The sequence below is a fragment of the Callithrix jacchus genome, chromosome 22 (genome assembly GCF_049354715.1).
Source record: "Callithrix jacchus isolate 240 chromosome 22, calJac240_pri, whole genome shotgun sequence".
Lineage (NCBI taxonomy): Eukaryota > Metazoa > Chordata > Mammalia > Primates > Cebidae > Callithrix > Callithrix jacchus.
Window position 1 is genome coordinate 22,500,305 of NC_133523.1, and position 71,695 is coordinate 22,571,999.

Here is a 71,695-nt window from a genome sequence, read left to right on the forward strand (position 1 = left end):
GCTCACTGCCTCCCAGGTTCAAGTGATTCTCCTGCCTCAACCTCCCAAGTAGCTGGGACTACAGGTGTGTGACACCACACCTGGCTAATTTTTTTTGAGACAGAGTTTCACTCTTGTTACTCAGGCTGGAGTGCAATGTCATGATCTCGGCTCACTGCAACCTCCGCCTTCTGGGTTCAAGCAATTCTCCTGCCTCAGCCTCCTGAGTAGCTGGGACTACAGGCGTGCACCACCATGCCCAGCTAATTTTTGTATTTTTAGTAGAGATGGGGTTTCACCTTGTTGACCAGGATGGTCTCGATCTCTTGACCTCGTGATCCACCCGCCTCGGCCTCCCAAAGTGCTAGTATTCCAGGCGTGAGCCACCACGCCTAGCAGATAATTTTTTGCATTTTCAGTAGAGACAGGTTTTCACCGTGTTAACCAGGATGGCCTGTGTATAATTCTTTTATGCCTTTGCATTCTCATAGCTTAGCTCCCAGTTTTGAGTGAGAATATACAGTATTTCGTTTTTTATTTCTGAGTTACTGAACTTAGAATAATTGTCTCCAACTTCATCCACGTTGCCTTGAATGCCAATATTTTGCTCCTTTTTATGACTGAATAGTATTCCATTGTGTGTGTGTGTGTGTGTGTGTGTGTGCATCATGTTTTCTTCTTAGAGATGAAGACTCACTCTGTCACCCAGACTGGCATGATCTCGGCTTACTGCAACCTCCACCTCCCAGGTTCAAGAGATTCTCCTGCCTTAGCCTTCTAAGTAGCTGGGGTTACAGGCACTTGCCACGGCACCCAGCTAATTTTTGTATTTTTAGTAGATACTGGGTTTCACCATGTTGGTCAGTCTGATCGCAAACACTTGACCTTGTGATCTGCCAGCCTTGGCCTCCCAAAGTGCTGGTGTTGTAACCGAGGCAGCGCAAAATCACCATTGAGACAAAACCTAGGCCAAATTACAGGGTCTTTATTGCTGGCAGCCACGGAGCCCTCTCTAACCTGTGGCCCCAAAAGGAGGGTGTCAAGACCTTTTATGTCCAGAAACCACCTCCTGGGTGGGGGTGAGGGAAAGAGGCTTTCGACATTCCGAGGGCCAGGGGACTTTGGACATTCCAACTGCTACTTAAGTGGTTCCCAGAAGTCAAGATAAGCGTTTGGTTATATATCGAGTAGGGTGGAAATTACAGACCTTAGTTACTTATTACCAGTCTTAGTTTTTCTTAAAATGGCTCAAGGGCCAAAATGGCATTGGTTTGGACTGCTTGCCTGTCCCATTAGGGACGCAGAGAGCAGTTCAATGGAAAGCTGAGGTAGGTCCGGGTATGCAGTTTATGGGGCAATTACCATGTCACACTGAGATGACAGACATGAGTCACTGTGCCTGGCCTCACATTTTCTTTATCCACTCATTAGTTGATGGACATTTAGGCTGGTTCCGTAGTTTTGCAATTGCAAATTGTGCTGCTATAAACATGTATGTGTGTGTGTCTTTTTTATATAATGATTTCTTTTTCTGTGTATAGATACCCAGGAGCAGGATTGCTGGATTAAACGATAGTTCTACTTCTAGTTCTTTCTTTCTTTCTTTCTTTTTCTTTTTGGTAGCCTTCTCTGAACTATACTTCTAGCTCTTTAAAAAAATCTTCATACTGGGCAGGGCGTGGTGGCTCAAGCCTGTAATCCCAGCACTTTGGGAGGTCGAGGCGGGTGGATCACGAGGTCAAGAGATCGAGACCATTCTGGTCAACATGGTGAAACCCCGTCTCCACTAAAAATACAAAAAATTAGCTGGGCATGGTGGCCCGTGCCTGTAGTCCCAGCTACTCAGGAGGCTGAGGCAGAAGAATTGCCTGAACCCAGGAGGCGGAGGTTGCGGTGAGCCGAGATCGCGCCATTGCACTCCAGCTTGTGTAACAAGAGCAAAACTCCATCTAAAAAAAAAAAAAAAATATCATACTGTTCAATTTTATTTTTATTTTCTTCAGACAGAGTCTCACTCTGTCGCCAGGCACCAGGCTGGAGTGCAGTGGCACAATCTCGACTAACTATAACCTCTGCCTCCCATGTTCAAGCAATTCTCCTGCCTCAGCCTCCCGAGTAGCTGGGATTACAGGCATGGGCCACCATGCCCAGTTAAGTTTTTGTATTTTTAGTAGAGACGGGGTTTCATCATGTTGACCAGGATGGTCTCGATCTCTTGACCTCGTGATCCACCCGCCTCGGCCTCCCAAAGTGCTAGAATTACAGGCATGAGCCCGGTCGACTTCCTCTTTATGGATTTGGATGCCATTTATTTTTTATTTTACTTTTTTATTTCTGGTCTAATTGATCTGGCTAGGACTTCCAGCACTATGTTGAATATAAGTGGTGTAAGTGAGCATTCTCGTTTTGTTCCAGTTGTCAGGAAGAAAGTTTTAATTTTTCCTCATTTAGTATAGTGTTGGCTGTGGGTATGTCATAAATGGCTTTTATTACCTTAAGGTATGTACCCCCTATGCAGATTTTGCTAAGGGTTTCAATCATAAAAAGATGCTGGATTTTTTCAAATGTTTTTCTGGGCTGGATGTGGTGGCTCATGCCTGTAATTCTAGCAGTTTGAGAGGCCAACGCTGGTGGGTTGCCTGAGTTCAGGAGTTCAATATCCGCATGGGCAACACGGTGAAACTCCTTCTTTACAAAAGTACAAACAATTAGCTGGCGTAGTGGTGCACACCTGTAATTTTAGCTACTTGGGAGGCCGAGGCATGAGGACTGCTTGAACCTGGGAGGCAGAAGTTTCAGTGAGCCAAGATCATGCCACTGCATTGTAGCCCAGGTGACAAAGATTTCATCTGAAGAAAAAAACTAATGTTATTCTGCAACTATTGATATGATCATGTGGCTTTTTAAAAAAATTCTGCTTATGTGCTGTATCACATTTATTGACTTACATATTATGTTAAACCATCCATCCATCCCTGGTATAAAATGTACTTGATCATGGTGTATTATTATTTGATATGCTGTTGTATTTGGTAAGCTAGTATTTTGTTAAGAACTTGGCCAGGCGCGGTGGCTCATGCCTGTAATCCCAGCACTTTGGGAGGCTGAGGCAGGTGGATCACGAGGTCAAGAGATCGAGACCATCCTGGTCAACATGGTGAAACCCCGTCTCTACTAAAAATACAAAAAAAATTAGCTGGGCATGGTGGCGCGTGCCTGTGATCCCAGCTACTCAGGAGGCTGAGGCAGGAGAATTTCCTGAACCCAGGAGGCGGAGGTTGCGGTGAGCCAAGATTGCGCCATTGCACTCAGGGCAACAAGAGCGAAACTCCATCTCAAGAAAAAAAAAAAAAAGAATTTGGTTGGGCACAGTGGCTCATGCCTGTAATCCCAGCACATTGGGAGGCCAACGCTGGCAGATCACCTGAGGTCGGGAGTTTGAGACCAGCCTGACCAACATGGAGAAACCCTATCTCTACTAAAAGCACAAAAATAAATCAATAAATTAGCTCGGCATTGTGGTGCAGACCTGTAATCCCAGATACTAGGGAGGCTGAGGCAGGAGAATTGCTTGAACCTAAGAAGCAGAGGCTGTGGTGAGCTGAGATTGTCCTAGTGCACTAGGCAATAAGAGTGAAACTCTGTCTCAAAAAAAAAAAAAAAAAAAAGAGGCCAGGTACAGTGGCTCATGCCTATAATCCCAGCACTTTGGGAGGCCAAGGCGGGTGGATCATGAGGTCAAGAGATCGAGACCATCCTCGTCAACAAGGTGAAACCCCATCTCTACTAAAAAATACAAAAATTAGCTGGGCATGGTGGCGCGTGCCTGTAATCCCAGCTACTCAGGAGGCTGAGGCAGGAGAATTGCTTGAACCCAGGAGGCAGAGGTTGAGGTGAGCCAAGATCACACCATTGCACTCCAGCCTGGGTGACAAGAGCGAAACTCCGTCACCCCCCAAAAAAAGAAAGAAAAAGATTTTTGGCGGGACTTTGTCGCCCATACCTGTAATTCCAGCACTTTGGGAGGCCGAGGGGGGCAGATCACCTGAGGTTGAGTTTGAGACCAGGCTGACCAACAGGGAGAAACTCCGCCTCTACTAAAAATACAAAAAAAACTGGCCGGGTGCAATGGCTCATGCCTGTAATCCCAGCACTTTGGAGGCCGAAGTGGGCGGATTGCCTGAGCTCAGGAGTTCGAGACCAGCCTGGGCAATACGGTGAAACCCGGTCTCTATTAAAATACAAAAAATTAGCCGGGTGTGGCGGCGCCCGCCTGTAGTCCCAGCTACTCCGGAGCTTGAGGCAGGAGAATTGCAAGAACCCAGGAGGTGGAGGTTACAGTGAGCCGAGATCGCATCACTGCACTCCAGCCTGGAGACACAGCAAGACTCGGTCTCAAAAACAAACAAACAAAAAAACCAAACTGGGTGTGGTGGCTCATGCCTGTAATCCCAGCTACCCTAGAAGCTAAGGCAGGAGAATCGCTTGAACCCGGAAGGCGGAGGTTGAGAGGAAACGAGATCAGGCCATTGCACTTCAGCCTGGGCAACAAGAGAGAATCTCCGTTTGAAGAAAAGAAAAGAATTTTTGCCCTATGTTCCTCAGAAATATTAGTGTGTCGTTTTGTTTTGTGCTATGTTCTTTCCTGGTTTTGGTATTAGGGTGATAATTGACTTCATAGAATGATTTAGGAAAGAGTCCCTATTTTTCTATTTTTGAAATAGTTTCACTTGGGTTGGTACTAATTTTTCCTTGAATGCCTCATAGAATTGAGCTGTGAATCCATCTGGTCCTGGACTTTTTTTTTTTTTGCAATGTTTATATTACTTTCAATCTCACTACTTTTTATTGGTCTATGCAGAATTTCTATTTCTTTCTGGTTTAACCAAAAAGGGTTGTACATTTCCAAGAATTTATCCATCTCCTCTAGGTTTTCTGGTTTGTGCATGTAAAAGTATTCATAGTAGCAGTGAATGATCTTTTGTAGTCCTGTTTTGTTTCTAATCGAGCTTATTTAGGTCTTCTCTCTTCTTGGTTAATCTAACTAATGGTCTATCAATTTTGGTTATCTTTTTTAAAAAACACCTTTTTGTTTCATTTGTCTTTTGTGTTATTTAAAATTTCAATAATATTACTTATTCTCTGATTATTGTCTTTTTTTCTTCCTATTGCTTTGAGCAAAATAATTATTGTCATATTTGTTTCCTTTTGTTGGGTTGGGGTTTAGTTTGTTCTCGTTTTTCTAGTTCTCTGAAGCGAGAGGTTAAATTTGAATTTTTTTTTTTTTTTTTTGAGATGAAGTTTCGCTCTTGTTACCCAGGCTGGAGTTCGATGGCGTGATATCGGCTCACCGCAACCTCCGACTCCTGGGTTCAGGCAATTCTCCTGCCTCAGTCTCCTGAGTAGCTGGGATTACAGGCACACGCCATCATGCTCAGCTAATTTTTTGTATTTTTAGTAGAGACGGGGTTTCATCATGTTGACCAGGATGGTCTCGATCTCTTGACCTCGTGATCCACCCACTTTGGCCTCCCAAAGTGCTTGGATAACAGGCATGAGCTTCCGTGCCCGGCCCTGATTTTTTTTTGAGATGGTGTCTCGCACTGTTGTCCAGGCTAGAGGGAGTAACCTGGCTCACTGTAAACTCCACCTCCCAGTTTCAAGCAATTCTCTGCCTCAGCCTCCCGAGTAGCTGGGATTACAGGTGCTCGCCACCACGCCCAGCTAATTTTTGTATTTTCAGTAGAGACAGGGTTTCACCATCTTGGCCAGGCTGGTATTGAACTCCTGACCTTGTGATTCACCCGCCTTGGCTTCCCAAAGTGCTGGAATGACAGGCATGAGACACTGCACCTGGCCTAGATTTTCTATTTGTGCCTTTTCAGACTTTTTGCTGTAGGTATTTAATGCTGTATTCCAGAGGTTTTGATAGGTTGTGTCACTACTGTTAGGGACGAGCTGTGCTGCCTCAGAAAACCCCCTCCTTGCGGGCTGACCCCTTCCCCCTTCTAATTGCTCCGCAGCTGCATTCCTGAACCCCTATCTAGGCACCACACCAAGGCTGCCAGATATGTGGCAATTAAGCAAAGCCTGATTATAGCCATCCAGGCAGCTCGAGGGAGGACAGGGAAAGCATATGTTGGTTATCCATACTTGTAAATTCCCGTTTGACACATATCTGTAAACAATCCTGGTTTCCGTCTTTTTTTAAAGACTGCTGCCGCAAAAGTCACAGGATGATGTATTGTAGGTCTGTTACAAGTTAACAAACTCTGTGCCTGTGAATAGATTACGCTGCTCTCACCCTATATAAACCCTGGTTTTGTAAGCTCAGGGCTGCCTCCTCTGACTGTTGGGGAGCAGCCCGGCAGGTTAATAAAACTTTCTTGCCTGACTTTAGGTCTATTCTACTTTCTCTTGTCGACCCTTTAAACTACTATTGTTTAGGTTTTTTTTTTTTATTCATAATCTCCAGAAACAGACATTATTAAAATCTCACAAATCATATTTCCAAAAAGGTTTTATAGTTTTTTTTTTTTTTTTGGAGACGGAGTCTCACTCTGTCACCCAGGCTGGAGTGCAGTGGGGTGATCTCAGCTCACTGCAACCTCTGCCTCCTGGGTTCAAGCAATTCTCCTGCCTCAAACCTCCTGAGTAGCTGGGATTACAGGCGTGTGCCACGACACCTGGCTAATTTTTATCTTTTTTTTTTAGTAGAGACAGGGTTTCGCCAAATTGGCCAGGCTTATCTCCAACCCCTGACCTTGTGATCTGCCTGCCTCTGCCTCCCAAAGAGCTGGGATCACAGGCATGAGCCACTGTGCCTGGCTATTTTAAAAGGAGTCTCTCATCTTATGTGGTGCAGCCTGGCTTGTCCTTTGGCCTAGCTACATCATGGCAGGGATCTCTGAAGACACTGTGTCCAGGGGCTGCCAATTCATCAGAGCGTCATACAGCTCCTCACTCTGTTCCATGAACTCCTTGTTGGCCTCAGTCACATCCAGCTGTGGCATGGGGTCTTCCAATGCATTGTCTCCAACTTCTTCATATGTCTGCATGGTGCTCTGAGTATAGCCATACTGGGGGTAACTGTAGCTGTAGCTGCCTGTGTTTTGGTCATAGCCCCACTGAGCATAGTAGTTCTGGTACTGCTGGTAATACTGATTTTAGCTGTAACTGTACATCTGACTATATTCCACTGGCTTTACACAGCTCGCTTTAGGGATTGCTGCGCCCAGCTGCACAGGTTTAGACCCCAGTCCCACTGCTCCCTGGCACTCCATCAGGGCTCGTGTCTGTTCCAGTTCAACTGTGAATTTCACAAAACCATAACCCTTAGACACACCTGTCTGGTCCAAAACCAGCTTGCCTCCCCGACAGGAGGGATAGACTTTGATGAAGAATTCATACAGCATGCCATCTTCCACATCTGGGGTTAGGTCCCCCACAAAGCGGAATTTTGTTTGTTATCTGGTTGTTTCCCATAAGTGGCATAGTTCAGTTTAAAACGTTTCACAGGTGTGGCTCCTGGAAGGGGTTTCCCATTAATTTTATGCAAACACTTCTCAGCTGTGACCAAATCTGCTCATTCTACAAAGCAGTAGCCAGCTGGGATCCCGGTGAGGCGGTTTCAGATAAATTTGATGCTCATTACAGTCTCCCCCATGTAGGAAGTTCTCATCCATGTAGGGTTCCAGGTCACCCATCCACAGGCTGGCCACCATGCCCACGCATCTGTTTAGTTTTAGAAACATTTAGATTTTTATCTTAATTTCATTGTTGATGCAACAATCATTCAAGACCAGGTTATTTAATTTCCAAACATTTGCAAGGTTTTGAGGATTCATTTTGGAATTGATTTCCAATATTATTCCAATGTGGTCAGAAAGAGTATTTGATATAATTTTGATTTTCTTAAATTTGGTGAGACTTGTTTTATGGCCTATATATGGTCTAATTTGGAAAATATTTTATGAACTGATAAATAGAATGTATATTCTTCAGTCGTTGGGTAAAATGTTCTGTAAATATCTGTTAAGTTCATTTGTTCTAGGCTATAATTTAAGTTCCTTGTATCTTTGTTGACTTTTTTTTTTTGAGACGGAGTTTCACTGTTGTTACCCAGACTGGAGTGCAATGGCATGATCTCAGCTCACCGCAACCTCCGCCTTCTGGGTTCAGGCAATTCTCCTGCCTCAGCCTCCCGAGTAGCTGGGATTACAGGCATGCACCACCATGCCCAGCTAATTTTTTTTGTATTTTTAGTAGAGACGGGCTTTCACCTCATTGACCAGGATGGTCTCTTCTGCTGGGAACTCTTGACCAGCAAGAGGGTTCCAACCTGAATGGGGAGCGTGCAGGAAATAATAAAGGAGACAGAAGCAGGGTCAGGAGGGATGAAGAGACATTGCTCTGTCATTCAGTTTATTATCTGAGGGCTAAGAATATATAGTTTTCAGGGTCTGATTGATGTCATGGTAAGGAGAAAAATAAGTAGCTAAATCATCAATTCTATATAATAAATTGACAGCTAAGTGAAAGGTGGCTATGGAAGAAAATAATATCTTTGGTGCTCATAAGCAAGTTTCTTGTAGCAAAAAAGTTTGTTCCTCATGAATGCGGGGGGCCATCTGGTTTCGCCCATCTGGTTATCTTTTAGCTAGATTCTCCTTTTTTCCTGTCCTCAACTTCCCTATCTCTACTTCCCTCTGTCTAGGGGCTCTGCTTCTGGGGTCAACCTCCCATATAGTGAACACCTGCTCTGCAGTCGCACACGGGAGGGTCCCCAACATTCTCAATCTCTTGACCTCGTGATCCACCCACCTTGGCCTCCCAAAGTGCTGGGATTATAGGCGTGAGCTGTGGGGGTTCGGCATGTCTACTGGGGGGCTTCCGACCAGTGGAGAGCCTCAGCTCCACTCAAATGTTCTCAACCTGGAAGAGGGAGTGCACGGAAGAAAATATAGATAGACAGTGGGGTCTGGAGGACTGCCAGGCAATGCCAGAACAGCAAGTTTATTTGTGCACACCACAGGTTATATACCTTTCAGTACTTGAGGAGTGACATACATTCCATTGTATCTTGAAATAAAATCAAGAACAAAAATCACAAAAAAGGGGTACAGAAAGTATGACTCATAGTCAGAGGGTGTACAGCAAAGAAACAATAAAGTTTGCAAAAGGGGGTCATAAATCTAAACATGTGTTTATCTAAATTCAGTCAAGCAAGCAGGTAAGATCGTTAACAAGGTACAGCTGGAAATTTCCAAATGTCATTCTAAATAGAGATAATCTTTATCTATTCTTTTAGGATTACATGCAGACAATATGAGTGAGTTAGCTGAAATAAACAGAGTTATAAAGTTATTGTGCAGAGAAGGAACTATGAGGCACACAACGTCTATTAAACCACACAATGTCTTGTTAGACCACAAGGCCTGAGCTCAGCCATTGTGTTGCAAATGTCAGAGGCAAAAATAAATGATTAAATAATCAATACAATTAGACTTCCTCTTTTCCCTTAGCTCAACAGCCTCCAGGAGAGGAGAAATGTGTATGGGCTCAAGCTCAAGTTGGAGAGGGTCCTGTCAAGGACCCTTCACAGGAGCCATCCCCACAGTGAGCCATTGCGCTCAGCCCTTTGTTGACTTTCTATCTAGATGACCTTCCTAGTGTTGTCAGTGGGGTATTCTAGTACCCCACAATTATTGTTCCTTCCTTCCTTCCTTCCTTCCTTCCTTCCTTCCTTCCTTCCTTCCTTCCTTCCTTCCTTCCTTTTCTCCCTCCCTCTGTTATCCAGGCTGGAGTGCAGTGGTGCAATCTCAGTTTACTGCAACCTTCAAACAATTATTCTGCCTCAGCCTCCTAAGTAGTTGGGACTACAGGCAGGTGCCACCATGCCAGGCTAATTTTTTGTACTTTTAGTAAAGATGGGGTTTCACCGTCTTAGCCAGGATGGTCTCAACCTCCTGACCTTGTGATCCACCCACCTCGGCCTTCCAAAGTGCTGGGATTACAGGTGTGAACCACCATGCCCAGCTCTTTATTGCCTTGCTTTCTATCTCATTTCTTACGTCTAGAATAAATTATTTTATAAATTTGGGAGCTCCCATGTTAGGTGCATGTGTATGTAGAATTGTGATGCTTTCTTGTTGGACTAGTTCTTTTATTATTATATAATGTTATTCCTTGTTTTTTTGCCATTGTTAATTTTTTTTATTAATTTTTTTTAAAGACGGAGTTTCACCATATTTGTCAGGCTGGTCTTGAACTTCCAACCTCAGGTGATCCGCCCGCCTTGGCCTCCAAAGTGCTTGGATTACAGGCATGAGCCACTGCGCCCGGCTGCCATTGTTAATTTAAAGTCTGTTTTGTGGCTGGGTGTGGTGGCTCAAGCCTGTAATCTCAGCACTTTGGGAGGCCAAGGCAGGTGGATCACCAGGTCAAGAGATCGAGACCATCCTGGCCAACATGGTGAAACCCTGTCTCTACTAAAAACACAAAAATTAGCTGGGTGTGGTAGCATGCACCTGTAGTCCTGGCTACTTGGGAGGCTGAGGCAGGAGAATTTCTTAAACCCGGGAGGTGGAGGTTGCAGTGAGCCGAGATTGTGCCACTGCACTCCAGCCTGGTGACTGGAGACAGAGCTAGATTCTGTCTCAAAAAAAAAAAAGTCTGTTTTGTCTGCTATCAGAACAGCTACTCCTTTTTCATTTTGGTTTGCATGTGCATAGATTATCTGTTTCCACTTCTTTACCTTAAGTTTATTTGAGTTTTCATTTGTTAGGTGTCAGCCTCCATGTGCCAGCCTGGACCCAGACAGTCTTAAACCAGGCATGGTTGCTCCCGCCTGTAATCCCAGCACTTTTGGAGGCTGAGGCGGGTGGATCACCTAAAGTCAGAAGTTGAAGACCAGCCTGACCAATATGGTGAAACCCCATCTTTAAAACAACAACAACAACGACAACAACAACAACAAGAAAGTCTTAAGTCCTGCCTGCCTCAGCTAATCACCCCTCACACTGTGTGATTTTGCCATTATCCCTTATCGCCCAGCTGAGCTTCCCCCTCTCTCAGACATTGAGCTTCTCTCCCCACCCTGCCATCTTAACTGTTTTTATAATAATGTATTCCAGAAGCATGGAACAAAAAGGAAAAAAAAAAGATAATGTGAATACTCCTCACTCCACCCTGCCATTTTTAATTGTTCTTTGCTCTGTGAATATCTCTCCACCCCAACCTACCATTTTTTCTATTCTTTATTTTTATTTTTTAGAGACGGGGTTTCACCATGTTGGCCAAGGTGGTCTCGATCTCTTGACCTCATGATCCACCTGCCTTGGCCTCCCAAAGTGCTGGGATTATAGGTGTGAGCCACCGCGCCCCGCCACATCCTTTCCATTCTTAAACCCCACCCGCCATTGCAACTATACTTATGGTAATGTATACTCCTGGCCCCTCCCCCACCACTGTAACTGATCTTACTCTGTAACATGCCTGCCCCTCCCCAAATTGCCCCAACCTATAAAACCAATTCCCACCCCTACTCCCTTTGCCTATCCTTTCTTGGATTCAGCCCACTTGCACCAAAACATGAAACAAAACAGCCTTGTCGCCCACACAAAGCCTGTTTGGAGGATCTCTTTATTAAAGGCATTTAATATTTGGTACTATTGGATGCGAATAACATTAGGCAGATAATAATGCCATAGGTGCACCAGGCACACAGCAAGTGAACAGAAAATTTGTTAATTTTTGTTAATTCTGTTACATCATAATAATAAGTGTTAAGTCTGAAAAAAAAAAGTGACCACATCAGTGATTTGTAACCCATGTTTATCTTTTTTTTTTTTTATTATTTGAGAAGGATTCTCTCTGTCACCCAGCCTGGAGTGCAGTGTTGTGATCTGGGCTCACTGCAACCTCTGCTTCCCAGGTTCAAGTGATTCTCCTGCTTCAGCCTCCCGAGTAATTGGGATTACAAGTGCCTGCCACTGTACCTGGCTAATTTTTGTAGTTTTAGTAGAAAAGGGGTTTCACCATTTTGGCCAGGCTGGTCTTGAACTCCTGATCTCATGATCAACCCTCCTCTGCCTCCCAAAATGTTTGGGAATACAGGTTTGAGCCACTGTGTCCAGCCACCCATGTTTATTCTCATCAGCCAGGCATGAGCTATAATGGTAGTTAGATTCATTTTATTTTATTTCTTTATTTTTGATACAAAGTTTCATTCTTGTTGCCTAGGCTGGAGTGCTATGGCACTCTCAGCTCACTGCAACCTCCACCTCCTGTGTTCAAGTGATTCTTCTGCCTCAGGCTCCCAAGCAGCTGGAATTTCAGGCCTGCACCACCACACCCAGCTAAGGTTGTATTTTTAGTAGAGAAGGGGTTTCTCCCTGTTAGTCAGACTGGTCTTGAACTCCCAACCACAGGTGATCTGCCTGCCTCAGCCTCCCAAACTGCTGGAATTACAGGCATGAGCCACGAAGCCTATCAAGAGTCTTGGTAATTAAATATAATTTAAAGTATTATTGTTTGGAAAACTCTGCCCCTACCGTGAAAGCTCTCTTTCCCTCCCCCACGAAGAGGCTCCCTTATCTCTCACTCTACATACCGCTCTAGCCTTCCCTCCCGGAGGCAGCCACCTCCCGCCCGGCAACCGGTTGACCAATCACCGCCCGCCTCATTAGCTCTTCCCAGTTTCCCGCCGCCCGGCTTCCCCGCCCAGCGGTTTAAACTGACCAACCGTTGCCCGCCACCTCAGCTCCCTCAGCTTCCCACTCCCTCAGGCCTTCAGCCCCCTATAAAAAAGCTCTGCTCCTCTGAGCGGAGAGACCATTTTCCTCTTCCTCCCGGCTAGTCTGTCCGGAGGCTCTTTCCTCTCAATAAAGCCTGAACTTAAGGAATTTCCTCTAACCTGCTGTCCGGTTTTTTCCGAACGAGCTCAGTCCTCCCGCAGAGGGTAGGTCGGACAATTATATTATTTTGAACATTAAAAAAATAATTTATTCCTGAGTTCTGGGTTCATACTATTAATAATATTAAAAGTTTTCTTATCTACATTACTCAGTCAGCAAGCCATTTAAAATTAAAAAAAAAAAATACAGCCGTGTGCGGTGGCTCACACCTATAATCCCTGCACTTTGGGAGACCGAGGCGGGGGGGGGGGGGGGATCATGAGGTCAAAACATTGAGACCATCCTGGTCAACAAGGTGAAACCCCGTCTCTACTAAAAATACAAAAATTAGCTGGGCATGGTGGCGTGCACCTGTAGTCCCAGCTACTCGGGAGGCTGAGCCAGGAGAATTGCTTGAACCTGGGAAGCAGAGGTTGCGGTGAGCCAAGATCATGACATTGCACTCCAGCCTGGGTAACAAGAGTGAAACTTCATCTCAAAAAAAATTAGCCAGGTGTGGTGTCACACACCTGTAGTCCCAGCTACTTGGGAGGTTGAGGCAGGAGAATCACTTGAACCTGGGAGGCTGAGGTCGCAGTGAGCTAATATTGCACCATTGCACTCCAGCCTGGGTGACAGAGCAACACTCAGTCTCCAAAAGAATAAAAAAGAGTGAATGTAATTTATATATAATTAAATCAACTAAATGTATGAAAAACAATTCTGCATAGAGCGTTGAAATGAAAGCAAAATGCGCTTTTGGTGAAGGAATTTAGAAACATTAGTCTAGTTTGAAATTACTTAATGGTTGTTTCAAATTGAAAAACTGAAATAGTAAATCAAATGTAAAAAGTTTAAATGATTAATTATGAGATTATAAAATGAAAATCTAGAGTGGCAAAGAAACGACTAATATGAGAAATTTATTTGTAAGGTTTTATTAAAATTAGCTTTACCATAAATAATATACTAATAAAAAAGTAGAGCAATTTTCTCTTGGAACACAAATTTTATGTATTATTAGACCCCTAACTTTTTTTTTTTTAATTGAGACAGAACCTCACTCTGTCACCGAGGCTGGAGTGCAATGGCATGATCTCAGCTTACTGCAACCTCTGCCTCCCAGGTTCAAGCAGTTCTCCTGCTTCAGCCTCCCAAGTTGCTGGGATTATAGGCACCTGCCACAATGCCTGGCTAGTTTTTTGGATGTTTAGTAGAGATGGGTTTTTGCCATGTTGGCCAAGCTGGTTTCAAACTTCTTACCTCAGGTGATCCACCCGCCTAAGCCTCTCAAAGTGCTGGAATTACTAGGCCGCACCCAGCCTAGTCCCCTAAATTTGGATGCTACAGAGGGCCAATGCAACATCCAAAAGAGAAAAAACATAATTTTTTTTTTTGAGGTGGAGCCTTGTTCTGTCTCCCAGGCTGGAGTGCAGCATCTTGATCTCAACTGACTGCAACCTCCACCTCCCAGGTTCAAGCGGTTCTCCTGCCTCAGCCTCCTGAGTAGCTGGAATTACAGGAGTATGCCATCATGTCCAGCAGCTAATTTTTGTATTTTTAGTAGAGACGGAGGTTTCACCGTGTTGGTCAGGCTGGTCTCGAACTCCTGACCTCGGGATCCGCCAGCCTCAGCCTCCCAAAGTGCAGGATTACAGACATGAGCCACTGTGCACAGCCAAAAAAACCATAATTATTTGATATGTTAAATTACATGAAAAACGGCCGGGTGTGGTGGGTCACGCTTGTAATCCAAGCACTTTGGAGGGCAAGGCAGGCAGATCGCCTGAGGTCGGGAGTTCAAGACCAGCCTGACCAAGATGGTGAAACCCCATCTTGATAAGAAAAGAAAATTACATGAAAAACATTGTTGAATTAGAGATAATGTTTGATCTTCAACTTCTATTTTAATAAATATATTATTAATATTTATTCCACAGTTGTATGAAATTTCTAAAAATCATTTATTTCAGTATAAGTCATTAGTCATTATTATGTTTATTTTTGTTTCACTTGTTTCTTCATAATTATTTAAAGTTATTTGTAGCTGGGCACAGTGGCTCAAGCCTGTAATCCCAGCACTTTGGGAGGCTTAGGCAAGTGGATCACGAGGTCAAGAGATCGAGACCATCCTGGTCAACACAGTGAAACCCCTGTCTCTACTAAAAATACAAAAAATTAGCTGGGCACGGTGGCATGTGCCAGTTATCCCAGCTACTCAGGAGGCTGAGGCAGGAGAATTGCCTGAACCCAGGAGGTGGAGGTTGCAGTGAGCCAAGATTTTGCCATTGCACTCCAGCCTGGGTAACAAGAGCGAAACTCCATCTCAAAAATAAATAAATAAATAAATAAATAAATACAGTCATTTGTATAGTTAATGGTTTAATTCTGATGTAGTTTCTTTTTATTTTATTTATTTATGTATTTATAAGATGAAGTTTTGGCCAGGCACGGTGGCTCAATCCTGTAATCCCAGCACTTTGGGAGGCCAAAGAGGGTGGATCACGAGGTCAAGAGGTCGAGACCATCCTGGCCAACACGGTGAAACCCTGTCTCTACTAAAAATACAAAAATTAGTTAGGCATGGTGGCACTTGCCTGTAATCCCAGCTACTCAGGAGGCTTGCCTGAACCCAGGAGGCGGAGATTGCAGTGAGCCGAGATTGCACCATTGCACTCCAGCCTGGGTAACAAGAGTGAAACTGTCTCAAAAAAAAAAAAAAAAAAAAAAAAAGATGGGGTTTCACCATAATGGCCAGGCTGGTCTTGAACTGCTGACCTCAGGTGAACCACCCACCTTGGCCTCCCAAAGTGCTAAAATTACAGGCATGACCCACAGTGCCCGGCCCTTATTTTATTTATTTATATTTTTTGTGATGAAGTCCTGCTCTGTCACTCAAGCTGGAGTACAATGGCTTGATCTTGACTCACTGCAACCTCTCTCTTCTGGGTTTAAGCAGTTCTCTGCCTTAGACTGCCGAGTAGCTGGGATTACAGGCAAGTGCCACCATGCCTAACTAATTTTTGTATTTTTACTAGAGACAGGGTTTCACCGTGTTGGCCAGGCTGGTCTTGAGCTTGTAACCTCGTGATCCACCCGTCTCGGCCTCCCAGAGTGCTGGAATTACAGGCGTGAGCCACCTCACCTAAAAATTCTAATGTAGTCTCTATAAACTTCAAAAGCATGCAAAATCCTAGAGTACTGGTTCTGTAAGGAGGTTAAAGAAAGCATGGAAATAGCCCGGACAACTTGAGTACAGGTTTCTGATAATTTTTAAATTATATTGTTTGGACTGAATAAGGATTGTGAGAAGTCTAATGATGAGACTAACTAATAAAACTGCTCATTCATGCTAAGCAAAAATTAGTTGAACATCAGGAAAATACTTTGCCATGTATATTTTTTTGAGACAGAGTCATGCTCTGCCACCAGGCTGGAGTCTCAGTGGTGTAATCTCGGCTCACTGCAACCTCCAACTCTGGGGTTCAAGTGATTCTCCTGCCTCAGCCTCCTGAGTAGCTGGGAGTACAGGCGTGCACCACCATGCCCAGCTAATTTTTGTATTTTTAGTAGAGACAGCATTTCACCTTGTTGACCAGGATGGTCTCGATCTCTTGACCTAGTGATCCACCCGCCTCTGCCTCCCAAAGTGCTGGGATTATAGACGTGAGCAACTGTGCCCAGCCAAGTTTTGTATTTTTTAGTAAAGACAGGGTTTCACCATGCTGGCCAGGATAGTCTCGATTTCCTTACCTTGTAATTCGTCCGCCTTGGCCTCCCAAAGTGCTGGGATTACAGGCATGAGCCCCCACACCTGGCCTCTGCCCCATTTTTATCTTAAATTAGCCAGTACTAAAATCTTTTAGATATGCCATTTGAATAAACTTTGTGGTTCAAATCAAATTACCTATGATTACCCCTAAGTTGTCAGTGTTATGCACCTAAATTGAAGAAACAATCTTGATATTTAAGTGGACATAACCACAATATTAAATGTGAACTCATGCTGATCCTAGAAAGCCAACAGCCACTTGTTCCTTCCTGAGTTTGGAGGGGCCTTTCTGCATTGTGAGATGACGTATCGAAGGTTGAAGGTCCTGAAGTGTTCCTGGGGGACATGTTGATTCTCACACCTGGGCCAAGAATATGTCACAATCTTTATTTTATTTATTTATTTATTTATTTATTTATTGAGACAGAGTTTTGCTCTTGTTACCCAGGCTGGAGTGCAATGGCACAATCTCGGCTCACCGCAACCTCTGCCTCCTGGGTTCAGGCAATTCTCCTGCCTCAGCCTCCAGAGTAGCTGGGATTACAGGCATGTGCCACCATGCCCAACTAATTTTTTGTATCTTTAGTAGAGACCGGGTTTCACCATGTTGACCAGGATGGTATCCATCTCTTGACGTAGTGATCTACCCGCCTCGGCCTCCCAAAGTGCTGGGATTACAGTCATGAGCCACCCGCCCAGCCTCATAATCTTTTTTGAGGGCAGAGACCAGACAGGCATGTCACATCACCTGAATTCTCAGCCAAAAATATGTTACAACTTACTTCTGAAAGCAGAACACAGGAAGCAAAGTCGCATCACCTGGGTGCTGAGCCCAGCAATGAGTAACAACACTCCCTGTGGTCAAGGCCCAGGCAGGAGAGACACACCATCTGGTCCCTAGGCTTCGAGATAAGTCACCATTTTTCCTGTGGGCAGAGTGCAGGCAAAAATAAAGCATCACATCTCTTAGATGATTGATGCAGAGATATGTCACAAGTCCCTCTGTAGAAGGAACCCAGGGGAGGGCCCCACATTTTATATATGTTGGGGCTAGTAATATGTCTTCTTGTGCAAAATATTCTGGGCCAAGGTAAAAGAAAAGAGTCACATAACCTGAATGCAGAACTTCGCAATATGTCACAGTATACCCTGTGCACAGTGCCAAGGGAAGAAGAAAAACCTCAGAGCATCTTTATTCCTGATTTAAAGTCCATGTCTTGTAAGAGAATATTAAATATGCAAAAAACACATGTAGACATGTCTGTGCGTGATTGGTGCTTATACTCACACCGTCCCCCACACCACAGAAGAGAACGGATAACCACAGCCTGACCATTAGGACCAAGGCCAAATCACAAAATAAGTTTGCCTTTAGTGTATTTCCTACTTATCTAAACATTGCAGGTTAAGACTGTGGCTCCATCATTTTTTTATTTTTATTGTTTTTAGAGACTGGGTCTCCCTATGTTGCTCAGGCTGGAGTGCAGTGGCTATTCACAGGCGCGATCCCACTACTGATCAGCACGGGAGTTTTGACCTGCTCTGTTTCTGACCTGGGCCGATTCACCATTCCTTAGGCAACCTGGTGGTCCCCTGCTCCCGGTAGGTCACCATACTGATGCCGAACTTAGTGAGGACACCCGATCGGCATAGTGCACTACAGCCCAGAACTCCTGCGCTCAAGCGATCCTCCCACCTCAGCCTCCCGAGTAGCTGAGAATACAGGCATATGCCACTGCGCCCAGCTGTGGCCTCATCATTCTTTTTTCACTGTCTGATGTTTGGAATTAAGGTGAGCAACAGGTGGTCAGCAGTGGATAATAAAATAACCACAGGTAACCACAGGTCCACCTCTGGTTATTTTATTATTTCTGTCCTCTGTTTGTTCTGTGGTCACTGTTTCTCGGAACTGAAGAGATGTTGGTAGAGAGAGGCTGTCCCCTCCCCTCTGGCAAAAAAGGAATGCTCAGGCTCTTCACCCACCAGACATCAGAGCTGCACTTTAATGTGGCAGCTATTGGCGACATGTGGCTACTGGGAGCCTGGAATGTGGCTGGTCTGAATTACAATGTGCTATAAAGGTAAAATACAAAGTTATTTTCAAAGATTTAGTTCCATATATGTGTGTGTGTGTGTGTGTGTTTGTGTGCGTGTTTCATTAATACTTGCATTTTGCATCCATATTAAATACTTTGGATATGTTAGGTTAATTAGATTGTAACAATCAATTGCACTGTTTTTTTTTTCTTTTTAAAGTTTGACTGCTAAAAAATTTATTTTTATTTCCTTTTTTTGCTATTTAAAGACGGAGTTTTCGCTCTTGTTACCCAGGCTGCAGTGCAATGGCACGATCTTGGCTCACCGCAACCTTCGCCTCCGGGGTTCAGGCAATTCTCCTGCCTCAGCCTCCTGAGTAGCTGGGATTACAGGCACGCGCCACCATGCCCAGCTAATTTTTTGTATTGTAGAGACAGGGTTTCACCGTATTGACCAGGATGGTCTCGATCTCTTGACCTCGTTATCCACCCGCCTCAGCCTCCCAAAGTGACGGGATTACAGGCGTAAGCCACCGCGCCCGGCCTGACTACTAGAAAATTTAAAATTCACGTATGGCTCACATTTTATTTCAGAGGATTGTCTTTTTTTTTTTTTTTTTGCTATTTTCTTTTTTTTTTTTTTGCTTTTCACTCCCTTGCAGAAAGCCTCTTTTTTAAAAGTCTCAAGCTCCCTACTTAATGGACCAGAAGCCTCAAAGGCCATAAAATCTGAAATTCTAAAATAATACTTACATTATTTTTGTGAGTAGCCGAATATCATTTGTAAATGTATATGATCTTATACACAAGGTTAAATGCAAATACCCTCTGGGATGGGCTTGGCTCAGTTAATAAAAGAAGCCCTGGCTGCAAAGGCTGCAGCTTAGGCTGTCACTCTTCATTGAGCCCAGAGTCTGAGCACATCTTCTGTCACTCAGGCCCTGAAGGGTCGGGACCTTAAACGTTATCCAATCAGAAACTCTGGACTAGGACCCGTCCAATCAGGCATGCAGCTGGAGCAGACAAGACGGCTTCCGGGATTTGGCGGCACTTTTGTGTCTCCCTGCAGCCGGAGCTCTAGGTCTCACTTTCTCTGCTGTGTCCTCTCCTCCTAGAGGCCCAGCCTCTGTGGCCTTGCGAACTGCATAAATTGGAAGATCCGCAGCTAAGACGCCGGGACCCTCTGGAAGCCTAGAAATGGTGAGAGTGCTGGGTACGACATCCCGAGAGAGGGAGGGGCTGGTTGAAATCGGGGGGAAGGGGCTGTGGCGGGACTCAGGCCTCCCCGCAGTTAGCTCCACAGTCTGCGCCCGGAGTTCTCCGGAGTTCTGCTTGCCGAGCTCGGCCTCCGCCCCCTTCAGCAATAAGATGGCGGCTTCGCTGACTGCGAGCCCCAGGCGTCCTGTCTCTTCCCTGGGCAGTGACTGTGTCCTGGCCTGGAGCCATCTCTGGGCGGCTCGGCATCCACAGGGCCGTGTCTCTCCCAGATTGTGCAGGGACCACGGGAGGGTCATCGGGTGAGAATCCTGATTCAGGGTGCGGGTTCATGAATGCGAAGAGCTTTTGTCCGGGGGTTCCCAGTTCCTCTTTTCACCTATTACAAATTTATGAGAGTGTCGGGCGCAGTGGCTCACGCCAGTGATGTTGCACTTTGGGAGGCCGAGGCGGGCGAATCACCGGAGGTTAGGACTTCGCGATCAGCCTGACCAACATGGTGAAACCCCGTCTCTATTAAAAATACAAAATTATCAGGGCGTGGAGGCGCACGCGTGTAATCCCAGCTACTCGGCACGCTGAGGCAGGAGAATCGCTTGAACCCGGAAGGTGGAGATTGCGGTGAGGCAGGATCGCGCCATTGCACTCTAGCCTGGGAAACAATACGAAACTCCGTCTCAAAAAAAAAAAAAAAAAAAAAAAAAATTATGGGCATCACCGCAAAAAATTAGAAGAAATTTAATCAAAGTGTGATGCAAAAACTGTGGACCGCCCAGCTGTGGTTTGTAGTTTGTGGTTTATGGGAGCAGCTTGAAGGAAAGACTTTTAAAGGTGCACAATGACTAAAACAAAATTAAATAACTGGTTAGGTACAGTTACATTGTTGCTTGATTTGTACGATTAATGTATACTTTTTCTGCTTATGTGATCAGAGGTTAATTGGCAGTTTTTGGTTGGTGAATCCTGAATTTTGTTTCTCTCAATCCAGTGAGTTACCAAAAAAATGCATCTGAATTAGAGTTTTTATTTATTTATTTATTTTAGACAGAGTTTCGCTCTTGTTACCCAGGCTGGAGTGCAATGGCGCGATCTCGGCTCACCGCAACCTCCGCCTCCTGGGTTCAGGCAATTCTCCTGCCTCAGCCTCCTGAGTATCTGGGATTACAGGCACGCGCCACTATGCCAAGCTAATTTTTAAATTTTTTGTGTTTTTTATTAGTAGAGACGGGGTTTCACCTTGTTGACCAGGATGGTCTTGATCTCTTGACATCGTGATCCACCCGCCTCGGCCTCCCAAAGTACTGGGATTACACGCTTGAGCCACCGTGCCCGGCCATCTGAGTGATTATTTTATAGATGCTTTTAACTTTTTTATTCTCAATATAATCTTTCTCAGAATTGAGGGCTGTTTTTCTCTTCAATGCTCTGACTGGCTGTTTCAGAGACCCTATTACTATCCTTTGGTGTCTGTGAATGAGGTGGGCTGTCACAGCAAGAACTCTGGAGCTATCTCTATCTAGACTCATTCTGGAAATCCAGCAGTATTTTTCCATGTATGCTAATTGGCTATATTCAATAATAATACTTTTTAAAACCTTTTTTTTTTTTTTTAATAGAAACTGCAGCTGAAGCAGTGCTCTCAGTTGCATTATTCTGAAAGTGAAATTTTACCCAGGGCACCTGAAGGTTCTTTTCCTGCTGCTCAGGCTTCATTCTCTGATGTGGCACTGGAGTGCTGATATGGCAATTACTCTTCACGTAAAGTGATCTTCCAACTGTGAGCCCTGTGCTGTGCTGTGGGCTGTGTTTTAGTGACAGATGATGGGGTCTTGAGAAGACACTAGCCATCAGGAGAGGGCAAGCAGGAGTGCTGGAGCCTAGTGGTAAGGAAGTAGAGAGCCATTGCTTTAAAATGTAAGTAGACACTGGGTGCAGTGGCTCACACCTATAATTCCAGCATTTGGGAGGCCAAGGTGGGTGGATCACCTGAGGTTAGGAGTTAGAGACCAGCCTGGCAAACATGGTGAAACCCCATTTCTACTAAAAGTATAAAAAATTAGCCGGGTGTGCTGGTGTGTACCTGTAATCCCAGCTACTTGGGAGTCTGAGGCAGAAAAATTGTTTGAACCCAGGAGTCTGAGGTTGCAGTGAGCCGAAATCGTACCACTGCACTCCATCCAGCCTGGGTGGGTGATAGTGTGAGACTCTGTCTCAAAAAAAAAAAAAGTTTTTTCATTACTGAATATAGCCAATTAGCATACATGGATGGTTTCTCCAATTACCAGGTGAATTGAAGATAAACTATGTATGATGTGGTGCTGTAAATTATTTTATGTGTAGACTAATTATGATAACCATCTTTCTCATCTCTTAGGCAGATTGGCTGTGATGCATGTCACATTCTAAGTTATTTGTATAATAAAATAGTTTTCTTTCTGTTCTATCATAGTGGAGTTTCTCTGGCTGAAGAAAAAAAATTACTTTTTTGAGACTGAGTCCCACTGTATTGCCCAGTACTGGAGTAGAGTAGCATGATCTTGGCTTGCTGCAACCTCCACTTCCTTGGTTCAAGCAATTCTTGTGCCTCAGCCTCCCAAGTAGCTGTGATTACAGACACGCACAACCATGCCCAGCTAATTTTTGTATTTTTAGTAGAGACAGGGTTTCACTGTGTTGGTCAGGCTGGTCTGGAACTCCTTGACCTCAGGAATTCCCTGATCCACCCAGCTTGGCCTTCCAAAGTGCTGGGATTAAAGGCGTGAGCCACCACACTCAGCCAAAAATTTGTATTATTATTTTTTCTTTATTTTATTTTAAGTTCTGGGATACATGTGTAAAATGTGCAGGTTTGTGACACAGTTATACATGTGCCACAGTGGTTTGCTCCACCTGTCGACCTGTTATCTAATTTTAATCCCCACATACATTAAATATTTGTCCTAATGCTGTCCCTCCCTTTGCCCCTCACCCAAAAATTTTTCTTTTAATGATATTTTCCAAACACTGTCTAGAATTACCAGATATAAAATAAACATATAAAGTGCCACCCAGGATCTACTCTGGAGTGGCCTTACCCTCTCAGGCTTCCAGTCAAGTCCCAAATTTGCTGCAAAGTGCTGCTATCACAGGCAGAATAATATCTCTGCCTATTTGGTATTTATAGTCCTCTACAGTCACTTCTAAAGGGGCTAGACCAGATTCCTACAAACTTCACAGGGCTGCAATCAACCATTTTACCCTCTTTCGGTTACCTATCTTTAGAGCTGAAACTGATTAGAGACCATGGGGCTTACAAACCCAATTAGAGTAACATGTATTCACTGAGTATTTCTAGTTCCTCCTATTGCTGAAATGTTCACAAATGTGCAGGTAACCCCTGCTGATACTCTATCCAGAATCTAAATCTGCAGCTCCAAATTCTGAATCTAGGTCTAGAGATTTAGAAAATTAAAAAACTCATATCTGAGAAATGCAGGTCATTTTAGTTGTTAAACTTGAAGAGACTTTAAAATGAGAGCACAATTATTCCTTTTCCCCCTTTCAACTGTGTATTCATCCTTTTTTTTTTTTTTTTTAAAGATGGGGATTCACCATGATGGCCAGACTGGTCTTGAACTCCTGACCTCAGGTTATCCACCCACCAAAGTGCTAGGATTACAGGTGTGAGCCACAGCGCCCGGCCTGTGTATTTATCTCTTGAAACTATTTGCTATTGCTACAAGTAGCTGTGAATGAAACTAATACTGCCACACTGGACACTCTGAACCTTAATGATGTACATGCAATCAATAATTAATGTTATTTGTGTAAATAAGAATTTCTGACAGACAACTTTGTACCAGACCAAAGAAGGGCCAGTCTCTGTCCTTTTTTTGCCTTTACAAATCCACTTGTAACATGTGGTAAACAAAGTATAGATTTCAGGCAACTTGAATCTTTGCTTTCATATTATAATCCTCAAGCTTGGCCCCCATAAAAAACTGTCTACTTATATTTATGTTGCCTCTGCTTTTTCATTTTTTGTAGAAATATCACTTAATGCCAGTGTAAATCATGTTTTGTGACCAAGCTTCAGTAAAAGCCTTTAGATTGTCAGAGTTGCCTGTTTTTTAGAATTGTATGTATATAAAAACTGAAACATTAAACAGACATATTCTAGTGCCTGAAAATACAAAAAAAAAAAAAGAAATATCATTCCCCTTGGCCGGGCGCAGTGTCTCACACCTGTTTTCTTAGCACTTTGGGAGGCCCAGGTGTGTGGATCACCTGAGGTCAGGAGTTTAAGACCAGCCTGGCCAACATGGTGAAACCCCATTTAAAAAAAAAAAAAAAAAAAAAAGAAATATCATTCCCCTTTATAGGGGAGTGTTTACTAGTTAGCAGTTTCCTTTCTTTCCAGATGGCAGCGTGAGCAAGAACAATAAGGAATGCATATTTAGAATCTGTATAGATGTTAAGGTTTTTTTCTTGTCCCAATATTAGTGCTAGAGTAAGAGCACTAATTTTATTCTTTTGTGCTGATGTGCAGGGGCAATGGCTGGGCTTCAATCATTGTGTTATAATTTGCTATGCATATTCAGCTTGGCATGTCCCATTTGACACAAAACTACTGCTATCTGTACACCAGTCATCCTCTCAGAATCTGGGAGAGGCTGGTCTTTTAAATCAGGCCAGCTAACATATGTGTGTGCAATGACCTGCTTGCAGGAATGATCTGCTGTTGGGCCTGTGGGCAGCAATAAAAGTGAATTCAGTGTGTTCCAGGTTTTAAGGGTTACATCTGGATCACCTAGGAGCATGGCCTGGTGTTTGGTTAACCTTTCCCCTGTCATCCAGCTGTGTCCCTTATCTGTAAAACTGACTACCTGATGGGGGTTAGAACTGCCAGTGGTTGTCCTAGGGTGATGTTAGTGGCTTCCTCCACTACCGTAACAGTGGCTGCCATAGCCTGAGGGCAACGTGGTTATCCCAGGGTCACTCTGCCCAACTTCTTTGAAAAATAGTCAGTTCATCTGGCTTCTGATTGTAATTTCTTGGCCAGCACTTCCATAACTATGCCCCTCTTCTTTGCTACATATGGGGAGACGGGTTTAGTTAGGTCTGGAATGCCAGCAGTGTGAACCTGGGTGAGCCTGTTTTAACTTGACAAAAGCTTCTCTAATTTGTGGGGTTTATTCTGTTAGCTCATTTTCAGACCCCCTTTCTGCTTTATAGTGAGGCTTCGCTATGAGTCCCAAAATTTGTATCTATATTTTGCAAAACTTGGCCATTCCCAAACAAGAACAAAGCCGCTGCTTGCTGTTGGGGACCCCCAGATTACCTATGGCTTACACTTGTTCTGGAGACATTTTCCAGGCTCTGGGTGTTAACAAATACCCTAAATATTGTACCCACTGGAGAATAATCTGTGCCTTCTTTTTGGACACCTTGTATCCCATCTACCAGGAAATTCAAAGTTCTTATAGTATTTTGGTCAGAAAGCTCTTGGGTTGGGCTACACAGAAGGTCATCCACATAGTAAAATATACTCCCATTCTCGAGTTGCAGACCCCTCAGATCCCTCTGTAAGACTTGGGCAAGAAATAGGGGCTATCTCAAATTCCCTGAGGGGGAGCACTGTCCAAGTGTACAGTTGTTTTTTTCTGGTGTTAAGATTTTCTCATTTAAAACCAAAAGGTATTGAAACTCTGGGGTGAGAGGAATAGAGAAGAAAGCATTTTATAGGTCTAGGACTGAGAACAATTTTGCACCCCTGGCATCTGATCCATGAAGGTATATGAATCTGCCACCAATGGATGAATGGCAATAACAGCCTCATTACTTATTCCCAGGTCTTGTACTAACCGGTATTTCCCCAAAGTCTTTAAAACAGGTAAGATGCGGTGGCTCAGGCCTATAATCCCAGCAGTTTGGGAGGCCGAGGCGGGGGTGGATCATGAGGTCAAGAGATCGAGACCATCCTCATCAACAAGGTGAAACCCCATCTCTACTAAAAATACAAAAATTAGCTGGGCATGGTGGCACGTGCCTGTAGTCCTAGCTTCTTGGGAGGCAGAGGCAGGAGAATTGCTTGAACCCATGAGGCGGTGGTTGCGGTAAGCTGAGATTGCACCATTACAGTCCAGCCTGGGTAACAAGAGCAAAACTCTGTCTCAAAAAAAAAGAAAAAACACAGGTAGGATGTGGGTATTTCAGGGAGACTTACAGGGAGGGTTTTAAGAGCCCATGGGTAAGTAATATCTCAAGTATGGATGCTAGACCTTTTCTTGCTCCCTGGTTAATATGGATATTGTTTTAAATTAGGAAAATAGGCCGAGCGTGGTGGCTCACGCCTGTAATTCAAGCACTTTGGAGGCCAAGGCGGTTGGATTACCTGAGGACGGGAGTTCAAGACCAGCCTGACCAACATGGTGAAACCCTGTCCTTAAAATATATATATATATAATTAGGAAAATAGCAGAGGTCTTTGGTCTTTAAGCTGTATTTTGACTGGCACTGTGGTTTTAGCCTTCCCTGGTTTTCCAGTATACCATGCCATCGGGTTGAGTTGTTTATTAATGTGCCTGGGACATTGTATTTCTGACTGTTAGCAATTTCACTGAGTGATGCTGAAATTATAGTATTGCCCCTATTTGAATCATGATATCTTTTCCAAGCAAGGAGATTGGGCAGCTTGGTACTCATAGAAATTACTGTTGGAATTTTTTTTTCTTAAATTGACAAATCAAAAGAGGAGTTTAAAATTTTGTTTGTGGCTTTCCCTCCCATAACACTCATGGAGCAGGAGGAAAGGTTTTTTGCATAAGCAGTAAGGTCAGAGTAATTTGCCCTTGTATCAAGCAAAAACTGAATTTTGGTGTCCATGACATCCAGAGTTACCCAGGACTCCTCAGTTGTAATTGCAATGTTCCTGGACAGGGGCAGTGAGCAAGACCCTGGGTCCCTTCAGTCTTCATCTAATTCCACCTTTTGCACTGCTAGAGTTTTGTCTGACCTGCCCCTGGTGGCACGGGGCAGTTAATTCTCCAGAGATAATGACTGTTGCCTTTGCGTTGATGGCAGGGACCTGGCAGGGGCATAGTACATCCCTTTGCCCAATACCCACTTTTCTTGCATTTGAACCAAGAGCCTATGCTGGCTTTATCTTTATGGCCCTTCAGATTTCTCTTAGATGCTCTTTGGGCATTCAGCACATCACCAATGACGGCTGCCATATATTTAACTTCCGTTTTTCTATGCTCTGTTTTTTTTTCCTTCCTTCAGGTTATAAGCATTATACACTAATAAAGGTAGTATCAAGAGGCTGATTTTGATTAGTTTGTGGCTTTATCTGTAGCTGGCAGAGCTTATGTCTAAAGCCTGGGGCAGATTGGCTAATAAAATGCTTTGTCATTAATATTTTCCCTTCAGGAGAGGAAGAGACAAGATTAGTGTGTATTTATTTATTTATTTATTTATTTATTTTTGAGACAGAATTCCGTTCTTGTTACCCAGGCTGGAGTGCAATGGCACTATCTCAGCTCACGGCAACCTCTGCCTCCTGGGTTTAGGCAATTCTCCTTTCTCAGCCTCCTGAGTAGCTGGGATTACAGGCACATGCCACCATGCCCAGCTAATTATTTTGTATTTTTAGTAGAGGCGGGGTTTCACCATGTTGACCAGGATGGTCTCGATCTCTTGACCTCGTGATCCACCCGCCTCAGCCTCCAAAGTGCTGGGATTACAGGCGTGAGCCACTGTGCCCGGCAGATTAGTACATTTTTGTAAAGTCTTCTTCCAGCCTGCCATAAAACATGGCTAAATTTTTCTTCTTCCTTTGTGTAACCATGCACGCTTTATCATAATTCTGCCTTATTTATTCCCTTTATTATTCCTCCAAGGAGAGTCTCAAGAAATTTGGCCTAGTTGTTTATTACCACAGTGGTGTTATAGTTCCAATTAGGATCAATAATGGAAACTGTTTCTGGGCCTGAGTGATTGTCCTGAAGGTTTCAGGTGAATAATTTGTCCACTTTCTGCTGGGTGGTCTCCAAAGATATGTCCCTTTTCTGAAGGGATGCAACAGGTTGCCAGAATAAATTGAACATCTCTCCATGAGAGATCAGTTTGAAGCACATCTGCAAATTCTCTAAGATTCTCAGAATAGCTTCCTAGCTTCTTCTTACAGTGTTGTGTGTCAGTTACAGAGAAGGGGACCTGCATTGAAACTGGCCCCGCAGCTTCTGCTACCCTGTGGGGTAGCAAGGCTGGAGAGAGAGTTAAATACAGTGTTCCCTCTGAGTATGAGGTTACCTTAGGAGCGTCCCTGGTGTTTGCTCCTGGGTTTTAGCCTCAGGAGCACTTGTAAAGGGGCTATGTAGGGATGGTCGTTGCTCATCCTGAAAACCATGTAGGCCTGTGAAAGAAAGTCATCTACAATATCTACTTCTGCCTTAGAACTAGCCTTTGGCGTGTGGGTTTTGGGAGTTTCACAGATTGTTGGGTTTTGGTATAGGGTCATGAAGGTCTGTACCTATGAGATTTCTGACCATTGGCCCTGCCTCTTGCAAAATAGGCCTAATTGCAGGATAGTGTCATAATTAATGCTACCATTGACTGCCCATTGTTCTAAACTGGGCAGCTCATAATAGGGCCAGGCAGTATTGCAGAAAAATATTATACATTTTACCCCACTTAAAGCAAATTTTTAATTCTCTTAGGCAATAATACATTTCCTTTCATAAGTCACTTCCTCGTCCACCATGCACCCCGAAGGCCACCTGCAACATGCCTGGACCCTCTGACTTACATAATCTTTTTGCATAGCTTGGTAGGTTTTTTTGCCCATAGGCAGTTGAGTGGGGGAAGGGAAGACTTTAGCATAAGAAGAAGGTTTAAGTCTCCTGAAATGTGTTGGTTCACCCTGGTCGAGCTGCCACTGCCAACTGTGTAACATGTAGGGATCAGGGAGTATAACTGGAAAGTTGAGAAAGTCTCTCCCTTCTGGACAGGACAGCCATCCCTGTGTGCTCCTTGGCCTTCAGAGAACACCAGAGAGTGGCTCTGGCCAGTTTCACTCACTACCAGAAAATGGCTGCTGGAAGGCTGAAAAAGGAGAAAAGGAAAAGGACTCAGAAAAATGACAAAAGCAGTAGGACTCAGAAAAACAAAAACAAAAGGACTCAGGTCCCTCACCCAAACTGAGGTTGCAGTCAGACACTTCCACATGGAAACTTTTCAGTTTTATTAAAAAGTAACCCTGGCAAGAAACTTGCAGTTGTCTTCGTTCTTACGCACTGTCCATGCTAAGTTAGAAAGGAAAAGAGAGAGAGAGAGAGAGAGAGAGAGAGAGAGAGAGAGAGAGAGAGAGACTGAGACTTCCCTGTATGTAAAAGGGGAAAGGAAAAAAATAAGTTCCAAACTTTACACCTACCTTCTCTCCTGCCTGGCTGACCAAAATGTTACCAGTAGAGGGTCTTGACTGCAAGTTGTCCAAGTTCTGGGCCTTTTGAACAAAGAATTGGACAAAACAGACAGCAAAGCAAAGAAAGAAGGAAGCAACAAAAGAACAAAACTTGGATTTATTGAAAATGAAATTACACTTCACAGGGTGAAAATGGGCCCGAACAATGGTTTAAGGGCCAGACACAGAATCTTTGTCGGTTCAAATACCCACTAGAGGTTTCTCATTGGCCACTTGTTGTTATGCTCTGATTGGTTCCAGAAAGCAACCAATCAGAGGCTAAAGAGAAGTTACACAGGTCACACTCATGCAAATATTCAATTGGTTGTGAAAGCAACCAATCAGAAGCTAAGGTGAAGTTACAAAGTTGCACTTTTATGCAAATGGTGACTCACCCCACAATCAGTCTGATTGGTTTTGGACAGCCAATTTCCTGTATGCCCAACAGAAAAGGTGGGGATTTGCAAAGGGTATAGCCTCTGGTCTTTTTGTTACTTAGAGGTGGAAAGTTAGTTTTTTTTTCCATTTAGGTATAGGAATTCGGTATGAAATGGTCTTAGGTTCCCTTCCTCCAGACCCTATTCCCCTGCCTCATTAGTACATATGTGCAAGTTGGTTTCCAAATGCAGACTTATTTGGACGTTGCTGCCTTCTGTTTATCCTGTAAACTTCAAAGAGCCAGCAAATGATATGAAAAATGGTAGTCTTCATTTGACCTAGAAGTGTTTGTATTGTGACAAGAGTGCTGAGTGTAAGGGACTCCATGCTATGCCTGCTTTCTCTAAGCTAATCATGAGCCCAAGAAGAGCAAGATCAGCATTGATAGGGAACTTGTTTACACATTCATGGTTGGGCACAGTGGCTTATGACTGTCATCCCAGCACTGTGGGAGGCTGAGGTGCGTGGTCACTAGAGGTCGGGAGTTTGAGAGCAGCCCGGCAAACATGGTGAAACCCTGTCTCTACTAAAAACACACACACATACACACACACACACACACACACACATACACACACACACAATTAGCCGGGGATGGTGGAAGATGCCTGTATAATCCCAGCAAATCAGAAGGCTGAGGCAAGAGAATTGCCTAAACCCGGGAGGTGGAGGTTGCAGTGAGCTGAGATCATGCCACTGGACACCAGCCTGCACGACAGAGTGAGACTCCATCTCAGAGCAACAAACAAACCCTTCATGACCCCTTCCTAAGTTTGAAGAATTACATCACAGAAAGTGGGGCCACAGTTTCCAAGTATGTTTTAAGCTCATTATAGCTTTAGAGGCAATACTTAGCTAAGTGGTTATCAGCCAGGTTTCTTTTTTAATTTTTTTTTGAGGTGGGATCTTGCTCTGTGTCCAGGCTGGAGTGGTGTAGTGGTGCAATTTTGGCTCACTGCCACTTCTGCCTCCTGGGTTCAAGTGATTCTCGTGCCTCAGCCTCCTGAGTAGCTGGGGTTACGGGCATGTGTCAACATGCTAGGCTAATTTTTGTATATTTAGTATAGATGGGGTTTCACCATGTGGGCCAGGTTGGTCTTGAATTCCTGACCTCAAGTGATCTACCTGCCTCAGCCTCCCAAAGTTTTAGAATTACAGGTGTAATTCATGATTCCCAGCCCAGCTCAGGTTTTCAGTTAAGATTACATGATCAATTTGCAGAAATATCTACTTACATCCTATCCACAGGTCTGTTTATTGTCCTGGGTGGAGGAGGTATCGTTTTCTTTTTTATTTTTTGTTTTTTGAGACAGTCTAGCTCTTTCGCCCAGGCAGTGGTGTGATCTCGGCTCACTGCAACATTCGCCTGCCAGTTTTAAGCGATTCTTGTGCCTCGGCCTTCCCAAGTAGCTGAGATTACAGGCCCACATCATTATGTGCAGCTAATTTATATATTTTTAGTAGAGTTGGGGGTTTTACCGTGTTGGCCAGGTTTGTCTCAACCTCCTGACCTCAGGTGATCTGCCCACTTTGGCCTCCCAAAGTGCTGGGATTATAGGGCTGTGCCACTGTGTCCAGCCTGGCCAAGGTTTTTTTTTTTTTTGAGACAATATCTTGCTTTGTCACCAGGCTGGAGTGCAGTGGCATGATCTCAGCTCATTGCAGCTTCTACCTCCTGGGTTCAAGCAATTCTCATGCCTCAGCCTCCTAAATAGCAGGCATGTACCACCACACTCAGCTAATTACTTTTTTTGTATTTTTCTATATTTTAAAAAGATGGGTTTCACCATGTTGGGCAGGCTGGTCTTGAACTCCCGACCTCAGGTGATCCACTCTTCTCGACCTCCCAGAGTGGTAAAATTACAGGCGTGAGCCTCCGTGTTTAGCCCTTTTTTTGTATTTTTTAAGTAGAGACGAGTTTTCACCACATTGGCCCAGATGGTCTCGAACTCCTGACCTCGTGATTTACCTGCCTTGGCCTCCCAAAGTGCTGGGATTACAATGGTGAGCCACTGCACCCAGTCCATGTTGTTTTAATTAAATGCATCATGTGACTCTAAGGTGAGGCCAGAATCAAGTATGTGGGGTTCAAGATACATTCATGAGAATTAAGTTTCACCTCTGCACTAAAGAGTGGTCAGAGGGCTGGTTCTGTTTGGTTTGGTAGTGACAGGAAAGTGTGACCCATATTTTCATTACTGTAGAAGAAATTGCTGGTTTCCATGGCAGAAGAAAGCACCTGAGGATCAAAAACAAACTTTTGGGCCAGACGCAGTGGCTCACACCTGTAATCCAAGCACTATGGGAAGCCGAGGTGGGCGGATCACGAGGTCAAGGGATCGAGACCATCCTGGCCAACATGGTAAAACCATGTCTCTACTAAAAATACAAAAATTAGCTGGGTGTCGTGGCACACACCTGTGGTCCCAGCTACTCGGGAGGCTGAGGCAGAAGAATCTGTTAAACCCAGGAAACGAAGGTTGCAGTGAGCCGAGATTGGCCACGGCACTCCAGCCTGGCGATGGAGCAAGTCTCCGTCTCAAAAAAAAAAAAAAAAAAAGAAATTTTTACTTTTATCTTTGTGGAGCAGCTCAGTGTTCCTGAATCTCTTCTGGTATAAAGAACAGAAATGGGTGGACTTTTTCTGCGAGTCTTGTTCCTTCTGCCTGTGGGTGTGGTGGTAGCAGGTAAATATGTGGTGCTGACACCTTTAAAGGCATATTCTCCAGATGCACGTGTGATTTGTTCAGAGAATTGCTTCTGAAAAGAATTTTCAGAGAAAGAGGAAAAAAACGACTTACTTTTTGTTAAACATGCCTCAAATCAAGAGCTGTGTTTTCTCCTCTACCTGGAATGCCATGCATTTAATACTTGCAAACTTTGACTTTTAAAAAGTTTAATGATAGGAATCTCTGAAAAATATTTCCTTTCTCTCAGTCTTCTCTACATTAAGGCTTCTTATATGCCATGCAGAATTTTCACCATTATTTTATAATCTGCAATATTAAAAATTTTTCAGGTGGCTGTTGGACAAGGGAAGGTGTGGAAACTCATGATTTCTGTTGGGAAAAGCTGGGGTTTTTAGTAAATATGGAGAACATCTAATGTTGAAGTTCCACCTGTGTTCTCCATTAGCTCTATTCAGAACACTATTAAGAAAATGCTTATTTAAACAAGGTAGTCTTTACTATATGGAAACTTCTGAAGCACTAAAAAAGGTACACGTTTGTGTTTATGCCCTTAATTATATATGTTATTTATTTTTATTTTGTTGTTGTTGTTGTTTTTTTTTTTGTTTCTGTTTTTGAGATGACATCTTACTCTTTGCTGCCCAGGCTGAAATGCAATGGAGCGATCTCGGCTCACCATAACCTCCGCCTTTTGGGTTCAAGCAATTATTTTGTCTCAGCCTCCTGAGTAGCTGGGCTTAGAGGCATGTGCAGTGGCACATTTTGTATTTTTTATTTTTAGTAGAGATGGGGTTTCTCCGTGTTGATCAGGCTGGTCTCCTGACCTCAGGTGATCTGCCCACCTCAGACTCCCAAAGTGCTGGGATTACAGGCATGAGCCACCTCACTTGGTCTATTACATATGTTATTATTTAGAAAATTATTCTATACACACTGATGTTGTGCCTCTGGTGCCACTCTGTTTTCTCAGGGTTAGAGAACACATTAGGAAATATGTCTGTGTTCAAATTTATTTTATTGGATAATTTCTGTCACTCCTACAAGTCAGAACCTGTTCTTGTTACTCTCTCATTTTACCTTGTTTCAAATTATAAATTCTGTTGGCTACCTGATTATGTTTGCGTGTGTGTGTTTTTTAGGGACTGTTGACATTTAGGGATGTGGCCATAGAATTTTCTCTGGAAGAGTGGCAATGCCTGGACACTGCACAGCGGAATTTATATAAAAATGTGATTTTAGAAAACTACAGAAACCTTGTCTTCCTGGGTAAGGATAATTTCAACACACAGTTTCTAACATACCCTAAATATTTTATTTCTCTTATTTCTAAAATGTATTTTGGTAATATATGCTTTCCATAAATGAGTTTCAGGTCCCCGTTTTTAAGAAACTCTTAAGGATTTATATAAATAGAAAAAAGCTTCTTCAATATGTTTTATTTTTATTTATGTATTTATTTTTTTCTTTAGAGATCGAGTTTTGCTCTTGTTACCCAGGCTGGAGTGTAATGGCGTGATCTCAGCTCACCGCAACCTACACCTCCTGGGTTCAGGCAATTCTCCTTTCTCAGCCTCCCGAATAGCTTGGATTACAGGCATGCGCCACCATGCTCAGCTAATATTTTGTATTTTTAGTAGAGACGGGGATTCACCATGTTGACCAGGATTGTCTTGATCTCTTGACCTCGTGATCCACCCGTCTCGGCCTCCCAAAGTGCTGGGATTACGGGCGTGAGCCACTGCGCCTGGCCTAATATGTTTTATTTTGACGTGAATTTACCACATTTTTAAACTGATCTGTGTCATTCATTCTAGATTAGTGGTAATTTGAGAAATTTAGTGACATATTGTTGCCCACACCTAAAAATCTAATTGCCAACACCAAGTTTTGACTCAGTATAATGAGTAATGAAATGTAGAATATTTTTTTAAATATTTAAAAATTTCTGTTATACGTTGGACTATTTTATTACGTCATCTTTACTGAGCACATGACTAGATTGGTAATTAAAGAATATGAGCAAGATTCATGTTAGTTATTTTTAATTGAACAGGTATTGCTGTCTCTAAACCAGACCTGATCACCTGTCTGGAGCAAGAAAAGGAGCCTTTGATTATGAAAAGAGAGGAGATGGCAGATGAACCCCCAGGTGAGTGAGAGTAAAAGTGAATACAACACATGACACAGATGAGGGTCCAAAGGTCAAAGAGAAAGCCAGTTCTTAGAATAGCAATTTGGGAATCTGTGTTTTAAAGAGAATAGTTTCTGGAAAAGCTGAGTTTTTAAATTTGTTCTCACATTTGAGCATTTTCTGTCGTATGCTTTTAAATTCTCTAAGGTTTCTATTTACTTTTTTGGTAATTTTCCTTCAAGTTTTCAGTGAGAACCAATGTCCTCTTCATGGCATATAAGAGACTCTGCAATCTGAATGCTTATTCAATTTTTTTTGAGACACAGAAATATCTGCATAATTTTGAGCAACTTGATGTTAAATAATTTTTTTTAATAATTTTTTTGGCATCATGTCTGAAACGTATGAGAAGTGGTTTCTTTACCTTTTTCTTTTTGAGACAGAGCATTACTCTGTTGCCCATGCTACATCACAGTGGCACAATCTCATTTCACTGCGACTCTCCCTGCTGGGTTTAAGCATTTCTTCTGCCTCAGCCTCCCGAGTAGCTGGGATTACATGTGTGTGCCACTACACCAGGCTAATTTTGTATTTCTAGTAGAGATGGGGTTTCACCATGTTGGCCAGGCCGGTCTTGAACTCCTGCCCTCAAGTAATTTGTCTGCCTCAGCTTCCCAAAGTGCTGGGATTGCAGGTGTGAGCCACTGTTCCCAGCCTTTTTTTTCCTGCACATTTTATCTTGTTTGTATTTCTATAACCTTCAAATGTAGTCTTGAAATTTTAAGGTATGCTATTTTTGTGCCGGGCATGGTGGCTCACGCCTATAATCCCAGCACTTTGGGAGGCGGAGGTGGTAGATTACAAGGTCAAGAGATCGAGATTATCTTGGTCCACAAGGTGAAACTCTGTCTCTACTAATATACAAAAAATTAGCTGGGCATGGTGGTGCATGCCTGTAATTCCAGCTACTCGGGAGGCTGAGGCAGGAGAATTGCTTGAACCCAGGAGGCGGAGGTTGCGGTGAGCCGAGATCGTGCCATTGCACTGCAGTCTGGGTAGCAAGAGCGAAACTCCGTCTCAAAAAAATAAAAAATTGAATAAAGTATGCTATGTTTCTGCTTCTTTTCTTTCCTCATGCTTTTTTTGACTATTTAAAGTATATCATAGTTTCATGTAAATTTTACATTTATGTTTTTTATTACTGTGAAAAAAAAATGCCACTGGAATTTTGATAGGAAGTTTATTGAATCTATAGGTTACTTAGAATAACATGACACTTTAATAATATTTATTATTTCAATTTATAGACATAAATATCTTCAAATTTATTCATGTCTTTTTTTTTTTTTTATTGGATTTTAGGTTTTGGGGTACATGAGCAGAGCATGCAAGACAGTTGTGTAGGAACACACATGGCAGTGTGCTTTTCTTTCCTTCTTTCCTTCACCCACATTTGGCATTTCTCCCCAGGCTATCCCTCCCCACCTCCCCCTCCCACTGGCCCTCCCCTTTTCCCCCCAATAGACCCCAGTGTTTAGTACTCCCCTTTCTGTGTCCATGTGTTCTCATTTTTCATCACCCGCCTATGAGTGAGAATATGCAGTGTTTCATCTTCCGTTCTTGTGTCAGTTTGCTGAGGATGACATTCTCCAGATTCATCCATGTCCCTACAAACGACACAAACTCATCATTTCTGATTGCTGCATAATATTCCATGGTGTATATGTGCCACATTTTTCCAATCCAGTCTATTATCAATGGGCATTTGGGTTGATTCCAGGTCTTTGCTATTGTAAACAGTGCTGCAATGAACATTCGTGTACATGTGTCCTTATAGTAGAACGATTTATAGTCTTTTGGATATATACCCAGTAATGGGATTGCTGGGTCAAATGGAATTTCTATTTCTAAGGCCTTGTGGAATCGCCACACTGTCTTCCACAATGGTTGAACTAATTTACACTCCCACCAGCAGTGTAAAAGTGTTCCTTTTTCTCCACATCCTCTCCAGCATCTGTTGTCTCCAGATTTTGTAATGATCGCCATTCTAACTGGCGTGAGATGGTATCTCAATGTGGTTTTGATTTGCATCTCTCTGATGACCAGTGACGATGAGCATTTTTTCATATGATTGTTGGCCTCATATATGTCTTCTTTCGTAAAGTGTCTGTTCATATCCTTTGCCCACTTTTGAATGGGCTTGTTTGTTTTTTTCCTGTAAATCCGTTTGAGTTCTTTGTAAATTCTGGATATCAGCCCTTTGTCAGATGGGTAAACTGCAAAAATTTTTTCCCATTCTGTTGGTTGCCGATCCACTCTAGTGACTGTTTCTTTTGCCGTGCAGAAGCTGTGGAGTTTCATTAGGTCCCATTTGTCTATTTTGGCTTTTGTTGCCAATGCTTTTGGTGTTTTGTTCATGAAGTCCTTGCCTACTCCTATGTCCTGGATAGTTTTGCCTAGATTTCCTTCTAGGGTTTTTATGGTGCCAGGTCTTATGTTTAAGTCTTTAATCCATCTGGAGTTAATTTTAGTGTAAGGTGTCAGGAAGGGGTCCAGTTTCTGCTTTCTGCACATGGCTAGCCAGTTTTCCCAACACCATTTATTAAACAGGGAATCCTTTCCTCCTTGCTTGTTTTTGTCAGGTTTATCAAAGATTGTATAGTTGTAGATATGTTGTGTTGCCTCCGGTGCCTCCGTTTTGTTCCATTGGTTTGTATCTCTGTTTTGGTACCAGTACCATGCTGTTTTGATTACTGTAGCCTTGTAGTATAGTTTGAAATCCGGTAGTGTGATGCCCCCCGCTGTGTTCTTTTTGCTTAGAATTGACTTGGCTATGCGGGCTCTCTTTTGGTTTCATATGAAGTTCATGGTGGTTTTTTCCAGTTCTGTGAAGAAAGTCAATGGTAGCTTGATGGGGATAGCGTTTATTCTGTAAATTACTTTGGGCAGTATAGCCATTTTCACGATGTTAATTCTTCCTAACCATGAACCTGGAATGTTTCTCCATCTGTTTGTGTCCTCTCTGATTTCGTTGAGTAGTGGTTTGTAGTTCTCCTTGAAGAGGTCCCTTACGTTCCTTGTGAGTTGTATTCCAAGGTATTTTATTCCTTTTGTAGCAATTGCGAATGGCAGTTCGTTCTTGATTTGGCTTTCTTTAAGTCTGTTATTGGTGTAGAAGAATGCTTGTGATTTTTGCACATTGATTTTATATCCTGAGACTTTGCTGAAGTTGCTTATCAGTTTCAGGAGTTTTTGGGCTGAGGTGATGGGGTCTTCTAGGTATACTATCATGTCGTCTGCAAATAGAGACAATTTGGCTTCCTCCTTTCCTATTTGAATACCCTTTATTTCTTTTTCTTGCCTGATTGCTCTGGCTAGAACTTCCAGAACTATATTGAATAGGAGTGGTGAAAGAGGGCATCCTTGTCTAGTGCCAGACTTCAAAGGGAATGCTTCCAGTTTTTGCCCATTCAGTATGATATTGGCTGTTGGTTTGTCATAAATAGCTTTTATTACTTTGAGATACGTTCCATCGATACCGAGTTTATTGAGGGTTTTTAGCATAAAGGGCTGTTGAATTTTGTCAAATGCCTTCTCTGCGTCAATTGAGATAATCATGTGGTTTTTGTTTTTGGTTCTGTTTATGTGGTGAATTACGTTGATAGACTTGCGTATGTTGAACCAGCCTTGCATCCCCGGGATGAATCCTACTTGATCATGGTGAATAAGTTTTTTGATTTGCTGTTGCATTCGGCTTGCCAATATTTTATTGAAGATTTTTGCATCTATGTTCATCATGGATATTGGCCTGAAGTTTTCTTTTCTTGTTGGGTCTCTGCCGGGTTTTGGTATCAGGATGATGTTGGTCTCGTAAAATGATTTGGGAAGTATTCCCTCTTTTTGGATTGTTTGAAATAGTTTTAGAAGGAATGGTACCAGCTCCTCTTTGTGTGTCTGGTAGAATTCGGCTGTGAACCCGTCTGGACCTGGGCTTTTTTTGTGTGGTAGGCTCTTAATTGCTGCCTCGACTTCTGACCTTGTTATTGGTCTATTCATAGTTTCAGCTTCCTCCTGGTTTAGGCTTGGGAGGATGCAGGAGTCTAGGAATTTATCCATTTCTTCCAGGTTTATTAGTTTATGTGCATAGAGTTGTTTGTAATATTCTCTGATGATGGTTTGAATTTCTGTGGAATCTGTGGTGATTTCCCCTTTATCATTTTTTATTGCATCTATTTGGTTGTTCTCTCTTTTATTTTTAATCAATCTGGCTAGTGGTCTGTCTATTTTGTTGATCTTTTCAAAAAACCAGCTCTTGGATTTATTGATTTTTTGAAGGGTTTTTCGTGTCTCAATCTCCTTCAGTTCAGCTCTGATCTTAGTTATTTCTTGTCTTCTGCTGGGTTTTGAGTTTTTTTGATCTTGCTCCTCTAGCTCTTTCAATTTTGATGATAGGGTGTCAATTTTGGATCTCTCCATTCTCCTCATATGGACACTTATTGCTATATACTTCCCTCTAGAGACTGCTTTAAATGTGTCCCAGAGGTTCTGGCATGTTGTGTCTTCGTTCTCATTGGTTTCGAAGAACTTCTTTATTTCTGACTTCATTTCATTATTTACCCAGTCAACATTCAAGAGCCAGTTGTTCAGTTTCCATGAAGCTGTGTGGTTCTGGATTGGTTTCTGTATTCTGAGTTCTAATTGATTGCACTATGGTCTGAGAGGCTGTTTGTTATGATTTCAGTTGTTTTGCATTTGTTGAGCAGTGCTTTACTTCCAATTATGTGGTCAATTTTTGAGTAGGTGTGATGTGGTGCTGAGAAGAATGTGTATTCTGTGGATTTGGATGGAGAGTTCTGTAAATGTCTATCAGGTTTGCTTGCTCCAGGTCTGAGTTCAAGCCCTGGATAACCTTGTTGATTTTCTGTCTGGTTGATCTGTCTAATATTGACAGTGGAGTGTTAAAGTCTCCCACTATTATTGTGTGGGAGTCTAAGTCTCTTTGTAAGTCATTAAGAACTTGCCTTATGTATCTGGGTGCTCCTGCATTGGGTCCATATATTTTTAGGATCGTTAGCTCTTCTTGTTTTATCGATCCTTTTACCATTATGTAATGTCCTTCTTTGTCTCTTTTGATCTTTGTTGCTTTAAAGTCTATTTTATCAGAGTTGAGAATTACAACTCCTGCTTTTTTTTGCTGTCTATTTGCTTGGTAAATCTTCCTCCATCCCTTTATTTTGAGCCTTTGTGTATCCTTGCATGTGAGATGGGTTTCCTGGATACAGCACACTGATGGGTTTTGGATTTTTATCCAATTTGCCAGTCTGTGTCTTTTGATTGGTGCATTTAGTCCATTTACATTTAGGGTTAATATTGTTATGTGTGAATTTGATACTGCCATTTTGATGCTAAGTGGCTGTTTTGCCCGTTAGTTGTTGTAGATTCTTCATTATGTTGATGCTCTTTAGCATTCAGTGTGATTTTGGAATGGCTGGTACTGGTTGTTCCTTTCTATGTGTAGTGCCTCTTTTAGGAGCTCTTGTAAAGCAGGCCTGGTGGTGACAAAATCTCTGAGTACTTGCTTGTTCGCAAAGGATTTTATTCTTCCTTCACTTCTGAAGCTCAGTTTGGCTGGATATGAAATTCTGGGTTGAAAGTTCTTTTCTTTAAGAATGTTGAATATTGGCCCCCACTTTCTTCTGGCTTGTAGTGTTTCTGCCAAGAGATCTGCTATGAGTCTGATGGGCTTCCCTTTGTGGGTAACTCGACCTTTCTCTCTGGCTGCCCTTAGTATTTTCTCCTTTATTTCAACCTTGTTGAATCTGATGATTATGTGTCTTGGGGTTGCTCTTCTTGCGGAATATCTTTGTGGTGTTCTCTGTATTTCCTGCATTTGAGTGTTGGCCTGTCTTGCTAGGTGCGGGAAGTTTTCCTGGATGATGTCCTGAAGAGTATTTTCCAGCTTGGATTCATTCTCTTCGTCCCCTTCTGGTACACCTATCAAACGTAGGTTAGGTCTTTTCACATAGTCCCACATTTCTTGGAGACTTTGTTCATTCCTTTTTGTGCTTTTTTCTCTAATCTTGGTTTCTCATTTAATTTCATTGAGTTGGTCTTCGACTTCAGATATTCTTTCTTCTGCTTGGTCAATTCGGCTATTGAAACTTGTGCATGCTTCGCGAAGTTCTCGTATTGTGTTTTTCAGCTCCTTTAATTCATTCATATTCCTCTCTAAGTTATCCATTCTTGTTATCATTTCCTCATATCTTTTTTTAAGTTCCTTAGTTTCTTTGCATTGATTTAATACATGTTCTGTTAGCTCACAAAAGTTTCTCATCCACCTTCTGAAGTCTAATTTCGTCACAGTCATTCTCCGTCCAGCTTTGTTCCCTTGCTGGTGAGGAGTTTTGGTCCTTTCTAGGAGGTGAGGTGTTCTGGTTTCGGGTGTTTTCCTCCTTTTCGCTGGTTTCTTCCCATCTTTATGGGTTTAACATCCGCTTGTCGTCTGCGTAGTTGCTGACTTTTCGATTGGGTCTCTGAGTGGACACCCAGATTGTTGATGATGAAGTATTTCTGGTACTTGGTTTTCCTTCTACCAGCCTAGCCCCTTCGCTGTACGACTGCTGAGGTCCACTCCAGGCCCTGCTTGTCTGGGCTGCACCTCTAGCAGCTGTGGCACAGTGAGGGATGCCACCCATTTCTTTTTCTGCTATCTTTGTCCCAGGATGATGCCTGCCAAATGTCAGTCTTTTGGATATAGAGGGGTCAGGGAGCTGCTTGAGGAGACAGTCTGTTCTTTTTAGGAGCTCAGTTGCTGAGCTGTGAGCTCTGTTGTTCATTCAGGGCTGTTAGGCTGCTATGTTTGATTTTGCTGCAACAGAGCTCATTAAAAAACACCCTTTTTTTCCAAATGCTCTGTGTTGGGGGGTTCGGGCTTTATTTTTCGATGTCCGTTGAGGTGTCCTGCCCAGCTAGAAGGCAGACTAGCCACTGTTTGCCTGCCGAGTCTCCGCCCTGCTGTTGTGTGATTCGCCCTGTTCCTGCAGGCTCTTCTGTGGTCTCCGCCACACCCTGCGGCGGAGTCTCTTCATTGTAGCGTGTTGGCTCGGCAACGGCAGGCTGCGTCAGCAGTGGGCGTGTATCTCAGTCGGGACGGGTTGCCTCGGCAATGGGAGGCTGCGTCCGCAGTGGGCGTGTATCTCAGTCGGGACGGGTTGCCTCGGCAACGGGAGGCTGCGTCCGCAGTGGGCGTGTATCTCAGTAGGGACGGGTTGCCTTGGCAACGGCTGACTGCGTCAGCAGTGGGCGTGTATCTCAGTTGGGGCGGGTTGCCTCGGTAGTGGTGGACGCCCCTCCCCTCCAGAGCGTCTCAGACCGTCTGCTCGGGATAGTTTCAAATCGCGGTTTTGTTCGTCCCACTGGGCACCCCGAATGCTCTATCCCTGCAATCCCCTGGGCTGGCCTACTGTCCAAGTCTCGTTCAGTCTCAAGTCCAGCCCTCTCAAGTCTGAGGTTGCCAGTTCAACAGGGCACCCGGACAAGCGCGCCCTGTGGGGATTGCTGGGTAGGGCCGGCCACCGCCGCCCCGGCTGCCGGCTTTGCCAGGCAGACTTACTGCCTGGCATCCCATGTCTTTCTTATACTTGGGAGTTTCCCCGTTCTGTGGGCAACAAAGATCAGTCTGGAAATGCAACTCCGACTCACCTCTTTGCGGATTCAACAAGAGCTCCAATCCTGGGTTGTTCTCACAGTGCCATCTTGAGCAATTCTCTAATTTTTGTATCTTTAGTAGAGACGGGGTTTCACCTCATTCATCAGGATGGTCTCGATCTCTTAACCACGTGATCCACCCGCCTCGGCCTCCCAAAGTGCTGGGATTATAGGCGTGAGCCACCGTGCCCGGCTGGTTTATGTCTTTTTTAATTTCTTTCATTTAGATATTTCTCATTGTAAAAATTTTGTACCTCCTTGGTTAAATTTGTTTTTAGAAATTTATTATTTTAACGCTGTTATAAATAAGATTTTTACTTCTACTTTATCAGAGAGTTTAAGCTTATGGAACCTTAGCTTGTATGTTAATTTTATATTTTTCTAATTTACTGAGTATAGTTAGTAGTTTAAACAAATTTTAATTGTACTGTTTGTGTTTATATATGTGATTATGAGCTACCACCAGCAACTTTTAACTTATTTGTCTTTAATTTCAATTGCTCTTTTTCATTTCTTAACTAATCTGCTATATACTTTCAGCGTTACGTTAAACTAGCAGCATTGGCAATGGGCACAATATAGTTTTGCATTGGCATCTGTGTACAGGAGGAGAAAACACCTCAAGTGTATTGTTGTTGTTGATTTTGTTTTTTTTGAGACGGAGTTTCACTCTTATTACCCAGACTAAAGTGCAATGGCACAATCTCATTTCAGCACAACCTTCTCCTCCTGAGTTCAGGCAATTCTTTTGCCTCAGCCTCCTGAGTAGCTGGGATTACAGGTACACGCCACCATGGTCAGCTAATTTTTTGTATTTTTAGGAGAGATGGGGTTTCATCATGTTGACCCAGCCAATTTTTTTTTTTTTTTGAGGTGATGTCTCGCTATCACCCAGGCTTGAGTGCAATGGCATGATCTCAGCTCACTACAACCTCCCCCTCCCGGGTTCAAGTGATTCTCCTGCCTCAGCCTTTTGTGTAGCTGAGATTACCGGTGTATGCCACCCCACCTTGCTTATTTTTTGTATTTTTAGTAGAAAGCGGGTTTCACTGTGTCAACCAGGATGGTCTCTGTCTCCTAAACTCGTGATCCACCCACCTTGGCCTCCCAAAGTTCTAGGATTATAGGTTTGACCCACTGCACCCAGCTCAAGTTTTTATTAACTAATTTCAGAAGGTTTTTTTTTTTTAAATGATAAGTTGGATTTTATTAAGGTCAAAATTTTTTACTTTGTGACAGACACTATTAAAAGAATTAAGAGTGGGTGCAGTGGCTCACGTTTGTAATCCGAGCACTTTGGCAGGCTGAGGAGGGTAGATCATGAGGTCAGGAGATGGAGACCATCCTGGCCAACATGGTGAAACCCTGTCTCCACTTTTAAAAGCCAAAATTAGGTGGCATGTGCCTGTAATGCCAGCTACTTGGGAGGCTGCGGCAGGAGAATTGCCTGAACCCAGGAGGCAGAGGTTGCAGTGAGCCAAAATCATGCCAGTGCGCTGCAGCCTGGGCAACAGAGGGAGACTCCATATAAGAGTAAGAACATGCAGTGTTTGGTTTTCTGTTTTTGTGTCAGTTTGCTGAGAATGATGGTTTCCAGCTTCATTCATGTCCCTGCAAAGGACATGAACTTATTCTTTTTTTTTGGCTGCATAGTATTCCATGGTGTACATGTGCCATATTTTCTTTACATAAACAAAAATTCTTAGAGATCCCAGTTAAGTATGAAGAGGATAAGTGGTTCTGGGACCACTTCTTTTGTTTGACCCTAAGGGTGATGGGATGCCCTGTGGGTTTTTAGTAGAGAGGGGTTGTAGCTTTGTCATAAGGCTGCTTGGTCTAGGGTCTACCTTTAGTTGGCTTGTTATAAGATACTTGCATAGTTTAAATTTTCATTTTATTTTTCAGACAGACTGAATTTTGTGGGGAGGACTTTGTTCTGTAGGGCAGACACTAGTCCAGGTTTCTGCAGTTTGGTCTGCATATCATGGGCCTTATATCAAAATGTGGATGATTACGGCTTTCAGCGAGTACCAGAAAGGATCTTTCTAGGTCACTGGGTGGATTTCTATGTAGGCAGAACTGACCATAAACTGTGGCTCAGGGAGCTGGAACTGAGTCATTGAACTGCTTCAGAGACCAAAGTAAAGGCCAAGGTCTGCAGGCCTGCCCGAGTGGGTATAAATGGGTATCTTCCCACCAGCCTCTGAAAAAGCAGGATCTTTCCCAGACTTTGGCTGGGAAGAGTTTGAGATGGTTATATAGTAAGTTTAGATTTCTCAGTGGGACCAAGTTGGGTGGGCCATGTCCTAGTCTGTAGTTAGGAACGGGATCCTGTAGTTTGCACCTAGGGCCTGAATGAGGTCACGCCTTCTGAAAAGACTTTTCAATCTTGGGCTGTATGAGAGTTCCACAAGTCTCTCTCTGGATCTCAAAGCTATCAAAGGCACTTATTTTGAGATGCAGTCTTGCTACATAATTCAGGCTGGTTTTGAAATCCTAACCTGAAGCAGTTCTCTAAACTCAATGTACCGTGTATCTTTCATTGCAGGTGTGAGCCATGATACCTGGCTGTCTCATAAAGGCATTTTTGTCAGGGATGGCTGACAGATTGTCTTGCTGTGCAGGAGATAACAAATTAGGGCACCTTTTATTCTGCCATCTTACTGATTTCATTCTCCCTATATACTTCTATTCTCCATTTTCTATTTCAAATTTGTCTGGAATTTTAGATTCAGAAATTTAGAACAAATGCTAGAATTTACATGTAATACCTGAAGTAAATTAGATAATTAGTAGGTGCTCCATATTTACTAAAACAGTTACTTGCAAATTTGAGCTCGCTGTAGGAAAAAATAACTCCATGATTTGCACCCACTTTCTCCAGCCTAATAATATATACCTAAATAATATATTTTCACATATGTGTTTTGTATATCAGACACTCTAACCATATTCTGCAATATATGTTTTTATATATTTAACACTGATATATGTTTAGCATTATATATATATTTAGCAATGTAAGGCTAATTTTTCCTTCTAAAGTTGGACTACAGCAGTTTCATTTTGTGTAAGAATAGCATGTATTTAAAACATAAAATTATCGCTGTTTTTTTTTTTTTTTTTATTAAGATGGAGTCTTGTTCTGGTGGCCAGCCTGTAGTGTAGTGGTGCAATTTCGGCTCACTGAAACTTCCACCTCCCAGATTCAAGTGATTCTCCTGCCTCAGCCTCCTTACTAGCTGGGACTATGGGCCCTCACCACCACGCCCTGCTAATTTTTGTATTTTTAGTAGAGACCAGGTTTTACCATGTTGGCCAGGCTGATCTTAAACTCCTGACCTCAGGTGATCCACCTGCCTCAACCCCCAAAGTGCTGGGATTAGAGGTGTAAGCCACCACGCCCAGCCTTCTAGTTTTTTTAGATGATTATTTATTAAAATTTTTCAGAGGCTGGGCGCGGTGGCTCAAGCCTGTAATCCCAGCACTTTGGGAGGCCGAGTCGGGTGGATCACGAGATCAAGAGATGAGACCATTCTGGTCAACATGGTGAAACCCCGTCTCTACTAAAAATACAAAAAATTAGCTGGGCATGGTGGCACGTGCCTGTAATCCCAGCTACTCAGGAGGCTGAGGCAGGAGAATTACCTGAACCCAGGAGACGAAGGTTGCGGTGAGCCAAGATTGTGCCATTGCACTCCAGCCTGGGTAACAAGAGCGAAACTTCATCTCAAAAGAAAAAAAAGTTTCTCAGAATCTCTCGCTTATTATAATACTGAATTTTTCCTGGAATTATACTGCCATATAGCATATGCCAAGGATTCAGAATACCTGCCTTTCATGAGTACAGTTACAATCAAATATTACAGTTTCCTAGACACATTATTTTTAATGCTATATCAATGTTGCCTGCAAGATTTTATGAGTAAACATTTTTCTCTTATGAAATAGTTTTGTCATTCTGTATTTGTGCGCTTTTTCAGTTTAAAATCTGTTTATTGATGCTGGAGAGGATGTGGAGAAATAACACTTTTACACTGTTGGTGGAAGTATAAACTAGTTCAACCATTGTGGTAGACGGTGTGGCGCTTCCTCAAGGACCTAGAAATAGAAATTCCATTTAACCCAGCAATCCCATTACTGGGTATATACCCAAAGGATTATAAATCATTCTGTTATAAAGACACATGTACAGATATGTTCATAGCAACACTGTTTATAATAGCAAAGACCTGAAACCAACCCAAATACCCATCAATGATAGAGTGGACAAGGAAAACGTGGCACAGATATGCCATGGAACACTATGCAGGCATAAAAAATGATGAGTTTGTGTTTTTTGTTAGGGACACAGATTAATCTGGAAACCGTCATTTTCAGCAAACTGACACAAGAACAAAAAATCAACCACCACATGTTCTCCCTCATAGGCAGGTGTTGAACAGTGAGAACACATGGACAGAGGGAGGGGAGCACCACACACTGGGGTCTGTTGGTGGAGGCTAGGGGAGGGACAGCAGGAAGTGTGGAGGTTTGGGGGGGATAACATGGGGAGAAATGGCAGATAGAGTATGGGTGATGCAGAGATGGAAGCAGAAAACCACATTGGCATTTATGTACCTAGGCAGCAATCCTGCATCATCTGCACATGTACCCCAGAACCTAAAGTACAATTTTTAAAAATCTGTTTATTGTGGTTTTTGTTTTACCATTTTAGACAATTTGCAAAATTCTTTTGTATACTTTAAGTCAATGTTGGATTTAATTAAGAGATAAGCAAGCCATATGTTTCTCCCAGTCATATTATATATATATATGTATTTGTCTATAAATATGACCCCAATTTTGATTATGCCTTATCTTGAATGTATTCTTAGCTGATTTTCAATGGTGGTTTTATTTTGTTTAAGTGATTCGTCATGGAGATAGTCTTACTTGCATTTTGTGTTTAATTATAAATGTATATTTCTTTCATGTGAGAGATCCAATTCTGTGATTTGAAGGTAAAGATTTATGATTCTGTATTTATAAAATTTATCTTTAAAACAAAATGTTGTAAAACCACATACGATAAATTTTCTTATCTAAAATCTATTTCAGTTTATATTTCATGGTCAGGCATGGTAGTGACTCACATCTTTGATCCCAGGATTTTGGGAGGCTAAGACAGGAGAATCAACCCAAAACAGGAGGCTCAACCCAAAAGTATGACACTAGCCTGGGAAGTGTACGGAGATTCTCTTTCTGCAATAAATAAATAAATAAAAATAGCCAGGCACGGTGGTATGCACTTTCGGTCCCAGCTTCTTGGGAGATTGGTGGTGCATGATTTCTTTAACCTGAGAGTTTGAGGCTACAGTGAGCCATTATTGTGCCACTTTACTCAAAGAATGAGAACCTGTATCAAAGAAATGACACTTCAGGCAAGTTAAGCATATTTATATTGTTATGCAAACGACTTCCATAAACTTTTCATCTTGTGAAACTATAACTCGATACCCATTAAGTAATAACTACACATTTTATCCTTTTTCCAGGATAAACAAATACCCTTGTACCTTTTGTTTCAATGAATGTGACTAATTAAGATACCTCATATAAGTGGAATCATATAGTATCCATCATTTTATTACTGGCTTCGTGTGGCATAATATTCTCAAAGTTGATCTTAAAGTGTAACAAGGTTTATTTAAAGGCAAATAATATTCCAGTGTGTGTCTGTGTGTATAACTTTCTTTTTTCAGTGGCCTAGGCTGGAGTGCAGTGGCACATCTCACTCACTGCAGCCTTCACCACCTGGGTTCAAATAATTCTCCTGCCTCAATCTTTTGTGTAGCCGGGACTACAGGCATGTGCCACCACACACAGCTAATTTTTGAATATTTAGTAGAGAAAGGGTTTCACCATGTTAGCTAGGCTGGTCGCAAACTCCTGACCTCAGGTGATCTGCCCAACTCAGCCTCCCAAAGTGATAGGATTATATGCATGAGTCATCGCTAATGGGATTTTTGTAGAGATTATGTTGAATCGGTTCACCACGTTTGGCTGCATTGACATCGTTGAAAAATTAAGTGCTGCTGGGCAGTGGCTCACGCCTGTAATCCCAGCACTTTGGGAGGCTGAGGTGGGTGAATCATGAGGTCAAGAGATCGAGACTATCCTGGTCAATGTAGTGAGAACCCCGTCTCTACTAAAAATACAAAAATTAGCTGGGGATGGTGGTGCACGCCTGTAGTCCCAGCTACTTGGGAGGCTGGGGCAGAAGAATTTCTTGAACCCAGGAGGCAGAGGTTGTGGTGAGCCGAGACTGTGCCATTGCACTCCAGTCTGGGTAACAACCATGAAACTGCATCTTAAAGAAAAAAAAAACAACAGGCTGAGGCAGGTGGATCACGAGGTCAAGAGATCAAGACCATCCTGGTCAACATGGTGAAACCGTGTCTCTACTAAAAATACAAAAGATTAGCTGGTATAGTGGCACGTGGCTGTAATCCCAGCTACTCAGGAGGCTGAGGCAGGGGAATTGCCTGAACCCAGGAGGCGGAGGTTGCCATGAGCCGAGATTGCACCATTGCGCTTCTGCCTAAGTAAGAGGAGCGAAACTCTATCAAAAAAAAATAATAATAAATTAAATAAAGTAAATAATTGTAAGTAGTAAGGTTGGCAATTTACTGCTAAAAACATTATGTTATGTCGGGGAGTAGAAAAAGCTGTATTGGATAAATGTGACAGAATTTCTTTCTTTCTGTGTGGGTCTTTGCATTGTACCCACCTGGGGCAATACACTCACTTAATTACGGCCTGTGATGTCATCTTGCTTGTGTCGTTTGTGTAATTTTATGTTGTATTTGGAAAGTTTGTTTATCTGAGTCTGTAAGGTAATGTGTTATTTTTATTTCTTTCAGTCATGTGTTCTCAGTTTGCTCAAGACTTTTGGCCAGAGCAGAACATAAAAGATTCTTCTCAAAATATGACACTGAGAAGATGTGAAAAATGTGGATATGAGAATTTTCATTTAAATGGCTGCAAAAGTGTGGCTGAGTGTAAGGTCCACAAAGGAGGTTTTAATGGACTTAACCAATGTTTACCAACTACCCAGAGCAAGATGTTTCCGTGTGATAGATATGTGCGAGTCTTTCATAAATTTCCACATTCAGATAGATATAAGATCAAACATATGGAAAATAAACATTTCAAATGTGAAGAATGTGGCAAATCATTTTGCATGCTTTCACGCCTAACTCAACATAAAAGAATTTATACTAGAATGAATTTTGGCAAATGTGAAGAATGTGAAAAAGGTTTTAACCAATCAAACCTTACTGCATATAAAAAAAATTATACTCCAAAAAAATTATACAAATGTGAAGAATGTGGCAAAGCCTTTAAGCGATCCTCAACTCTAACTACACATAAGAGAATTCATACAGGAGAGAAACCCTACAAATGTGAAGAATGTGGCAAAGCCTTTAATCAGTTCTCAAATCTTACTACACATAAGAAAATTCATACTGGAGAGCAACCCTACATTTGTGAAGAATGTGGCAAAGCTTTTACCCAATCCTCAACTCTTACTACACATAAGAGAATTCATACCGGAGATCAACCCTACATCTGTGAAGAATGTGGCAAAGCTTTTACCCGATCCTCAATTCTTACTGCACATAAGAGAATTCATACCAGAGAGAAACCCTACAAATGCAAAGAATGTGGCAAAGCTTTTAAACTCTCCTCAGCCCTTACTATACATAAAAGAATTCACACTGGTGAGAAGCCCTACAAATGTGAAGAATGTGGAAAAGCTTTTAAGAAATCCTCAATACTTAATGAACATAAAAACATTCATACTGAAGAGAAACCCTACAAATGTAGAGAATGCGGCAAAGCTTTTAAACACTCCTCGGTCCTTACTACACATAAAAGAATTCATACTGGTGAGAAACCCTACAAATGTGAAGAATGTGGCAAAGCTTTTAAACACTCCCACTCCCTTACTACACATAAAAGAATTCATACTGGAGAGAAACCCTACAAATGTGAAGAATGTGGCAAAGCTTTTAACCGATCTGCAAATCTTAGTGAACATAAAAACATTCATACTGGAGAGCAACCCTACAAATGTGAGAAATGTGGCAAAGCATTTCACCGATCCTCAAATCTTACTGAACATAAGAAAATTCATACTGAAGAGAAACCTTACAAATGTAAAGAATGTGGCAAAGCTTTTAAACACTCCACAGCACTTACTACACATATAAGAATTCATACTGGTGAGAAACCTTACAAATGTGAAGAATGTGGAAAAGCTTTTTACCGATCCTCCAAACTTTCTGAACATAAGAAACGTCATACTGGAAAGAAACTCTGCAAATGTGAAGAATGTGGCAAAGCTTTTAACCGATCTTCAAAACTTACTGAACATAAGATAATTCATACTGGAGAGAAACCCTATAAATGTGAGAGATGTGACAAAGCTTTTAACCAATCTGCGAACCTTGCTAGACATAAAAAAATTCATATCGGAGAGAAGATCTACAAAACTGAAAGATGTGACAATGATTTTGACAACGCCTTAAACTTTTCTAAATACAAAGAAAGTCATACTGGTGAAACATACTAGAAATGTAAAGAATGTGTCAAAGACTAAATAGTTTTCACACTTGGTTGTACGTAAGATAATTTATACTGGAGAAAACTAAGTGTGAAGTATTTGGCAATACTGTTAATGACCAAATCTTATTGCATTGGAAAGCATTTATACTTGAGAAAAATTGTACAAATACAAATGATATGGAATAGCCATTAATCTCTGCTTACATCTTAATATCAGAATGTTGGCACTTAATAAAAGCATAATGAATGCAATTACTGTCAAAAAGGAAAATAAAAGCCTTTAAAGCTAAGTGTATTCATTTTGAAGACAAATATTACAAACATAAAGAAGGTTTTAGTACATTTACGTGTATCACAGATCTTATCACCCACATTTTGTACTAGAGAAAAACCCTGAAGCAGTTGCTCAAACTTTGTTCAACATCAGGCATTCTGTATTGGAGAAAAATTCTGCAAACGTCATAAATTTGAAAAAACCTACATTTCAAAACCTATAGCTTAGAAAACACAAGAGAGTTTATACTAAAATATGTTTTTGCAGGCCAGACATGGTGGCTCACACCTGTAATTCCAGCACTTTGGGAGGTTGAGGCAGGTGGATCACCTCAGGTCAAGAGTTTAAGACTAGCCTGGTCAACATTTTTTTAAGCCTCATCCTTACAAAAATTACCCAGGCATGGTGGCTGGTGCATGTAATGTATTCCCAGCTACTCAGGAGGTTGAGGCAGGAGAATCGCTTGAACCTGGGAGCAGTGAGCCAAGATTGTGCCATTGCACTCCCACCTGGGTGACAAGAGTGAAACTCTGTCTTAAAAAAAAAAAAAAATATATATATATATATACACACACACACATATATATTTGCAGATGCAGTAAATATAAAACTATTTTAATACAAAGTTTATGTAAATATCAGATAACTTACAGTAAAAATATCTTAGGCACTGACAGAAACATTACAATAAATCAGAGTGCTGAGTATAAAATAAAATCCAGAGCTAAAGTTGTTAGATAAATCATTTGCATGTAACTGTAAAAGATGGAAAAAGTTTTTGAAAAGTTATAATTACATTCAAAGTACACTTTTAACATGGTGGCTCACACCTGTAATCCCAGCACTTTGGGAGCTGAGGTGGGTGGATTACAAGGTCAAGAGATTGAGACCATCCTGGTAAACAAGGTGAAACCTTATCTCTACTAAAAATACAAAAAAATTAGCTGGGCATGGTGGTGTGCACCTGTAGTCCCAGCTACTGGGGAGGCTGTGGCAGGAGAATTGCTTGAACCCAGAAGGCGGAGGTTGCGGTGAGCAGAGATTGTGCCATTGCACTCCAGCCTGGGTAACAAGAGTAAAACTCCATCTCAAAAAAAAAAAAATATTAGATTGTGTGTGAACTTAAATGTGGGGATTGCTTCTGCAAAGGGCCCTTGACAGGATCCTCACCATTTTGAGCTTGAGCCCATACAAGTTTCTTTTTTCCTGGAGGCTGTTGAGCTAAGGGAAAAGAGGAAGTCTGGTTGCACTGATTTTATAAACATCAATCATTGCCTCTGACATTTGCAATGGAATGGCTGGGCTCAGGCCTTGTGTTCTAATGAGACATTGTGTGATTAGACATTGTGTGCCTCCTAGTTCCTTCTCTGCACAATAACTGTATGACTTTGTTTATCTCTGTTAACTCAATCATATTGTTTGTATATGATCCTATATGAATAGGCAAGGTTAGAATGACATTTGGAAAGGTCCAGCTGTACCTTGTTAACGATCTTAGTTGCTTGTTTGACTGATTTTAGATAAACATATGTTTAGATTTATGACCCCCTTTTGCAAACTTTATTGTCTTTTTGCTGTACACCCTATGATTAAGTCATATTTTCTGTATCCCTTTTCTTGTGATTTATGTTCTTGATTTTATTTCAAGATACAATGGAACGTACATCACTCCTCAAGCACTGAAATGTATATAACCTGTGGTGTGCACAAATAAACTTGCTGTTTTGGCACTTGCTGCTCCGGCATTGCCTGGCAGTCCTCCAGACCCCACTCTCTATCTTTTCTTCTGCACACTCCCTCTTCCAGGTTGAGAACACTTGAGTGGGGCTGAGGCTCTTCGCTGGTCGGAAGCCCTGTAGCAGACCTGCCGGACCCCCTCATCTGGCTTCTGAACAGGGACCCTGGACACAAGGGATCACAGTGACGCTCAAGTTATAAAGGTAAGGCTGCAGCAGTAAGTTTGGCTTTTCTCGTAAGTAAGCTCTCTATTTTTGATTTTGTATAATATTAATCAAATTTTTTCTCTCTTCGTTGTACATACAAGTCAAACAATTTCTAAGTTTCATCTGGAGTGAAACATGGGGCATATAGAATCTAAGGAGTGTAACTTGTTTATACAATTATTGCAAAATATGATTAAGTCACATGGACATGATATTAAGCTAAAAACTGGAGGAATTTGTGCACATTATTCGTGAAATTTGCCCGTGGGTTCCAGAAGGAGGAATATTGGAGGAAACTGCATGGGATGTGATTGGTGAGAAGATTGAACAATATGCCTCTCATAATGAAGCTTTACCCCAGACTGAGGTTTTACTCTTTTTTTGGTCTGAGCTTAAGAACTGGTCTACTCTTCTCAAGCGGAATCTGCTCGCCCTTGCTCTCACAGTGCTGTTTCTTCCCCTGCTGCTGCTTTCTCCCCTCCTGCTTCTGAACTTGATCCTCTTGATCAAATGGAGCACGGTTTTGACCATTCTTCTAGACATTCACCTATTGGTAGCTGCCAATTTGTGACAGAAGCTGTTTTACAAGAGCCCAACGGGTATGTCTCCCCACCTAACACCCGTTGCCGAGATCATAACCCAGTAACTCTTACCCTTCCCTCGGACCTTTCTGATCAAGTCAGAGACTTACTTTCTCTTTTCTCTAAAGCACTCACTTGCATCAACAACACTGCTTTCCTGTTGCTCAGGCACCATCTTCTGTACTTTCGAATTCTTTGGTTATTATATCCACCCCCACTGCTCCCATCTCCCCACTAACACAAGCCACGATGTCCATGCGTAAAGGTTTTGTCAATGCTGACAGCACGTAATTATATTCTCTTATAGAAATTACTGATTATGCAGGCAATACCACCCGCCATTATGAGGCTATTCCCCCTAAGTTCCTGAAAGATCTCAAGGAAGCTGTCATGCACTATGGCCCAACAGCACCTTATACTTTGTCTATTTTAGAAAATTTTTCAACAGCTGCCTTGCCACTGGCTGAATGGATAAGACTAACTAGAGCTTGTCTTCTGGTGGAGAGTTTCTGTTATGGAGAACCTATTATGATGAGGCCGCTTTTTTTTTTTTTTTTACATTTCACCTTTTATATTGAATTTGTATTAAAGGAGGTAGTGAGGAAGAGGAAGCACTTAAGAGTCAGATTCCATATTAGACTCTGGGGAGTGAAAAATTAAATTAAATCAGTAAGATGGGGAGTGGGGGAGAGTCAGAGGGAGCCTTGCCCACCTTTCAAGATCAAATCAAGAAATCAGGGAGGGCAGACTCAGAAGAGGAGAAAGACATTCTCTCAGTCCATTCTCCTTCCCCAGGGCAGCGAATTACAATATTACTGAGTGAACCTCTGAGCAGAAGTCTCTCCCATCCTATGTCAAGACGTCCCTATGCCGCCCTGCAGAATGGCCAGGGCTGGCCTTAGCCAACAGAAATAGAGGGGTCGGGGGATCCAGGAGTAAGGAAGGGTCAGCAGTGACCCCCAATACTGATTCTCCTCTGGCTGGAGGTGGGCAGGAAGGAGTCATAGCTCAAATACTGAGCAGCCAAAAAAAGAAGATGGCAAGAAACAGGAAGAGAGAATCCTGCCAGCTGGAGGCCGGGTGACACTGTCCCAGATCCACACCTGTACCCCAGCGGTGAAAAAGCCAAAGGGAAAAGCACCAACACCAAATGAGAAGTGGAAGCTCCCGGTATCACCAAATGGCTGGAATCCCCCTCTGCTCTCTGGAGCTGGTCTCTGGCACTGGGGACGGGGTGGAGTTTTAAATCTGGGATCCTAGGGCTTCTGGCTCCCTCGCCCATAAAGCAGGACAACCTTCTCTCTGCTGATCCCAGCTTTACACACTGGACACTTTTGCCCCTCTGGACGTGTCTCCAGCCACTGATGAAGACATGGCCAACAGTACAGGTGGCCACACACACTGACCACTGCTTCCTGGGCAGTCTCCAAACATATTACATTCGAAGGTCGCGCCCGCCCCGCCCCGCTCGCGATTTGGCCCTTCGGGGCCCCCGTCCTCCTCCTCCGCCGCTGCCATTGCCGGTTTTGTTTCAATGAGGCCACTTTTAATCAGTCTGAGCGCAACCGCCATGGCAGAAGCCAGGTTACTTTAGATATGCTTGTGGGCAGAGGTGCTTTTGAAACTTTGTAAGATCAAATTGCCCTTTCTGATGAAGCTTTGTAGCAAATTAATACATTAGCTATGAAAGCATGGCGCCAACTTTCATCTCAGAGCTCTAAGAGAGAGGAGCTGTCTACAATCCTCCAGGGACCTGATTAACCTTATCAAGAATTTGTTTCCCATGTCTTAGAGGCAATTACTCGTCAGGTTGGCGATCAGCAAGCCAGCTCTATGCTGGCCAAACAATTGGCTTTTGAAAATGCTAACGCGGACTGTCAGGCTGCCATAAGGCCATTGCAGCATGCCAGTATCTCTGATTCTATCCGTGTGTCCTGAGGCCTTACTGTTACATTACATGGATGGCCTACTCTTAGCTGCACCTACAGAAGGGCTTCTTTTTGAAATCTATAACTCTTTGCAGGCATGTTTATTAAGTGCTAATCTTGTTGCTACTGACAAGTTTCAGTTAGTTACTCCCTATCACTACCTGGGTAGGCTTATTGATTCTCATCAGGTTTCCTTTAAATCGCCTTTATTAGTTACAAGCCATTTAAAAACTCTTCATGATTTTCAAAAATTTCTTGGAGATATTAATTGGATACGTCCTAGTTTAAAATTAACTACTGGTCAATTGAAACCTCTGTTTGATATTCTTAAAGGTTCCTCTGACCCTAAATTTTTTAGGCAACTTACAGAACCCGCTAAACAGGCTTTACAGTTGGTTAATGAGTCTCTAAGACAACACAAACTAACAAGAATTTCTGTGAAAACTTCTTGGTGTTATTGTGTACTTCGCACACAGTACACTCCCATTGGAGTTTTTTGGCAACAAGGAGTGTTGGAGTGGCTCCATCTACCGGCCAGTAGGAGTAAAGTCATCACCCCTTATTTTGATCTAGTGGCCACTTTGGTCGCCAAAGGCCGATCCAGAGCCCTAACACTCTTTGGTTATGAACCATCGGAGATTGTTGTTTCTGATAATAATTCACAACAACAATGGCTCTGGACATTTTCTGATTCTTGGTAGATTTCCTTTGCTGGATATCCTGGTAAAATTTTATGTTATTATTCTACTGATAAATTTCTCCAATTTTATTCTCAATGCTCTCTTATTTTTTTACAAGTTTGTGTGAAAACCCTTTTGCCTTCCGCTTATTTAGCCTTTACTGATGGATCAGCATCTGGCATCCCTGCTGGAGTAGTTAATGTTCAATCTTTTTCTTTTCAAACTGAGGAACATTCTGCGCAAAGAGTAGAATTACTTGCTGTTCAACATGTGCTTTTAAATTGGGATTTCCCTTTAAATTTATATTCTGATAGCCAATATGTTGTTAACTTAGTCCAGAACTTTGAAACTGCTCCATTGTCTTTCTCAGACTCCTCTTTTATCATTTCCTTACTTCTGCCTCTCCAACAGGTTCTTAGATGCCATTTCCATTATTTCTTTATAGGACATATCAGAGCCCACTCTAACCTACCTGGACACTTGGCCACTGGAAATTCTGCCACTTACGCCCTAACTCAAAATATTTTTCCTGCTCTTTCTCCTGTATAGCAGGCTAAGTCTTCTCATGCCATACATCATCAAAATGCAAGAAGTCTCCAACTACAGTTTCACATTACCAGGGAACAGGCAAGACAAATAGTTAAACAATGCCCTGCCTGTGTTTTTTTTCTCCCACAGACCATTCATCTTGGAGTTAACCCATGCTGCTTGCAACCTGCCCATATCTACCAGATGGATGTTACACATTTTATTCCTTTTGGCAAACTTAAATTTATTGATGTTACCATTGATACCTTTTCCCACTTTCTTGTAGCTTCTTCCCACACCGGAAAAGCAGTTAAGGATGTTATTTCTCATTTTCTACTGGTATTTTCTATTATTGGTCCTTCTAAGATTTTAAAAACTGACAATGGTCCTGCTTATACCAGTAAGAGTTTTCAGTCATTTTGCTCACAATTTCAAATCTCTCATCATACAGGTATTCTTTACAACCCTCAAGGCCAGGGTATCATTGAACGCTCTCATGCTGTTCTCAAAAAATCTGCTATCTAACTGAAACGTGATTCTAATACTGTGTCATTTTCCAAGTCTCCGCATGACTGGCTTCGTCATGCATGCTATGTACTAAACTTTCTCACTTTAGATGACAACAACTGTTCAGCTATTGATCACTTTTGGCATCCTGGTCATAAGGCTCACCCTGAAGTTGTCTGGAAAGATACCCTTTCTAATCAGTGGCATGGCCCAGATCCAGTCCTCATATGGGGACGAGGTCATGTTTGTGTTTTTCCTAGGTCTGATGATTCACCTAATTTGGGTTCCTGAACGCCTTGTGAAGCATGAACCTAAACAACAGAGAAGGTCCAAACTCCTTGATCCTGAAATTTCATCAACTGCGAGTGACGACTCCTACTCGTCACAGACGCCGGTCCCGACAGAACAACAGACGTTATTCATCATACCGTGATGTGTCTCTACCTTCCTGGAATCAATTTTGTCACCTTAGTGCTGAAGCCTCTGACATTATTCGGCAAAAAGGACATTTTAGAAATCCTGTTACTTTGTTTCTTGCCATGATTGCTATTTTAGCTTGTGAACAAGCTACTGCTTTTCCTGTTCCTCATTCTCCCCCCTCTACCCATCAAATTGTGTGGGCTTATGTTCCTGATCCACCTGTCTTAAGACCTGTTACTTGGGATGATCCTGCTTCTCCTGTTTACATTAATGATACCTCTATACTTGGCTTTCCTTCTTCCTCTCATATTACTCCTCAACTTGCCAATTACACATATACAGCTCAGGCCACTGCTCCTCCTATGTGTTTTTATGCTTCTTTTATATATGATAAATTTTCTTGCAGTGATTATGTTTCTTTACAACCTTCCTCTCCTCCAACTATTCCTGGAAACTTTTGCTTTTCTCTAGGAGTTCAGCGATTACAAACATACAATGGCCCTTCCACTCTCTTCCCTGGTGATTCTGTTTTTGAAAGAGATTAAACACTATTTTATCCTAGTATTTGGGAATCTCCTAACATGTGTTCTCCTGATTTTCCTTTCATGGAACGACAACTTTTTCACCCTAGCAACACTCCCTTTGATCCTTCTCCCCCATGGCGATTTTGTTATCCTAATCAAAAACAAGCTCTGTATTATACTCTGCCTTCTGGTTTTACTTTGTATGACTGGTCCATCCCTAGCCCCTTCCGTGACGATCTAACTCGTTATGAAATGTCCGGTGGGTGGAGCACTCCTATTTTTACCACTGATAAGGACACAACTTACACCTCTCTTTAGAAATTGTTTTTGTCTTTGTACCCCAGTTATTATTTTGCTGGCTCTCATAGCTGTATCCAGGAAAAGATCATGTATACATCCAATCTTGTGTTGCATCCCCCTACGCTATTTTACTTGGTAATGTTTCTTTTTATGAAAACAATAGACATTTTTCAATTTCTTGCATTAATTGTACCCTCACCAATTGTACTGACTTCTCTATGTTTCCTTCTTCTACAATATTGATTGTTCATCCACCTCCTTATGTTTTGCTTCCTGTTAACATTTCTGGTGATTGGCATGATGAAAGAGCCTTACAAATATTTTATGAAGTTTGTGAACTTCTGTTAAGACCCAAACGATTTCTTGGTATTCTCATTGCTAGTATTATAGCTATTGTTTCTGCTGTGGCTACTGCTGCCACTGTGGCTGTTAGTCTTGCTCATAGTGTTCAAACTGCTTCTTATGTTAATCATTTGGCAAAAAATATTTCAGTTACTATGGGAACTCAAATGGACATTGAAAAGAAAATTGAGGTTAAACTTAATGCTTTAGAAGAAACTGTTAACATAATTGGAGATAAGGTGTATAATATTCAAAATCGTCTTACTCTTCATTGTCACGTGGATTTTAAGTATATTTGTTTTACTAAAACTCCCTATAATGATACTCAATGGAATTGGCCCTTAGTTAAGGCTCACTTAAAAGGTATATGGAGTCATAATAATATGTCATTGGATATTTTTAAATTACAACAACCAATTCATGCTATTGATTATTCTCGCAGAGAGTTTCCTGAGGATGCCACAATTGCTCGTGACATTGTTAACACCCTGTCTTCTTGGACCCAGGGCTTCCATCTACCACCATTTTCTTCAATCATTGCAGTTGGAGGCTGTGTTCTTTTACTAATCGTGTGCCTGCCTTTCATCTTTCTCCTTGTGTTCTCTTCCCTCCAGAAGATGTAGCTTAAACTTTTTGAGTTGCATTTAAAATCTAAAAATGAAGGAAATGTGGGAATCACTCCTGCGAAGGGCCCTTGACAGGACCCTCACCATCTTGAGCTTGAACCCATATGTGTTTCTCCTCTCCTGGAGGCTGTTGAGCTAAGGGAAAAGAGGAAATCTGGTTGCACTGATTTTATAAACATCTATCTTTGCCTCTGACATTTGCAACAGAATGGCTGAGCTCAGGCTTTGGGGTCTAATGAGACATTGTGTGGTTAGACATTGTGTGCCTCCTAGTTCCTTCTCTGCACAATAACTGTATGACTTTGTTTACCTCTGCTAACTCAATCATATTGTTTGCATATGATCCTATATGAATAGGCAAGGTTAGAATGACATTTGGAAAGGTCCAGCTATACCTTGTTAACGATCTTACTTGCTTGTTTGACCAATTTTGGATAAACATATATTAAGATTTATGACCCCCTTTTGCAAACTTTATTGTCCCTTTGCTGTACACCCTATGATTAAGAGTCATACTTTCTGTACCCCTTTTCTTGTGATTTATTGTCTTGATTTTATTTCAAGAAACAATGGAATGTACATCACTCCTCAAGCACTGAGAGGTACATAACCTGTGGTGTGCACAGATAAACTTGCTGTTTTGGCATTTGCTGCTTCGACATTGCCTGGCAATGCCCCCACTTTCTAACTGTCTTTTCTTCCAGACCCCACTTTCTATCTTTCTTTTCTTCCGTGCACTCTGTCTTTCAGGTTGAGAACACTTGAGTGGGGCTGAGGCTCTCCGCTGGTTGGAAGCCTCCCGGTAGACGTGCCTGACCCCACACTTAATTTTTTAAAATTTTATTTAACAATGTTTAAAAAATTGTGTATTTAATAAAGTGTTAATATTCCACTACCTATTTTACCTTACTCAAGGGTATAGGCAAAAGATGGTAACAATATAGTATTTGGTAACATTTTGAACAAATATTTCTAGTAATTCCTTTTGCCAGTGACTTGAAAGTCCAAGGAGGTTAAAGAATATTGTTCCCATAAGTTTAATATTTATTTTTTCATATTTAAATTTATACTTTCTAATTTTTGTGGATACATTGTAAATGTTTATATTTATGCCATATATAGCATATTTTGATACAGGCCTATAATATGTAATAATTACATCAGGAAAAATGAAGTATTCATTATCTCCAGCATTAATACTTTGTATTACAAACCAATTCTACTGTTTTAGTCTTTTTATTTTTATTTATTTATTTATTTATTTTTATTGCATTTTAGGTTTTGGGGTACATGTGCAGAACATGCAAGACATTTGCATAGGTACACACATGGCAGTGTGTTTTGCTGCCTTCCTCCCTTTCGTCCACATTTTGCATTTCTCCCCAGGCTATCCCTCCCCAGCTCTGCCCCCACTGTCCCTCCCCTATTTCCCCCAATAGACCCCAGTGTTTGTACTCCCTTCCCTGTGTCCATGTGTTCTCATTTTCATCACCCACCTGTGAGAGAGAATATGCAGTATTTCATTTTCTGTTCTTGTGTCAGTTTGCTGAGAATGATGTTCTCCAGATTCATCCATGTCCCTAAAAACAACATGAACTCATCCTTTTTGATTGCTGCATAATATTCCATGGTGTATATGTGCCCCATTTTCCCAGACCAGTCTATCATCGATGGGTGTTTGGGTTGGTTTCAGGTCTTTGCTATTGTAAACAGTGCTGCAATGAACATTCGTGTGCATGTGTCCTTATAGTAAAACGATTTATAGTCCTTTGGATATATACCCAGTAATGGGATTGCTGGGTCAATTGGAATTTCTATTTCTAAGGCCTTGAGGAATCGCCACACTGTCTTCCACAATGGCTGAACTAGTTTACACTCCCACCAACAGTGTAAAAGTGTTCCTGTTTCTCCACATCCTCTCCAGTATCTGTTGTCTCCAGATTTTGTAATGATCGCCATTCTAACTGGCGTGAGATGGTATCTCAATGTGGTTTTGATTTGCATCTCTCTAATGACCAGTGATGATGAGCATTTTTTCATATGTTTGTTCGCCTCATGTATGTTTTCTTTTGTAAAGTGTCTCTTCATATTTTTTGCCCATTTTTGAATGGGCTTGTTTGTTTTTTTCCTGTAAATCTGTTTGAGTTCTTTGTAAATTCTAGATATCAGTCCTTTGTCAGATGGGTAAACTGCAAAAATTGTTTCTCATTTTGTTTGTTGCCAATTCACTCTAGTGACTGTTTCTTTTGCTGTGAAGAAGCTGTGGAGTTTCATTAGGTCCCATTTGTCTATTTTGGCTTTTGTTGCCAATGCTTTTGGTGTTTCTGTTATGAAGTCCTTTCCTACTCCTATGTCCTGAATGGTTTTGCCTAGATTTTCTTCCAGGGTTTTTATGGTGCCAGGTTTTATGTTTAAATCTTTAATCCATCAGGAGTTAATTTTAGTGTAAGGTGTCAGGAAGGGGTCCAGTTTCTGCTTTCTGCACATGGCTAGCCAGTTTTCCCAACACCATTTATTAAACAGGGAATCCTTTCCCCATTGCTTGTTTTTGTCAGGTTTATCAAAGATTGTATGGTTGTAGATATGTTGTGTTGCCTTTGATGTTTCTGTTCTGTTCCATTGGTCTATATCTCTGTTTTGGTACCAGCACCATGCTGTTCTGATTACTGTAGTCTTGTAGTATAGTCAGTAATTCGGTAGTGTGATGCCCCCCACTGTGTTTTTTTTGCTTAGAATTGACTTGGCTATGTGGGCTCTCTTTTGGTCTCCTATGAAGTTCAAGGTGGTTTTTTCCAGTTCTGTGAAGAAACTCAATGGTAGCTTGATGGGGATAGTGTTGATTCCGTAAATTACTTTGGGCAGTATAGCCATTTTCACAGTATTGATTCTTCCTAACCATGAACATGGAATGTTTCTTCATCTGTTTGTGTCCTTTTCTGTTTCATTGAGCAGTGATTTGTAGTTTTCCTTGAAGAGGTCCCTTAGGTTCCTTATAAGTTGTACTCCTAGGTATTTTATTCTCTTTGTAGCAATTGTGAATGGCAGTTTGTTCTTGATTTGTCTTTCTTTAAGTCTGTTATTGTTGTATAGGAATGCTTGTGATTTTTGCATATTGATTTTATATCCTGAGACTTTGCTGAAGTTGCTTACCAGTTTCAGGAGTTTTGGGGCTGAGGCGATGGGGTCTCCTAGGTATACTATCATGTCGTCTGCAAATAGAGACAATTTGGCTTCCACCTTTCTTATTTGAATACCCTTTATTTCTTTTTGTTGCCTGATTGCTATGGCTAGAACTTCCAGTACTATATGGAATAAGAGTGGTAACAGAGGGCATCCTTGTCTAGTGCCGGATTTCAAAGGGAGTGCTTCCAGTTTTTGTCCATTCAGTATGATATTGACTATTGGTTTGTCATAAATAGCTTTTATTACTTTGAGATACATTCCGTCAATACCGAGTTTATTGAGGGTTTTTAGCATAAAGGGCTGTTGAATTTTGTCAAAGGTTTTTTCTGATTTTTGGATCTATGTTCATTATGGATATTGGTCTGAAGTTTTCTTTTCTTGTTGGGTCTCTGCTGGGTTTTGGTATCAGGATGATGTTCTCGTAAAATGGTTTGGGAAGGATTCCCTCTTTTTGGATTATTTGGAATAGTTTCAGAAGGAATGATACCAGCTCCTCTTTGTGTGTCTGGTAGAATTCGGCTGTGAACCCATCTGGACCTGGGCTTTTTTTGTGTGGTAGGCTCTTAATTGCTGCCTCGACTTCTGACCTTGTTATTGGTCTATTCATAGTTTCAGCTTCCTCCTGGTTTAGGCTTGGGAGGACACAGGTGTCCAGGAATTTATCCATTTCTTTCAGGTTTACTAGTTTATGTGCATAGAGTTGTTTGTAATATTCTCTGATGATGGTTTGAATTTCTGTGGAGTCTGTGGTGATTTTCCCTATATCGTTTTTTATTGTATTTATTTGGTTGTTCTCTCTTTTCTTTTTAATCAATCTGGCTAGTGGTCTGTCTATTTTGTTGGTCTTTTCAAAAAACCAGCTCTTGGATTTATTGATTTTTTGAAGGGTTTTTCCTGTCTCTATCTCCTTCAGTTCAGCTCTCATTTTTGTTATTTTTTGTCTTCTGCTAGGTTTTGAGTTTTTTTGATTTTGCTCCTCTAGCTCTTTCAAAATCTCTTGACGATAGGTTTTCAATTTTAGATCTCTCCATTCTTCTCATATGGGCACTTATTGCTATATTCTTTCCTCTAGAGACTGCTTTAAATGTGTCCCAGAGATTCTGGCATGTTGTGTCTTCATTCTCATTGGTTTTGAAGAACTTCTTTATTTCTGCCTTCATTTCATTGTTTATCCAGTCAACATTCAAGAGCCAGTTGTTCAGTTTCCATGAAGCTGTGTGCTTCTGGGTTAGTTACTGAATTCTGAGTTCTACCTTGATTGCACTATGGTCTGAGAGACTGTTTGTTATTATTTTCATTGTTTTGCATTTGCTGAGGAGTGCTTTACTTCCAATTATGTGGTCAATTTTCGAGTAGGTGTGATGTGGTGCTGAGAAGAATGTATATTCTGTGGATTTGGGGTGGAGAGTTCTGTAAATGTCTATCAGGTTTGATTGTTCCAGGTCTGAGTTCAAGTCCTGGATATCCTTGTTAATTTTCTGTCTAGTTGGTCTGTCTAATATTGACAGTGGAGTGTTGAAGTCTCCCACTATTATTGTGTGGGAGTCTATGTCTCTTTGTAAGTCATTAAGAACTTGCCTTATATATCTGGGTGCTCCTGTATTGGGTCCATATATATTTAGAATCATTAGCTCTTCTTGTTGTATCAATCCTTTTACCATTATGTAATGACCTTCTTTGTCTCTTTTGATCTTTGTTGCTTTAAAGTCTATTTGATCAGAGATGAGGATTGCAACTCCTGCTTTTTTTGCTGTCCATTTGCTTGGTAAATCTTCCTCCATCCCTTTATTTTGAGCCTTTCTGTATTTTTGCATGTGAGATGGGCTTTCTGGATACAGCACACTGATGGGTTTTGATTTTTTATCCAATTTGCTAGTCTGTGTCTTTTGATTGGTGAATTTAGCCCATTTACATTTAGGGTTAATATTGGTATGTGTAAATTTGATACTGCCATTTTGAAGCTAGCTGGCTGTTTTGCTTGTTAGTTGATGAAGATTCTTTATTTTATTGATGCTCTTTAGCATTTAGTGTGTTTTTGGAATTGCTGGTACTGGTTGTTTTTTGTATGTGTAGTGCCTCTTTCAGGAGCTCTTGTAAAGCAGGCCTGGTGGTGACAAAATCTTTGAGTACTTGCTTGTTCACAAAGGATTTTATTTTTCCTTCACTTCTGAAGCTCAGTTTGGCTGGATATGTAATTCTGGGTTGAAAGTTCTTTTCTTTAAGGATGTTGAATATTGGCCCCCACTCTCTTCTTGCTTGTAGAGTTTCTGCCAAGAGATCTGCTGTGAGTCTGATGGGCTTCCCTTTGTGGGTGACCCGACCTTTCTCTCTGGCTGCCCTTAGTATTTTCTCCTTCATTTCAACCTTGGTGAATCTGACGATTATGTGCCTTGGGGTTGCTCTTCTTGCAGAGTATCTTTGTGGTGTTCTCTGTATTTCCTGGATTTGATTGTTGGTCTGCCTTGCTAGGTGGGGGAAATTTTCCTGGATAATATCCTGAAGAGTATTTTCCAGCTTGGATTCATTCTCTTCGTCCCCTTCTGGTACACCTATCAAACGTAGGTTAGGTCTCTTCACATAGTCCCACATTTCTTGGAGACTTTGTTCATTCCTTTTTGAGTTTTTTTCTCTAATCTTGGTTTCTCGTTTTATTTCATTGAGTTGATCTTTGACTTCTGATATTCTTTCTTCTGCTTGGTCAATTCGGCTGTTGAAACTTGTGCATGCTTCACGAAATTCTTGTGTTGTGTTTTTCAGCTCTTTCAATTCATTCATATTCCTCTCTAAGTTATCCATTCTTGTTATCATTTCCTCAAATCTTTTTTCAAATTTTTTTTCAAGGTTCTTAGTTTCTTTGCATTAAGAACATGTTCTTTTAGCTCACAGAAGTTTCTCATTACCCACCTTCTGAAGTCTGATTCCGTCATTTCGTCACAGTTTTTCTCTTTCCAGCTTTGTTCCTTTGCTGGTGAGGAGTTTTGGTTCTTTGTAGGAGGCAAGGTGTTCTGGTTTCAAGTGTTTTTCTCCTTTTGTGCTGGTTTCTTCCCATCTTTGTGGATTTATCCACCTGTCGTCTGAGTAGTTGCTGACTTTTCGATTGGGTCTCTGAGTGGGCGCCCAGATTGTTGATGATGAGGTATTTCTGTTACTTGGTTTTTTTTCTACCAGTCTAGCCCCTGTGCTGTACGACTGCTGAGGTCCACTCCAAGCCCTGCTTGTCTGGGGTACACCTGTAGCAGCTGCAGAATGGTGAGGGATGCTACCAGTTTCTTCTTCTGCTATCTTTGTCCCAGAATGGTGCCCACATAATGTCAGTCTGATCAGTCTATTTTGAGGTGACTCTGGATATACAGAGGTCAGGGAGCTGCTTGAGGAGACAGTCTGTACTTTATAGGAGCTTAAGTGCTGAGCTGTGAGCTCCATTGTTCATTCAGGGCTGTTCAGCAGGTGCGTTTAAGTCTGCTGCAGCACAACTCTTAAAACCCCTTTTTTTTCCTCAGATGCTCTGTCTCGGGGGGGTTGGGGCTTTCTTTATGAGTGTCTGTTGCACTATTTTGCCCAGCTAGGAGGCAGTCTAGTCACTATTTGCCTGCCGAGGCTCTGCCCTGCTGATGTGGTGTCCACCTTGTTGCTGCGGGCTCTTCCCTACAGCCGCGGGCTCTGCTGCAGGCTCTGCCCTGCAGCAAAGTCTCTTTGTTATGGCGGGTTGCCTCAGCAACGGCAGGCTACGTCAGCAATGGGAGTGTATTTTTGTAGGGGTGGATTGCCTCGGTAATGGCAAACGCCCTTCCCCCACTGAGCTGCACTGTCCTGGGTTCAGCTGTGCCTGTGGTGAAACTTTGCTGTTTTGTTTGTCCCTGTGGGGGTGAAACCCACCGAGCCCACTCACCTGGCTCCCTGCCTCAGAGCACCTTTCTTTTCTTTTTTTTTTAAGTTGAATGGATGGCTCTCTCCCAGATGTTTCGGTCGCCCGCTGTTAGAGCACCGGGATCTGTGTGATTTCCTGTGCAGCTAGCCACTGCGCTGGCTCAAACGCCACTTCCCAGGAATCTCCTGGTCTGGCTCACTGTCCAAGTCTTGTCTAATCAGATGGATATGCTAATCTGCCCTCCCAAATCTCAGATTGCTAGTTTAGCAGGGCTCCCCGGGCCTTTGTGTTTTGTGTGAATTGTTGGGGAGTGCCGCTGCACTGCTGCACCAGCCGAAGTGGCCGCAACAGCCAAACTGGCTGTGCTTGTGTCCCATGTTTTTCCTACACCTGGGAATTTCCCCGTTTTGTGGGCAACAAAGATCCGTCTGGAAATGTGGCTTTGACTTACCCTCTTAGCGTTCACTGAGAGCTGCAATCCTGAGTTATTCTTACTGCGCCATCTTGAATATCTGTTTTAGTTTTTTTAAATGAACAGTTGTTATTGACTACAAGTCTATTTTTATGATTATAATAAAAATTATATACAAGTATAGAGTCCACACATTCTGAGTCCTGATTAACATTAAAAACTTGTTATATAGTTTTGAACATGTGGCCTCTCTGCCTTCAAACACATACAGGTTCTGAATTTTGATTTACATAAAGTTAAATATACATATGCATTATTTTTAAGTAAAACCTTAGGTATAAAAAAATTTGGGGTTGGGTGCGGTGGCTCACACCTGTAATGCCAGCACTTTGGGAGGCTGAGGTGGGTGGATCACGAGTTCAAGAGATCGAGACCATCCTGGTCAACATGGTGAAACCCCGTCTCTACTAAAAATACAAAAATTAGCTGGGCATGGTGGTGCGTGGCTGTATTCCCAGCTACTCGGGAGGCTGAGGCAGGAGAATTTCTTGAATCCAGAAGGTGGAGGTTGCGGTGAGCCAAGATTGTGCCATTGCACTCCAGCCTGGGTAACAAGAGTGAAATTCCATCTCAAAAATAGAAAAAAAAAAAACATTTTGGAGTCAGTAAGCATGTTTGTATGAGTATAAATTTGTACCTATTTTCAGAAAAAAAATGCAGTGTTGGAACAAAACAAATTATTTTAGTAAAGTGAGTTATTTACTAGGAAATTATAAACCTAAAAAATGCTGAAAGCAAATCTATACGCTTTCCTTTTTTTTTTTGGAAATGGAGTTTTTCTCTTGTTGCCCAGGCTGGAGTGCAGTGGGATGATCTGAGCTCACTACAACCTCCGCCTCCCAGGTTCAAGAGATTCACCTGCCTCAGCCTCCCCAGTAGCTGGGATTACAGGCATGCACCACCATGCCCGGCTAACTTTGTATCTAAAGTAAAGACGAAGTTTGCCATGTTGGTTTTGAACTCCTGACCTCATGTGATCCACCTGACTTGGCCTCCCAAAGTGCTGGGATTACAGGTATAAGCCATCGAGCCTGGCCTATACTCTTTTTTTTTTTATTTCAGTTTTGCTGTTGTTACCCAGACTGGAGTGCAATAGCAGGATCTCAGGTGACCGCAACCTCCACCTTCTGGGTTCAAGCAATTCTCCTGCCTCAGTCTCCTGAGTAGCTGGGACTACAGGCATGCACCACTATGCCCAACTAATTTTTGTATTTTTAGTAGAGACAGGGTTTCACCATGTTTACGAGGATGATCTCGATCTTTTGACCTTGTGATCCACCCACCTCGGCCTCCCAAATTACTGGGATTATAGGCGTGAGCCACCGCTCCCGGCTATAAATTTTTAAATAATGTGTAAATTTATTAATTAGGCTTTTTAAAGAAACATGTTAAGACCATTATGCATTCAATGAAGCATTATTATGCCACTGCAATTAACATATCCCACCTTACTCACGGTGTAGGTAAAAAATGGTAACAATATACTATTCAGTATGATAATGGACTAACTTTTTTTTTTTTTTTTTGAAATTTTAAGGTCAGTTTATTAAGTTCAATGATGAAAGCTATCAGAAGAATATTCTCCTGAAAATAATTTTTTCCTAGAAAAAAAGAAAGGAAAATTAAAACCCTCTGAGCATAGCCACAGATGCTGTGGCAGTCAAGCCTCTCTGCAGATGGGGACCGTCCATTCATTAATCAGCTGAGTCACTCTCTGGGTCAGCAGGAGTGTAGTCTGGATCATCTTCATCATCCTCTAACTCCAAGTCGTCCATTTCTTGGAACAAAGACTCATCTACCTCCACATTGTTTCCAGCATCCTCCAAGAACTGGATATCAGATGTGTCAAGATTATGATCTGTTTCAAATAGTTGTTTCCCACTTAATTTATTTTTTCCTGCTTGTTCTTCTTCTTTCATCCTTTTCTTTTTAATTTCCAAGAGTTCTGCATCAAACTTGGCCTTCCAATTTAAGAAATTCTCAATTGTAACTGGAGTGCCATGGAATAATTGCTTTTCAGCTTCTTCTGCTTCTTTTTCTTTTTGTTTCTTTTCTTCTTCTCTTCTAGTTTTTATCTGATCTACTATTTCATTTAATTTTTCTTGCACAGCTGTCACTAGAGTAAAGATCATCACCATACCAAGATTTTCTTCAGGCTGTAACGCTAGTAATTTTAAAATGTCTGAGATATCATTATCTTCTAGATTTTCCTGAGAGAATATTTCATAAAGGGGAGCTTCATCTGGGTATTTTTCACTGTATGTAAACTTGAGGGTAGTCTGGACAGTTTCATCATTTTCTCCAGCCTCAGATGTCACAGTAATGGTGAAATGGTGAAGCTGGGTGGACTTTCTGATAATATACCTTAGCAGGACCTTGTCAAGTGAAGCACTACTGAAGGAGAATGTGGTATCAGGAGAGTCCATTTATATTTTGGAAGACTAGTTGTTAGGAGGGTTGGATCAATGTGCAATCAAGCTGTGAAGGAGTCAGGGTAGATGGACTCCAGAGCCTCCAGCTCGTTGCACTGCTCCTCACCGTAATCTGTCATCATGGCCCTTGCTCTTGCCCATGGATCGCCCAGACACCTAGGCGGCGCGCAGCTGCCGAGACAGCTGCCGCTCTGGGAGAGCTGGCAGCAACCAGGCGGGCCTGGACTAACATTTCTAGTAAACCTTTTTGCTATTGACTTTAAATTGCAAATAAGTCAAAGAATATTGTTTCTGTAGGTTGAATTATTCATTTTTTCTTATTTAAACTTTTTTTTTCTTTTTGAGACAGAGTTTCATTCTGTCACCCAGACTGAAGTGCAGTGGTGCGATCTCGACTCACTGCAACCTCTTCCTCCTGGGTTCAAATGATTCTCTTGTCTCAGCCTCCTGAGTAGCTAGGACTACAGGCTTGAGCCACCATGCCCAGCAATATTTTTGTTTTGTTTTGTTTTGTTTTTGGTATTTTTAGAAGAGAGAGTGTTTCACCGTGTTTGCCAGGATTGCCATGATCTTCTGACCTTGTGATCCACCCGTTTAGACCTCCCAAAGTGCTGGGATTACAGGTGTGAGCCACTGTGCCTGGACTTAAACTTGTTTTTCTTAATTTCTGTGGGCACATAGTATGTGTAAGTATGCCATATGTGGCAGATTTTGATACAGGAATATAATATGTATTATACATGAGTAAATAAAATACTTATTACCTGCAGCATTTATTGTTTGTATTATAAACTACTTCTGCACTTTTAGTTTTTTTGTTTTGTTTTCTGAGATAGAGTCTCACTCTGTTACCCAGACTGGAGTGCAATGGCATTTTCTCTGCTTACTATGACCTCCGCCTCCCAGGTTCAAGCTATTCTCCCACCTCAGCCTCCTGAGTAGCTGGGACTACAGGCACTTGCCATTATACTTGACTAATTTGTGTATTTTTAGTAGACACAAGGTTTCACTTTGTTGGCCAGGCAGGTCTTGAACTCCTGACCCCATGATCCTTCTCCTCACATTCACAAAGTGCTGGGATTACAGGTGTGAGCCACCGTGTCTGGCCACTTTTAATTATTTTTAAATGTACAATTAAATTGTTATTGGCAGCCAGGCATGATAGCTCAAGCTTGTAATCCCAGCACTTTGGGAGGCCAAGGTAGGTTGATCACGAGGTCAAGGGATTGAGACTATCCTGGTTAACATGGTGAAACCCCATCTCTACTAAAAATAAAAAATATTAGCTGGGCATGGTGGCACGTGCCTGTAATCCCAGCTACACAGGAGGCTGAGGTGGAAGAATTGCTTAAACACAGAAGGCGGAGGTTACGGTGAGCCAAAATCACACCATTGCACTCCAGCCTGGGTAATGAGGGAAACTCCGTCTCAAAAAAAAAAAAAAAAAAAAGAATTGTTATTGGCTACAGGATCTCTTTTATGGTCATAAGAAAAATTATGTAACAATATAAATTGCATACATTTCTGAGACCTGAATTAACATTTAAAAAGTGTTATATATTTTTTATTAAACATGTTGCCTCTCTACCTGCAATCACCTACAGACTGTTAGTTTTTACTTACATAGAATTAAACGTATACATATATTACTCTAAGAATAAAACTTAAGTTTAGAACATTTACGGAATAAATAAATGCCTTTTTTGTCAGTATCAGTTTGTACCTACTTTCAGAAGAAAAGAGCAATTCTGAAACAAATAATTTCAATTAGATGGCTAATTGACTAGAAAACTGAAAACACTCAAAAATGATGAAAGTAAATTTATACTCTCTGCTTTGTATTGAATTCATTACTGTAAAATTGTATGGCTTATAATTTAGAATCTCCCTATGCAAATTTTTGTTTTTACTTGCCTGATACTGATGATAGACACATAATTTTCTTGTGTCTTACATTTATTTTCTTATTGCATATAAGGTACCTATTATGTGAGCTGGTCAGTGTTTATGACGATAATTTTAATAGGCTGGGCGCCGTGGCTTACGCCTGTAATCCCAGCACTTTGGGAGGCCGAGGCAGGTGGATCACAAGGTCAGGAGATCGAGACCATCTTGGCCAACATGGTGAAACCCCGTCTCTACTGAAAATACAAAAATTAGCTGGGCAT

General features: G+C 42.0%; 1 protein-coding gene and 3 pseudogenes across 3 annotated transcripts; 1 reads left to right on the forward strand and 3 right to left on the reverse strand.

Moving 5' to 3' along the window:
- Window positions 1–6,866: 6,866 nt before the first annotated feature.
- On the reverse strand, window positions 6,867–7,703 carry LOC100411066 (tRNA selenocysteine 1-associated protein 1 pseudogene; annotated as a pseudogene).
- A 12,000-nt stretch (window positions 7,704–19,703) lies between these two features.
- Window positions 19,704–52,958, forward strand: LOC100402354 (uncharacterized). Of its 2 annotated transcripts, XM_035285526.3 has the most exons (4): window positions 19,704–19,883; window positions 33,608–33,734; window positions 34,522–34,617; window positions 49,212–52,958. In XM_035285526.3, the coding sequence occupies exons 1-4, from the start codon at window positions 19,881–19,883 to the stop codon at window positions 50,924–50,926; spliced, it is 1,941 nt and encodes a 646-aa protein (XP_035141417.3). In that variant the 5' UTR covers window positions 19,704–19,880; the 3' UTR covers window positions 50,927–52,958. The 2 variants fall into 2 exon arrangements, with proteins under 2 accessions (XP_035141417.3, XP_078216001.1); XM_078359875.1 differs by lacking the exon at window positions 33,608–33,734.
- A 1,686-nt stretch (window positions 52,959–54,644) lies between these two features.
- LOC118150188 (E3 ubiquitin-protein ligase RNF5 pseudogene) lies at window positions 54,645–55,250 on the reverse strand (annotated as a pseudogene).
- Window positions 55,251–68,604: 13,354 nt separating this feature from the next.
- Window positions 68,605–69,726, reverse strand: LOC100401629 (RWD domain-containing protein 1-like; annotated as a pseudogene). The gene is made up of 2 exons (XR_013530938.1): window positions 69,574–69,726; window positions 68,605–69,456 (listed from the first exon to the last, which is right to left on the reverse strand). The product of XR_013530938.1 is annotated as an RWD domain-containing protein 1-like (transcript).
- Between the last annotated feature and the right edge of the window lie 1,969 nt (window positions 69,727–71,695).

Bases quoted from the DNA above. Each gene is read 5' to 3' on its own strand.
- LOC100402354 (XM_035285526.3), top strand. The intron at 33,735-34,521 runs GTAAGGATAATT...TTAATTGAACAG, and splicing joins CAGAAACCTTGTCTTCCTGG to GTATTGCTGTCTCTAAACCA. The intron at 34,618-49,211 runs GTGAGTGAGAGT...TATTTCTTTCAG, and splicing joins GATGGCAGATGAACCCCCAG to TCATGTGTTCTCAGTTTGCT.